The sequence below is a fragment of the Cebidichthys violaceus genome, unplaced genomic scaffold (assembly GCF_023349555.1).
Source record: "Cebidichthys violaceus isolate CVI_PGR_0920_01 unplaced genomic scaffold, fCebVio1.0.p SCAF_14, whole genome shotgun sequence".
NCBI lineage: Eukaryota > Metazoa > Chordata > Actinopteri > Perciformes > Stichaeidae > Cebidichthys > Cebidichthys violaceus.
Genome location: NW_027176307.1, coordinates 11200242 through 11270722, shown reverse-complemented (window position 1 = coordinate 11270722; position 70481 = coordinate 11200242). Strand labels below are relative to the sequence as shown.

The 70481-nt window shown below is 43.5% G+C and overlaps 4 protein-coding genes across 5 annotated transcripts in view; 3 read left to right on the top strand and 1 right to left on the bottom strand.

The window, feature by feature from the left end:
* The window catches only part of LOC137871168 (phosphatidate phosphatase LPIN1-like), a 14809-nt gene extending 1383 nt beyond the window's left edge, over nt 1-13426 (top strand). Inside the window, exons 1-20 of one of the 2 annotated variants that reach the window (XM_068708821.1) lie at nt 2466-2702; nt 4740-4943; nt 5030-5125; nt 6421-6707; nt 7437-7544; nt 7637-7754; nt 7887-8196; nt 8507-8600; nt 8683-8867; nt 8954-9047; nt 9278-9347; nt 9921-10013; nt 10109-10170; nt 10286-10424; nt 10526-10674; nt 10836-10922; nt 11091-11243; nt 11481-11595; nt 11678-11781; nt 11888-13426. In XM_068708821.1, the coding sequence (XP_068564922.1) occupies nt 4752-4943; nt 5030-5125; nt 6421-6707; nt 7437-7544; nt 7637-7754; nt 7887-8196; nt 8507-8600; nt 8683-8867; nt 8954-9047; nt 9278-9347; nt 9921-10013; nt 10109-10170; nt 10286-10424; nt 10526-10674; nt 10836-10922; nt 11091-11243; nt 11481-11595; nt 11678-11781; nt 11888-12062 (2631 nt within the window). In that variant the 5' untranslated portion in view covers nt 2466-2702; nt 4740-4751 and the 3' untranslated portion in view covers nt 12063-13426. Of the gene's footprint in view, nt 1-2465; nt 2703-4739; nt 4944-5029; nt 5126-6420; nt 6708-7436; nt 7545-7636; nt 7755-7886; nt 8197-8506; nt 8601-8682; nt 8868-8953; nt 9048-9277; nt 9348-9920; nt 10014-10108; nt 10171-10285; nt 10425-10525; nt 10675-10835; nt 10923-11090; nt 11244-11480; nt 11596-11677; nt 11782-11887 lie in introns of those variants that run through there. The other variant, XM_068708820.1, reaches the window with a different exon arrangement.
* A 1184-nt stretch (nt 13427-14610) lies between these two features.
* Nucleotides 14611-22638, top strand: gnpat2 (glyceronephosphate O-acyltransferase 2). Its single transcript, XM_068708822.1, has 16 exons — nt 14611-14720; nt 15548-15748; nt 15860-16036; nt 17199-17328; nt 17497-17624; nt 17757-17832; nt 18159-18310; nt 18630-18760; nt 18908-19149; nt 19697-19963; nt 20049-20128; nt 20479-20619; nt 21372-21471; nt 21563-21656; nt 21788-21849; nt 22010-22638. Exons 1-16 carry the CDS (start codon nt 14709-14711, stop codon nt 22060-22062), a joined length of 2046 nt encoding a protein of 681 aa, XP_068564923.1. The 5' UTR covers nt 14611-14708; the 3' UTR covers nt 22063-22638.
* A 2491-nt stretch (nt 22639-25129) lies between these two features.
* fam228a (family with sequence similarity 228 member A) lies at nt 25130-28440 on the top strand. Its single transcript, XM_068708819.1, has 9 exons — nt 25130-25308; nt 25507-25589; nt 26423-26644; nt 26718-26795; nt 27011-27205; nt 27292-27372; nt 27492-27579; nt 27885-28056; nt 28194-28440. Exons 2-9 carry the CDS (start codon nt 25509-25511, stop codon nt 28303-28305), a joined length of 1029 nt encoding a protein of 342 aa, XP_068564920.1. The 5' UTR covers nt 25130-25308; nt 25507-25508; the 3' UTR covers nt 28306-28440.
* A 46-nt stretch (nt 28441-28486) lies between these two features.
* Nucleotides 28487-63271, bottom strand: itsn2a (intersectin 2a). Its single transcript, XM_068708818.1, has 38 exons — nt 63192-63271; nt 57000-57071; nt 52108-52200; nt 51948-52011; nt 51411-51586; nt 50927-51139; nt 49160-49253; nt 47075-47217; nt 46742-46805; nt 45894-46031; nt 45697-45803; nt 45350-45600; nt 45111-45260; nt 44897-45037; nt 44690-44777; nt 44453-44592; nt 41007-41146; nt 40457-40868; nt 39893-40071; nt 39691-39751; nt 37983-38215; nt 37848-37888; nt 37581-37747; nt 37243-37276; nt 36960-37084; nt 36128-36224; nt 35248-35439; nt 32199-32320; nt 31969-32075; nt 31571-31754; nt 31358-31456; nt 31068-31235; nt 30572-30784; nt 30271-30392; nt 30098-30180; nt 29674-29757; nt 29403-29576; nt 28487-29086 (listed from the first exon to the last, which is right to left on the bottom strand). Exons 2-38 carry the CDS (start codon nt 57004-57006, stop codon nt 28935-28937), a joined length of 5058 nt encoding a protein of 1685 aa, XP_068564919.1. The 5' UTR covers nt 57007-57071; nt 63192-63271; the 3' UTR covers nt 28487-28934.
* Between the last annotated feature and the right edge of the window lie 7210 nt (nt 63272-70481).

Genomic DNA, 70481 nt, shown 5'->3' with positions numbered 1-70481 from the left:
CCATGGCCTTGCTGAGTCAACTGAAATGACGTCCGAGCAGAATGCGGACGTGTTGTTTATTGCCGGCTTCAGGCACATTGTGAGGAGTTTGTGCTGCGTTCTACCATTGCATAAGCTCAAGTGCATAAATGATGCATGAACAATACTTGTATGGACTGTGTTTATTATGTTGATCTTTTTGTACACATGATATCTGTTGCACTTCTGCTCGTCCTGGGAGAGGGATCCTCCTCTCCCTGAGGTTCTCTCTTTATGGCAGATGTAGAGTAAACAAATGATACTACAGTGTGATTGGCGCATATATAGGAAGCGGTCAGTTCATAGCGACAAATCCGTAAATCCAAAATTGGGAGTGTGAGACCACACCAGCCAAGACGCTCCTCCCAGCAGAGAGGGTGAATGCTTTGGTGCAATGCTAAATAAGGTCAACTTACAGGTTAAGTCAATCTTAATTTAAAATAAGTCAGATTTAAGATATTTGAGGGGAATTCAAGCAAATAAAAACCAAGATGTTTTTGTTCTTACTCTGTTGATTAATGTTGCTGAGTGGTTCAGCGACAGAGTCATATGTCAACTTGTTTGCCGTAGCCTGATACCAGTCACAGCACTGACCATACATGAAATTGCTATCACATGCTGTTTGGTGCCCAGAGTCACTCAGCTGAGCTCAGCTCCTCCTGGCAAAGCAGCTCGTTCTTAGAAACATGTCCGCGGGCAGCTGAGCGGCTCGTATATCCTTGTAGAATCTCAGCGGACCGCTGTCTGTATATGTAGCAGAGACACAATGTGCGGACCGCTGTTAAGAGTTGAGTTATAACGGTATGTTTCACGCCTATTACAGGGTTATTACTGTATCTGAAATCAGGACGGAGACATTTAATGTCACATTTGTAGGCAAGTCACAGTACAAAGAGTTATTATGTTGTTGTGTCAGAGTTAGGGTATTTATGAGTTCAGCGTACAATGTGCTAAAAATGCACACGGTACATTCAGGGTGTGACAGAAGGGTCAGGACAAACATGCTCACAGGAAATGCCTCCATTTAAATATAGTTTATTGACAAAGTAAAAGAAGCCACCAATCTATTCCATTCATAAAACTGCTTAATGTCAGCTGAGGTTGCCGGTTGGTGCAGGGTCAACAAAGTCCTCAGGCTAATAAGAACTGGTACTGAAACTAATACTAACCACAATGCAAGAGGAAACCGCATCTCTGACATTGTACAGTGGGACATGGTGACATGCGCTGCCTGCCACTCAACACAGTCCAGTGATTTCCCAACAGTGTCAACTGGCTCGACAATGGTGAACGTTTCACAAGTACAAGATAGCAGCACACCGGGTTCAGCGTCACTAGACTGTGGTGGAAAAAACCCTCTCACAGAGACATGCATTCTTCCTTTTATGGTTTTAGCTAAAAAAAAAAAAAAAGTCTGGAAAAAAAATTAGGTGCCATGCATTGTGAACATACACACACACACACACACACCGTCGAGCTGGCTCTTGTTACAGAAGAGTGGCACGTGAGCCTGTTGTAGAGTGTAGCCTATTACATGTTTGAGCTGGGGGGGGGGAAATCTCCCATGAAGAAAACTTTATTTTGCTGTCACACACACACACACAGAGAGAGAGAGAGAGAGAGAGAGAGAGAGAGAGAGAGAGAGAGAAAGAGAGAGAGAAAGTAGATTTGTAACTTGCATAACAATAAAGCTTATTCTAATGTGTTATTAATTTAAATAGGGGAAGTCTAGCTCTACATTAGGACTATGTTATTACCCGTTAAGTGTGTATAAGTCTATGTAAATCTGGTTCTGTGCCTTGCTCTTATACTTAGCTCGCGTTGAGTTATCCATAATGACATCTCAAGTCAACCACATCCTCCCGTCGTTGCACGCCAGGGTCCCAGTCTAGACGGGTAACGTCGCATGTGCTCTCATACAGGCCTGTGATTGGCCGGGGAGATCACCTCACTCCTCCGGGCTGACTGGGTGACTTCAAAGGCTGACGTAGAACCCCGCCACTTCCCGCCGTACCTCCTGTGCAGGATACATGCCCCCCCCCCCCCCCCCCAGTGCTCTTTAAACTGAGACGTCACCGAGTGGTGCGGTTGCGCTACAATGTAGCACAAGAAAAACATAAAGCATAATTCCATTATTGTTTCACAGACTTTTAAGATATAAAATGACTAATTTAATGTAAGTCGTGTCTCCTAATGAATAGGCCGTGACGCTACTTTCACTCTGAGAACAACATTTTTGACGCAACGACTCAACTGTCTGTGTGTGTGTGTGTGTGTGTGTGTGGGTGGGGGGGGGGGGGGGGGGGGGGGGGGGGGGGGGTTGTTGCCACTGTGGCAGCTGAAACGATGCGTTTGGCAACTCCACAGCTCGACGCTGATTGGTCAGCGGGCGGGCTCCGATGGAGGTGATGTCATCCACCGACCGGGCTCGCTGACACAGACGGAGCGAGAGAAAACAGAGGCGCTCAGAGGGAGAAATTAGTATCGCAATGACTTAAATAGTCCGCTTTTCTTTTTTTCTTTTTTGGTGATAGTAATTTGAGGCTTTTTGTCGAACACGCATGCATCACCTCTATCCGCGAATGGCTTCTTCTATAATGTGCAGTTGAGCTGTCATTCACCGCTGTGGAAGCGCCAGTCCCCCGTGTGTTGGTAAAGGCTGTCGGTATACTCAGCCACAGAAGGTATGGTCCTGTTTTTACAGTGTGTGTTTGACTGCACCTGCATGTCTGATGATAATTCTGATTTTAACACGGTTTACACATATCTGTTATGATCAATACTGCGTCTTTACGCTCATTATATAGGCCTATACTCATCGGTTATCATTCATTACTAACACTTTCCATGTCAGGACGTTATGATGAGTCAGCTATTGTCTATATGTCTTTCCTTTAAATAGGTGTAGCTCTGTAGCTGATAGGTGTTCTTAATTAAACTGATAATTCATCACTTACACCTTCCACTTGCTTGGGTTCTTGTTTTCTTAAAAAGTCAGGTGGAGCAGTTAGTTTTGTGTGGTGATATGGGACTAATGAGAAAATGAAAGACTCTCTGTGTCTACACGTTATCCGCTGAGTGGCTCAGCCAGATTCCAGCCTGCAAGGGAAGATTCATAACTGCAGCTTGTAAACCAATTAAACTCATGACCAAACTACAGTTCAACTCAAGCCACTGGCTTTTAAAAACAGGATTTCGCGAGAAAGGCTTGGTTAAGTTTGTCTCAACACCCATTCCTTTATGAGCACCAAGCAGTGCTGTCAATGTTTTGAGACATTGTTCCTCTTTCTGTTTCATCTGTAACACAATAACAATCTATTTTTGGACAGCTCTGCATGTAGCAGCGTTCACAGAAAAAAAAAAAAAAAGTCCTCAGCCTTGATAATCAGCAGGGTTTTTTTGCCGGCAGCCCTGTAAATGAACGCCTCAGTGAAAGGTGAAATTAATAATGAAAGGCGGCTAAGGTCATGTGCGAGAAGTATTTCAAGACTCAGACATAGTTATGGTCCTCAGATTCACCAGCTGTTCTAAAATTAGGGCTCCTGTTCTCCTGTGAGGAGCCTGTTCCCCTGGTCACATGCTCAAAAGGAGGAGAGACATGTTGGCATTGTTCCAGATCTTCCCTGTTGCTGAAATCATTTTGGGGGCCGACTGCCAACTGACTCAAGGGCAAGACCCCCTTCTCTGTTATCAGACGGCTGCAAACCCCCAAGGAGTCTTAACCGCCGCAAATGGGATTCATCACGTGTGGCCATTGGTGTTTGCATCACAGAAATGTAAATAATTTAGTCTCCGTTCGGCGCCAGCAGAGATGAGATTGAACAGATACTTTTGAAATGGTCTTAGCTCATTTCCTTACCTTCTTTACCTCATTGGAAGAAAAGAATGTATCTTATTTGCATTCCTTTGCAGTAGTTTGTTCTAGAGTTGAGCTGTCCCGACTAGTGACACAGACAGAACACAAGAGCGTGTTCTTTTCCAGATGTTTTAAAATGTTCACCTTGAAAGCATTTGGGCAGTAAACTGAACTTCTTTGAAGTTCTTTGATTTTGATCAACCCCTCGCCTTCCTCCATATCTTACTGTGTTGTTATCCTCAAACCAGGGACAGTAAAGCACAGCGTATGACCGACTATAAGAGCGCTGTAGCTGTCTGCAAAGACGAACAATCAACATATGAATGCTTTCGATCTTGTTCTTGCGTAACAGTGTTCTTTACCTTCAAAAGACATTTGCATTGTCAACGTGCTCTGCTGTAGTTCCCGTGACGTTTCTGCTCAGCCAATAAATACAGAGGAAAGGCTATGACATCACCTGAGTACAGACTGGTCTAATTTAGTTTGTCCTTTGATCTCAGTTGACGGAGGTTTGCTGTATGGTAAACAGTCGGGTCAGATTTCCAGATTTATCAGGAAGTAGGGAAAGAGGAGCATCGGGTTCTTTCTACAGTATGTAAGCCAAAGACTACTGAACAGGAACCAGCCTTCATGTCCTCTTTCCATAGCCAGACCGGTCTTAGTGCGGCTCAAAAGCTGACTTCAAATCAGCGTTATTGGAATAACGTCACCTCATGGCCCTGAGGGAGAGTAATACGCCATCAGTGGTTTGACTGACATGAACATCATAAACACCAAGTTTTAATGGATGTGGTCGATAGCTATAATGCTAAATAATCTCTTCCGTCCAATCTTGTCCCCCTCTTCTCACTATTCCTTCCTCCAGACCCGTCAGACCATGAACTACGTGGGCCAGTTGGCAGGGCAGGTGTTCGTCCAGGTCAAAGAGTTGTACCGAGGCCTCAATCCCGCCACCCTTTCTGGCTGCATTGACGTCATCGTGGTGAGACAGCCCGATGGATCTCTGCACTGCTCACCTTTCCATGTTCGCTTCGGCAAGATGGGAGTCCTCCGGTCCCGAGAGAAAGTGGTAAGGGCACCCGCCTCTGTCGTCACGTTGAGAGACGCTTGAAGTCTTTTTTTACACCTCTTTTGCCCCTTTCCCTGCTCCTCAAGGTGGACATGGAGATCAATGGAGAACCAGTGGCTCTACATATGAAGCTCGGGGACAATGGAGAGGCATTCTTTGTGCAAGAAACGGAAAACGATCAGGTTCGCATGAATGTAATTGTGTCTGAGCAGTGAATGTCTTTATAAAAATGCTCCGGTTCAAAGTGTGATACAACATTCGGACATTGATTCAAATAAAAACAAGATTCAAATGAAAAAACACATCAGTCTCCGCCCCCCCCCTCTGATGTCCCTGAAACCCAGACACACCCATGTTTACAACCGAGAGATCTTCCTCCTGACATGCAGTCATACAGTAGTAGTTTGAACAAGGTCATGCTGTGTGTACAGAGTTGGAACAGCGGCCAGGAATGTTTTCCTTTCCCTTTTGGCTGAACAGCATTCTTCTCTTCATCAGCGAGTGAATGAGTTTCTGAATGCAGTATTTACTATCTCAGGCTTTTCTGAACTATATTTAAAGCTGCTGCCTGAAGACCTATATTATATTCATGAAGCCCTTGAGAACCATTAAAAAAAGAAAGTACAAAACAGAACTATGAAAAGGCAGCTGTTTTTCTTGAGTTCTTGGAAAGCATTTGGTTTTCCAAGAGTTTTGGAGCTGCAGGTTGAAGCAGCCAAGTCACGTGTTTCTTCGCTAAAGTATACAGTACATGAGGATCTGTGCAGCTGAAAGACACAAACAAGCGGTGAACTACTGGGGTCGGGGGCCCCGGCACCAACAAGGGAAGTGGGTCATTTATTTTCCCCAGAGTGGTGTCAGATTCCCAGGCCTGGAAGAGAAAGGAGGGGGACGGGGACACCGAGAGTTCTTGGCACAGGGAAGAAAAACGTGAGGGAGAGCATTGTTAGACCACAAATCATATGGTTGTACCTCACTTTTTCCTCCTTCTCCCCCTCTCTCTCTCTCTCTTTCTCTCTCTCTCTCTTTTCAAATGCACACACATTTAGACTCCCCTGCGCTGGCAGCAGGAGATCCTCCTGGAAAGTATTTTTGTTTCCTAGAAGGAGGCATTATACTCCCCCCCCCCCCGCGCTCCTTTCACGAAACAGAGGAACAGAGTCTGTTTTGGATTGGCTGTTTGGTTTCACTGGCAACGTCTCGCCTCACAGCCGAAGTGGCTGCATACAAGTTTTCCAGTGATTGCACAATTTTCCCTCAGACAAAAACTGTGAAAAACAATAGGGTCATGTTAAAAATTTCAAAATCCAGTTTTAACCTGCTTACAGAAATTGTTAGGGTGGATGCCAGAGAAGATGTTTTGGATGCAGTACAAAACCTTGCACCCTTGCAGTTTTTAATGGCAAGAATCATGTGTTTTAAGTCTCGTTTTAAAGGCGTTTCATCAATGCCCCTGACTTTATCTTACTTCTCACAGGAAGTGGTTCCCTCCTACCTGGCCACCTCTCCGATCTTGTCGGATGGGCCCATCCTGATGAGCTCCTCCCTGATGGGGAAGAGCTCCGGGCCGCCCATACAGAGCCTGGGCTCCGCGGGCTGCATGGGAGAGACCGGCGGCGGCATGATGAAGAAGAGGAGGAAGAGGAGGAGGAAGGCTCGGGCGGACAGCGTGAGGAGGGAGGAGAGCGGGGACTACTCCGAGGACGAAGACATGTTCACCATAGACATCAGCTCAGACGAAATGACGGCGGTGGAGAGCAACAGGTGAGAAAATGTGGAGAGAGCAAAGGATGAAGGGGGCGAACGAGTAGAGAGAGGAATAAAGAAAGCAGGAAGAAATACATGTGCGGTGCAAGCAAAGAGGAAGAGCAATATGCAAGACAGAACAAGGGAGGGGGGGGGGCAGTGAGGAAGTACAATAGAAAGTATAATACATCACTGAAATGAGCTGTGAGAGCAGCTGGAACAAAATTGGCGTCTGCCAGATGAGAATAAACAGACCAGTGTCTGTAGTGGAGAGGCCTCCAGCTGTGGCATTGGCACACACACACACACACACACACACACACACACACACACACTGATAAGACACTCAAGACCATATGGAAAACACTAGTACCATTTAGATTTTTATTAGTTAGAAAAGAAGCTTCCACGTGAAAAGAGGAAACATCTTCACAGTGTGTGTTTTTGTTGAAGGGCGTATGTTTCATGTGCTCACAGTACGCCGACACATGACTCGGCCTTTTGATTCAATCTAAACCAGACCGGATCAGGCAATAGATTTATTTTGATCTCTGCTCGACTGTGGGAAAGCATTACATCTGAATTCTGGCTCGTGTCTTCTGTACACGACCGTGGAACAACACCATGTTGACAGCTTTAAAAAGAGATGGTTGTATATGAAGTAAATGCTAAAGGATAGACATTATGTTGCAGATGAATGATTTACATTGATATGGTGTACATATACAGTATCTGTGTGTGTTTCAGGACTCGGGACGTCTTGAGAGACGAGACAGCGGTCGGTTCAGCCGGCGGCTCTTTCAAACAGACCGGCATGTACACCCGTTCAGATGGAGAGTGGAGCCCAATCCAGAGGTGCTTCATTCACTCATATGATGCAGACCTCTATGTTATTATCGAGAAGAAACGGCTCTATAATTCTGGTTTATCGTCTGTTCCTCTCTCAGCCCCGGAAACTCTCGTCCCACCTCTCCCAAGAGCGACTCTGAACTGATGACCAAGCTGTCAGACAATCAGAATCCGGCCATGCTCTGGGCGTGGGGGGAGCTGCCACAGGCTGCTACGGTAACTAAAAGTGTCCACTGTGCATACATAGAGAACAGCAGCTCCAAATATATGTGCAGTAGTTTTTGGTACGTTCGTGTTAGTCTGGCTCGCAGTGTTTTCATATTTTTGTCCTCCTCCGTGCTCTTCTAGCCGTCCTTCCTCCCAGTGAAACCCGACCCTCCACCAGTTTGCCCAGTATCCATCCCCGTGTCTGAAAGCACACACTTCCGCGTGATAACTCGGGAGACGTCCTCGGATCAGTGCGGGCCCTGCTCCGAAATATCGGCGCTCAGACTGCTGATGCCAGAGGAGACGGGCAAGGAAACGGTGGGGATGGAGTCCGAGTCCACGAGGACGGAGTCCCAGACAGCCGGAGGCGGGGCAGCTCGGATGACGTCTGACGTGGAGGAGGCAATGTCTCGTCCACCAGGCAAGACGGACTCTCCGTCCAAGAGGCAAGGTAACAGTCAAAGGGCAATACGGTGTATCATTCCTTTGGGAGTTTATGGAATCCACAGACATTCAAAACCAAAGTGTTTTGTGGTGAAATAGTAGCTTTTAAAGACATGTACTTTGCAATAAAATTCACTGTAATGCCTATTTTTCTTATAGAAGAATTGTAAATCAAACATAAACTATTAGAATATTATGAAGACAAAACTACTTCAGTAAAGATATCTAGATGATTATTGCGTTTTTCTTACCACTTATTGAAAACCAAGCTGTAAAAAAGGGCCCCTAAACACAAAGAAGCTGTCTCTCTGTTGCAGACAAGAGAAGCCGCCATCTTGGCTCTGATGGAATTTACCTGGATGACATCACAGAGCTGGAGCCTGAAGTAGCGGCCCTTTATTTCCCAAAGAGGTATGAAACAACCACATGTTGTGCGCGTCGTTAAAAGTTTGAACACGTTGCTGTAGCCCAGCTTAACGCCTGTCCTCCGCAGTGACGGCGGTGCAGCAGTGAGGAGCGTCTCAGACCCGGGTCTCCACAGCACCAGCCTGTCCCCACAGTCGGTCAGCTCTGGAGGAGACAGCGGAGTGGACAGCTACTGCGACCACATGGCCGACATGCCGTCCATCACCATCTCTTTGTGTGGAGGGCTCAACGACAACAGGGAGATCACTAAAGGTGAGACGCGGACACAAGCTTCACGCTCGTGTTGTCCGCTGCAGGAAAGAGGAAAGTGAAACAAAATGTGTGTGTCTCCTGTACAGAGCAGTTCCACGAGAAGATCATCTCCTACCAGCAGTTTTCGGAAAACCCCTCCATCATCGACGACCCCAACTTAGTCCTGAAAATTGGCTCCAAGTAAGACATATTACACGGGAGAAATGAAGACAGCAGCCTATAAGCAGTTTACAATCCACTGCTTGCTGTATGGATTTAACTGTCACACACTTGCAGCGAAAAACTGCAGCATGTGCAGGATTGTTTGAGCTCATAAAGACATTTTTTTGTAAAGACATTTAGCTGACAAAGTGGGTTTTTTTTTAATGCGGTTATGAAATTGATAAAAATACATTTTGTTTCTCCCTTAGATACTATAATTGGAGTTCGGCGGCTCCCCTTATGCTGGCCATGCAAGCATTTCAGAAACCGCTGCCAAAGGTGAGAAACTAATACTCAGGACAGATATTCGATTCTCGGTCGGTCGGTTGTGTTACATGAATACCACTCCCCTCTGTGGACTGAAACTGGTACTGCACCCTATGTGACTGTATACACACCTATACACCTTATACTTCTGCCCTTCCTACATGCATTATGTTGCATAGCACCGAATGTGCAATCTATAAACTTACAACCTGAATGTTCTGTTATCGCGGTCTTACAAACATCCACTGAATCTGTTCTCCTTAAACTGTGTCTCCTCCTCTGTTCCCCTCCCTCCCCTCCATTAGTCCCCTTGCCTCAGTTATATTCACTCAGCCTTAGAGTTTCTCCTCTGTTGTCTTACTGGTGTGCTGGGCTACAGCTCTGTACGTCACTGATCACGTTCTTTTACCCCTTCCTCCCGTTTTTCCCCCCTTTCTCTACCTTCCTCATTCCTTGTCCTCTGTCAAACTCCCAATCGCTGCCCCCTCCCCATACATACTTAAGCTTTAAGTTGTTTTTTTTAAGTGTGTTTTTTTATGGTGTTGTGTCGTGGTTGTTTTTGGGGTTGTGTGTGCTCCGCTCCAGGTTGCAGTGGAGAACATCATGAAGGAGAAGATGCCCAAGAAAGGAGGGAGGTGGTGGTTCTCCTGGCGAGGCAGAAACAGCGGCTCCAAATCGGTGATTTCTTCTCATCTTGCTGATAACGTTTTTTTTTTAAAGATTCCACTAAATGAGTGGGCAAAAGCAAATCAACGCTGTCTCTACTCTCGCAGGATTCCGTCTCTGAGCGCGGGGCCTGCGGTTACGCTGAGCAGGCCGGGAAAATGTCAAGCAGGTGAGGAAACCTCAAAACAAACAAAAAATATCCTCTAAGTTAGCGAGCGATCGAACATCCTGACTGTCGAGGTGTGAACATCCTTTTAACACACTGTGGACCTGTCCGATGCCAGACACGAAGACGAGTCGTCCTCCAGCGATGAAGACCACGGGGACGCCATGCAGAGCTCTCCCACCATCCAGTCAGAGCCTGGGCTCACACTAGGAGGCGTGTCTTATAAGAAAACACTCCGACTCACATCAGAGCAGCTGGTGAGGACATATTTGAATTGTTCTACTTATTGTAGTTGTTTTTACCATTGTATATTACATGTCTTTCTCCCTCTCTCTCTCTCTCTCTCTCACACACACAGATGTCCCTCCAGCTGCAGGATGGCCCTAATGATGCTGTGTTTAGTGTGACCACTCAGTACCAGGGAACCTGTCGCTGTCAGGGCACCATCTACCTCTGGAACTGGGACGACAAGATAATCATCTCTGACATAGATGGAACCATCACCAGGTGTGTGATACGCGTGAATATAAACATTTTACAACACAGTTGATGAATGTATGCATACGTATATATGTGTGGCCCCAAAATGTGATCTATAGGTTGTGTCCAGGACAGACATTAGCCTGCGCTCTCATGTCTAAATGTAATCCATGCGTGTTTGTCTTCAGGTCGGACACATTGGGTCATATCCTGCCCACACTGGGGAAAGACTGGACCCACCAGGGCATTGCACACCTCTACCACAAAGTCAGCCAGTAAGCACCAACTGTAGTTTCATTTAAAGCAAAACACCAAAAGGCACACATTGCTTGGAAAGTCTGTGCATATTTTACACCGGACAGACCAAAAAAACAAGCTCTGAAAAAGAACAGATTTGTTGTTATTGCAATGGAGTGATCATTATCTTGTTCTCGCTTCGTCAGAAATGGCTACAAGTTCCTGTACTGTTCGGCTCGAGCTATCGGCATGGCCGACATGACCAGAGGTTACCTCCACTGGGTCAACGAGAGGGGCACCATGCTTCCCATCGGCCCCGTCCTCCTCAGCCCGAGCAGCCTCTTTTCAGCCCTGCACAGGTCTCTCATTCACACAAACACACACACACACACACACACACACATGTGTTTCTAAATTAACGCTCAAGAAGACGCCGGAGACACTGCGACTTAATCGTTGTTGTACTGTGCTGATACTTGGTTACATCTCTGTGGTGTGTGTGTGTGTGTGTGTGTGTGTGTGTGTGTGTGTGTGTGTGTGTGTGTGTGTGTGTGTGTGTGTGTGTGTGTGTGTGTGTGTGTGTGTGTGTTTGACAGGGAGGTGATTGAGAAGAAACCAGAGAAATTCAAGGTGGAGTGTCTCAACGATATCAAGAACCTCTTCTACCCCAACACACAGCCGTTCTATGCAGCGTTTGGCAACAGACCAACGGTACGCATGTTACTTTTGCAAAGTTTAATTTAAATATACATCCTTTCCAACACTGAATTAAATGCTCTTTTATATTGTTTAGGATGTATATTCCTATAAAGAAGTAGGAGTGCCACTGAACAGGATTTTTACGGTGAACCCTAAAGGCGAGCTAGTGCAGGAGCACGCCAAGACCAACATCTCATCGTGAGTCCATGAGTCCAGTTCACGCGGCGTATTCAAGGAAGAAACATTGTTTTACTTTTCTCAGTTCAACGTGTCTGACTGCTTCCCTCTCCTCTCCTCTCCTCAGTTACGTCCGTCTGGGTGAGGTGGTGGACCACGTGTTCCCTCTGAAGATGCGAGCCTCCTCCTCAGACTTCCCTTGCTCAGACACCTACAGCCACTTCACCTACTGGAGGCAGCAGCTTCCTCGGGTGGACCATCCGGGTACTACACCTCCACAGACTCCCCTCCCCAGCAGCTGACTACTTGTGGCTGACAGTGTGATGGTGTGTGATAGAAATGTGTATTTATTTATTTTTTACTGTAGAAGAGGATGGAGCACTTTGAGTGCACAGCAGAGAGAAACCTAATTTGGTTGATCCGCTGTTAAAATATTTAAAATGCACAAGATGGATGTAAGAGCACTTTTATGACAAGATGGCCTTTTGACTATCTGTATGTATATGAGAAATAATAATAATTTATTCAGGCAGCTTAGCACTATTTTTGAGTGAGTGTTGACATTATTTCAGTAGCTAGACTTTTCAAGCTAGTTATGCAGACAGTTGCTTACTGTTTTTCTCAGACGGTATAGCGATGTTTTTTCAGTCGAGACTGTTACAGATCCTCAATCAACATGGAGTTGCATATATATATATATATAAGCAAATTTTACTTTAACATATGTGTAATGTATTATTCCGTCAGTATTAGTTACATATCTTAAAATGTATTATGCAGCACAATTAATGAGTGGACGTCTATGTAGCTTGACATTGTTCTGACAGAGAGTAAATGATAAAAGACGGTTTTGAATGCATATTTATTGTTGAGACAAAGTATTGCTGACAGGAGAACCGAAAGCACAACATTTGTAATGGTCAAAAAAAACCTTGTTTTCCCTTTAAAAAAAAAAAAAAAAAAGAGTGTCTGTGAGAATTGCTGAAACATTTTTATTTTTCTATTGAAATCACACGGTGTGTATATGTTGCGATGTGAAAGTGATTTCTGTGGTGGCCTTTATGAAATGAATTTATCCAGTTACAGTTCACACGATGTGACTGTTAGGTGCTCAGCTCTCTAAGATGTATATGCTTGTTTCCATAAATGCCATTAGATATATTTTGTTTATTCATCTGCTTACATACTGACTGATACAACATGTAGCCGACATTATACATCACCCATTGGTTCTTGTACTGCCATTCCCTTGTAATATCCCTTTAAGCAAAAACCCAGGTCTGAAAGCCCTTAGAGAGGACAGCTTAGAGAGGACAGTAGGCGACAGTATTAAAAGGAATGTTTGACTCTTCTTTTTTTTGACACTTGAAAAGTGATCTTTAATTCTTACAACACCACAGATAACCTGAGGTCACATGCAGGAGCATGGTGACCTGCCTAATGCAGGTCATACAAATCATATTGAGTAAGCGTGTAGTTTATGGAAGAGGATGTGCATATAATGCTTTACGATTCTTTCCATGAAAGAGCTCCAATAGCCTGAAAGCGTATTTAACTTGCCTTAATTGTGAACGCTAATCTGTTCATGTATTCCCTCCACTCCTTCTCCTGACCAGTTCACTGTTTTATTTATGTGAGCAGAGTCAATAAAAAAATGCCTTGATAACAGCGAGTGTGGGTCAATAATTCAGCCTGACAGCTATGACACCTGAATACAGTGGTGGAAGAAATATTCATAGAAAAGTAGAAATATCACACTGTGAAAATACTACAAGTAAAAACCTAAGTGTCAGTGTTTTCCTATTATTCAGGATGTTTGTGGATTAGGACATTAATGTGTTGCATTTTACAGTTTTAGATGTTTAATTTACAGCAATACATCGTATTCTATCATGTGACGTTTGTAGAGAACCACGTCTCACTAAAAAGACAACTTTTCATTAGAACAGCCATGTTTTCAACTTTGTGAAGATTCATTTTCCAGCGGATCCAAGGATGTTTTTAATGAGTTTATTTAGCTTAAGGAGTAGGATCATTTTCTAAACCCATAAAGGAACACGTCACCTTTCATCTTTCACGTCAAGCTGTCAGAAAGTACTAATGTATCAATATTGATATCAAATATCGGGCCGATACTGACTCAAATAGATGGATCAGGTATCAGTGACAATGGGGCAGATATTTTCATTCAATTCTATGTTCATACATTACATACTGGAATTTCATTCCTATTGAAGTTTTGACCCATCGGTTATAGAATAATAAAGGTTTAGACTTGAATTGTAATTTCTGTTCATTTTAAGATTTTTTTTATCAAGTTTCTGATGCAAAATGTATTATTTTAATAATAAAAACCAATTAAATAAAATGTATATCTATATGTCTATTTGTTACGTTTAGTTTTACAAAGTTAGGAAAGCAATGTTTAAGTCAAGCCTGATGTTGTCTTATAAATAAAAGAATGATCCCAGGCGTTCAGATCGGTACTCAAGTAAAGTAAAAGTACCTTACATTTATACTTAAATACAGTACTTGAGAAAATATTATTTTGTTCTGGAGCTTGTCTGTCATCACTGTGATGCATCAAGCTGCTTATAGATACATAAATAGATAGACAGATGGATGGATGGACAGATAGATAGATAGATAGATAGATAGATAGATAGATAGATAGATAGATAGATAGATAGATAGACACGCAACTTAAGCCTCGGACACGTGCTTGTTCTAACATTGGTGTCGTGCACATCACTGTGGGGTTATTTAAGAGCAAAGGGCTGCGCTCTTCTACAGCGGGAGGAGTTTCTCAAACCCAGCGACACCACTGATTGGCTGTGGCCCCGCTGCTCTTCACGCTGGGAGTCTCGCAGGGGGACCTTCAAGTACGGGAAACGAAAGTCGATAAGGGGGACAGCCACCTGCGAGCTTTGTGTTTGTACCCGTGAAGCATGACGAGCACGGTAAGAGAGCCGTCGAAACGACTCCGTTTATATACACTACACTTTGCTGCATTCCTTCAGACCGCGCTGTCGCTTGCTCGTGTGCACAGCGCGAGCTCAGTTTCGCTTTGAAAGTTTTACATTTTAAAGTGTTGCAACTGCTGACAGCGAGTGAACGCGCAAAAGACTTTAGATGTGTTCGCTTGTCTTCAAGCTGAGGCTATTATTGCCCTAAATATATCTGTCCAGCTGCAGTTGAGCAGTGTTGCTTAATAGGTCGCTACCAACCGACATTAGCGGATCATAGTGCAAATAAGAGCAGACTGCAGATAAGGAGGCAGTGTGTTCAGTTTATAGCTAAATTAGATTTAAAAAAAAATCTCTGTATTTAAAGATCTCCTTCAGACATGAGATATATATATATATATATATATATATATATATATATATATATATATATATATATATATATATATATATATATATATATATATATATATATATAATAGTGTATGTGGGCGTGCGTGCGCTGGAGGTTCAAAGTTTTCACATCCCACTTAAAGTAAGTTGCATGTTGGACCATGGTTGGACTCTCGTTGCAGCTTCACAAAAGCATGCCTACCTGTAAAACCGTCACGTGTAACAGATAATTAGTTAATATAGGGGTTGAGAAAATTGGTATATGGTCGTTTGTTCCCTCTGCAGCCAGTAACTTCCCAAAATGTCTTATATTCTCTTCCTTTCGTCTCGCATACCTGAGTCAAGTCAGCCATGTTTCTGTGTTCCTATTCCATAAAAAGTGTCAAACTGTAATGCTTCTAACACAACAATGCCCCCCCCCCCTCCAGTATAGGGATTCGGGCAGAGCAGGCCCGGAAAATGAGGAGGAGTTTGTGGATATACTGAAGGAGAAGAGGTGCAGCAGTGATCTTTGCCATGCTCTCAGGACCTTCAGCCCCAGCCCTTACAAAGGAGGCCCGACCTGCACCGCTGCTGACCTCCCCAGAGCCGTGCTGGAGTCCCAGTATCTCCGCTACGTGGTCGAGGAGGTGGGATGGTGTCATTTAAAAAAATAAAAAATAAAAAAACACACGCATCACAGATTTTACACTATTGCTTCATCAATATGGAGTCTTTTCCCTCTGCGTTCCCCCCGTCAGATCGCCACGGAGACGGGGGCGTCGCTGGAGGAGGTGAGAGAAGAGGCTTGTGGGATTTTGGACGAAATGTCTCAGAGCCTGCAGATGGGGTTCATCAGGCTGCTGGCCTACATACTCACCAAGGTGTTGAAGAGACTCTTCACCGGCGTCCATGTCAACATTGAAGGACTCAACGCGGTCAGGACCAAATCAATTCTATGCTTACAACAACAGCACATTACCAAATATACACCACTTTCATACAGCCAGTGAAGGAGAGTGTCCACTGTACACTACCATGTACAGAGTCTAAGTAACTGTTCATGTACAAATACAGTAGATCTGAAAGAGTCACCTCATCCAAATTTAGTTTGTCTGTGATGCTCAACATTAGGTAAGTGAGACAATATGGTTATTTTTAATAATTGCAATTATGTGGGTGATGTAAACTGAGATGCAATATGAAGCTCTTACCTCATAAATGTAACGTCCTACAATGACCTCGTACCCGGTAATCTTATCTTGGTTTCTACTAATGTGTTGACTAATACCACCACCTGAATAACAATTTGTCCAGTATTAAGGGAGAACGCTGTTAATGGAATCGGCGCAGTGTCAATGTACCATTACGTTTACTGAAAGTGCTTGTTTTTGCCACTGACGGGCTCCTATTGTAATTTTAAGTTTCGGACAACCTTATGGACAAGATCCTATAGAGAAATAAAACATTTGCACTTACCTTTCGCTTGATCCGGTCTTTCTATTGTCCCGCTCAAGGAGAAATGTCGTTGTGAAATCTGAATATCGTGCAGCAACTGCTCCAACTCTTCACAGCATCCGTTCTGTGTGGGCCTCCATGAGGTCACAGCACCCACTCTCCCGAGCTTCCTGGCCTTGCAGCAGCCGGTTCGCCCTTCACTCCTGAACGAGACTTTGAGCGGAACGAGGACGTTTATTGGACGTAAATGACGGAGCCCACTTTGAATACATTGCAGCCCGTGAGCGGCAGCCGTCTATTGCGCTCTCCCTCAATACTGGACCAATTTCAGAAATTGTTGTCCCCGTTAGTCAATTAGACACAAAAACATGAGAAAATACCAATAAGAGTTAAGAAGATTATAATCAGTCTCTGTGTTTACAGTCTTCTCCTCTAATCGAAGGACTGCCACATTCTCTCTTTTCTTTTCAACAACAGAAGCTGATCTTAACATATCAAATATTTCATCATATTTGAATGTATGAAATAGTGGCTTGCTCTTTATTGAGACTAACTAATGTATATATCTATCTTATGAAAAGTAACACTTGATAAGTAATATTCTATTCTATTCTATTCTATTCTATTGTCTGTCCCATGCAGCTCCAACAAGCTGTTCAGGAGTGTCCTGTGATCCTGCTGCCCAATCACAGGAGCTATGTGGACTTCTTGGTTATCTCCTACATCCTGTTCACCTACGACATCCCAGTGCCTGTAATTGCTTCAGGGCTTCGCAAGTATCTATTTTAATCAAAACAACAGGGTATTATAGATCATGTAGAGTTGCATTACAACACCTCTGCTTGATGTAAAACGTTTTCTTGATGCTCACTCTCTCTCTCTCTTTCTCTCTCCTCCTCCCTCCCTCCTATTCATTTCTCTGTTTTTCTCCACTGTAAAGCTCTTGCAGGGATGAAGATGTTCGGAGAGATGTTTCGCCGCTCGGGAGCTTTCTATATCCGCCGTGCCATCGGCTCTGACAAACTGTACTGGGCAGTGCTGTCGGAATATGTCAGAACCATTGTCAAAGTAAACATCAGCCATACCAAACTCAAACTGTCTTCTTGGAAATGGCTTCAGCTTGTTCAAGTATTCCTAAATCCACCGGCTGCTGTATTTGACTGTCTGTAAAGAGTGTTTCCAACTGTGTGTTTTCTGTAGACAGGATTTGCACCTTTGGAGTTTTATGTGGAAGGCCTGCGAAGTCGCACACTGAAGTCCCTGGTGCCCAAGTTAGGTAAGTGTCACGTCAGCGCTTTGTGTGTGTTGCAGGGTAGAAGAGTGTCTCTGTCAGGAAACGTTGTTGCTGGATAACAGACCTTAGAAATGATACTCATTTCCTCCTACGAGTCCCCTTCAACAAGTTCTTTTGTTTCATATTCATTGTTCCAATTTGTGTTACAGCGTTGTGTGCAGGAGTAGATATTGTCTGCAGCTGTGTGCTACAGTGTATTTAGGATCATCTGAAGGCCGTATTTTTCCTGTGGCTGACCGACGATTGCGCTCATGCATTGCCGTTTTGAGAACGGGACACAATTCTGAAGTGCTTGCGCGTGTCTGCAGGCATGATGCACATGGTGCTGGAGCCCTACTTTAAAGGCGAGGTGTATGACATCAAGTTGGTCCCCATCAGTATCAGCTACGACCGAGTGCTGGAGGAGTCGCTGCTCGCCCACGAGCTGCTGGGTGTCCCCAAACCCAAAGAAAGCACCGCGGTACGTCCTGGTCACTCGCTTCAATCGACTCCGTCCAAGAAGCCTTACCTCCTTCCAGCATTCACTGCTATGTTACTGTTTATTGTGACGGTTAATTACGTTCCAGTGCCCCATTAAGCCTGCCTCTCTCTGAAACTTTTCCGACATGTATTTGTGCTTGTTACAGTATGTTAAAAATCCATTTAGCGTATTTGCAAACAATATTATTTTGTCTCTAACCTCAGTATCTCATAAGTGCAGGTCAGAAGGGTTCGCGCATGAGTAAAGTTGATTACTTCTTGCTCGCGATTCACTTCCCGGCCTGGCTCTTTCTCCGCAGGGTCTGCTGAAGGCTAGCAAAGTGCTCCAGAACAATTACGGCAACATGCATGTGAACTTTGGCTGCCCCATGTCAGTCCGAGAATTGTGTCGGGGCAAGATAAACCACTGCCAGTACAACCTCACACCCAGGTAGAAAATACAAGTTCTCCAATATAGTTTTCATAGGATTCAGTCTAAAAAAAACCACGAGAATCAAAGTGTAATTGAAACCCTCCAACATATACCTGTAGTCATGCATGTTCTCCCTCTCTCTCCCTTTTTTATATCCATTCACAGAGATCTTCCTCAGAAGCCCAGTGCAGAGGCTCAGGCCTGTGTGAGCTCGCTGGCTCATCTGATGGTACGAATCCAAGAGGAGGGCTCTCTGGTCGGCCCGTGGTCTCTGATGGCCTGCCTGTTGCTCCAGGCTCCTACCACAGTCTTAACCGAGGAGGGCCTGCCGTGGCATCAGCTCACAGAAAAAACCCTCTGGCTCAGGAAGCTGGCGCTGGACTTCGGGGCTCGCCTGAACTGGCCTGGTGGGTGAAGAAGATAGATGGATTTTTATGTATATGCCGTTAATATTGTGTCTTTTTAGTGCTTCATTTTGCACTAATGCAGCTACATCAAGCGGCAGCATGTGATTTAAGGTGAGTGCTCTTGTTTTAGTGGGCCTTTTTTTTTTTTTTAAGGTTTATTTTCACATCCCTTGAATGACCAGTAGGTGGCATTTGTATAGTGCATTACAAGTGAACCAGATAGAGTTAATGCAGAAAAGTAAGTAAGTTGGATCCGTCAGCGTCTTACCTCGGGACACTAAAGGCTCCTTCGACCCGGTCTGAGGTAGATCAGACAGATTAGAGGAATGCGAGTTGGCACAAGCGTTCAGATTCACTTAGGAGATTTTCAGTGGATTAATGCACTTTAAGTAACTTACCCTAAGAGGACCCCACTGAACCGCCTCACTTCACAGCTCTGGTGTGTGTGCAAATACACACATGCAGGCACCTAAACACACATGTACAAATGCGTTACAAAACTACTCTGAGGCTGATGCAATGACAATGTGGATGCCGTTTTCTCCAGGACAAGTCCCTGACCCGGATGTGATGTCATCCGCCGTGGCTCTTCATCACTCCATAGTTCGCCGTGAAGCGGGGCGCGTCTACCTGGTTCAGGAGGAGGAGGAGGAGGAGCTTGAGAGGAAACGTCCGATCAACCCGGAGGAGGATGTGATCAAGACGGCGGTGGCGGTGCTGATGATGGCAGCCTACAGGAATCAGTCCCTGCACATTTTTGTGCGTCCCGCCCTGCTCGCAACAGCCATACACGTCGCAAAGACGGCGCAGAGAGGTGAGGGCTACAAGATGTATATTTCTAAAATAACGCACCGTGACGTTTACTGATTTATATTTTCCTTGTGATCTTCCGTTCGCAGACGAGCTCTTCGCCTTCTTCTGCTTCCTACGAGACGTCTTCTCCAACGAATTCATCTTCGTCCCCGGGAAGTCGTCTCAGGTAACAGCCTCACCAGCTGTTGAACCCCGGTGATAATATATGTGGCGCAAACATGATCACAGCTCTGCCTCTGACAAACTGGGCATGTTTAGGCGTATATGTTTAATGTAGAAACTGAGTCTGCATTTGTAAGACACATTGGGAGTCATTTTGTAGCCTTTGGTGAGGCAACAAAATGTGAAAAAGCCGCCCAGGAAAATCAAAATGCTCTCCACTATCACGATTACCATTTTGTCGGCATATTGTTACCTGTTCAAAGGCCTTTTATATTAATTTAAAAAATCCACTTGTTGGATTGTTATTGATATTGTGCGTATCTGCCTGTTGATTTCTGTCTTTCCATTAATCAGGACTTTGAGGAGGCATGCGTCCTCCTGACGAAATGTGGAGCGATCCACATCAGTGAACAGGAAGTGACGGTGTCGGTCGCGGGAATGGAGGTGCTATCCTTCCTGCAGGCACTTCTACAACCCTTCCTAGACTCTTATCAGGTGCTTTTGACTTTTGCCTCGCCTGATTGAGATAACGCACTCTGCTCATGATGCTGACAAGGCCGTAGCGACCACTGACGTCATGACCTCTGCTTTTGTTCTTGGAGTTAGTGGGATTTGGCAACCCTGAGGTAGTTTGTTATGCAATTGAACTTATTTTTATGTTGATTCCAGTAGATCTCTTTTTTTTGGGGGGGGGGTTGTACTTTTAGGTCAACAAAAATGAACAAATAAATAATTCAGGATTAAAAACATTATTCCTGGAAGTGTGGAGCAGGAATTGAAACTGAATTGACACCATGTTGAAAATATAAATCAGGAGCGCTTTATTTTACAGGGCTGTAATTTCTCAGAGTTCAGCTCATAAGCAGTTGTTGATTGCTCTGTTTGAATACAATTTGCATAAATAGAAATATCAAAATGTTAAGAGATTATTTCCTTCCCAGTGCTCTTTAAATCTGGTATTTTGGTAAATGTTAGATTAATATATCTTAAATGTATAATAGAATTTTTAATGTGATTACAGACACTCCGTTACTAAAAAATGTTGTTTAGGTCACACCTGGCTGACTTTTCCTTCAAATGTCATGATGCTGAAAATGAAAGTATCGCAGTCGCCGATTTTATATATCGCAGGTTTCCTCACAAAGTTACTGTTTTAGACTCTAACTACAATTACATTGTTGGATTTGAATAGTTAAAAATAGGCGGTTTACGTCCTCCTGTTTGATCGGGTGTGTTTTTATGTCCAGGTGATGTTCAGGTACCTCTGTGAAGACGGAGTTCACGTGTTCGCCGAGAAACAGTTGCTACCTGCTGTGCGAAACCTGGCTACAAAGCTCATCCTCTCAGGTGAAACAAAGTGACCACTGACCCCTCGAAACAATCTCCAGCTGTTAAACTCCTATCAGCAAATGGATCCCCATCAATGTGTGTTTTTCAGGTGAGCTTCACACCTATGAAGCCCTTTCGTCCGACATGCAAAAGAACGTTGTGTCGGCCCTGCGGAGGCTGGAGGCCTTGACGAAGTTGAAGGCGTGAGTAACGAGATTAGCTTCGGCAAATCTGTTTGGTTTTAAGCTCATTTTCTGTGGTGGTTGAGAAGCTGTCTGTGTTCCTAATGCCAACGCTTTTTTTAAAAGGTTCTCCGTCTGATTTCTCGTCACAGGTCTGAGCAGAATGAGTACAGAGTGAACAAAGCGGCCGTCAGAAGAATTAACGACATGTTTTGTGAGTCGGCTCACCTGAAATGCAACAGATAAAGATGAACACTGTGACCTCGTTAAGCTCACTGTCCTAACCATGTGTTTAGGATTTGGTTCATGTGTTTACCGCCCCAACCGACAGCAGCCTAAGGGATTTTTTCTTTTCTTTTCCTCTCTCACTGTAGGCGGGAAAATCCCTCCCCAGATGCTCCAGACGACGCCTGACGCAAAACTTTAGCCTCCCCTGGAACAGATCCATCTACAGTATCAGCTCACCGTCCCGTTTATCCCCGCCCCGCTTGACCCTTCCCTCCGTGCCTTAATGCAGCCGTCGGTAGCGATGCCGCATCCTCGACACCAGTGCACAGACTTAACCTGGCAGCGTTCCATATCTCCAACGTCTGCTACCCCCCCACACTCTCTGTGTCCTGGATGTCATCCTGTACTAAAGATAACGCTACAAAGACCTGACCTGCGACGGTATTGCTGATTCCGCTTGATGCCTATAATCCATTAGTTGATGAAGAAAAGGCTCACAGTATGGCTGATGCACTAAAGATGCCTGTGGATAACGATACTGACCTATAACTGTATTTTAATCGGTTGCATTGTGTTAGTATGTTTTTGTCCTGCAGATTTATTATTTGGCAAGGATGATGTGTCTAAATGAGGAGAATGCATAATGGCGCACTTTAAAATAAACTTGATTGCTGGCATAGTACGTGCAATAGATAGTAAAAACTAAATTATGACTCTTGATTGTATAAACATTGTACCAATAAAAAAATCTTAATACTGTACCAAATATCATAAATGTTTGTTTGAGACATTTATTTTAACTTAGTTACATCTCAATAAATGTAAAACAAATGTAACAAAACGCACCATAGATTGTTGTTTTCCCACACTGAAGTATAGATTCTTCTCTGATTCTGTTTGTACTGTTAGTGAAACAGTTTAAAGTTCAACCTCCTGTCATCTCTGCAAACCAATCAACACACTGCCTGCACCTGTAAAGCCTCAGCAGTTAGACGAAGGCCCCGTATGTGCCAATTCACCAGGATACCGTTTTAGGCCTACGTGGAGGGAAACATTATCTATACACAGGTGGTACGTCAACCTTGATGCGTAAAGCGCTGACCGGGTCTTGACAAAACACCGAGATGTATTCCAACACTCTAGAATTTAGCTTCTTCTCGCCCTCTTTGGCTCTGTGGCGCTCTTTGTCCCACCGGTCCTTCTCGCCGTTCATTTGGGAGAACAGGTTGACCTGGATGGTGCGCAGCGTGGCCGCCAGCACGTAGAAGCCGCCCTGCAGCATGTGGCAGAAGGCGGCGCCCACGCTCAGCGCGGCGCCCATCAGGTTGGGCACCGTCTCGCACACCACGCACACGCCCTCCAGGAAGTGCAGCGTGCCTTTCTTGGCCAGCGGCTGGACCTGGTGGTGGAGGAGGGAGCTGCCGCCGTGCGGAGCGGGGGTTTGCTGGGCATGGTTGACCAGGTATCGCGCGCAGTCCGCGAAGTGGGTGACGGCCCGGCGCAGCGGGAGCAGAGCCAGGTACAGGTGACATGCGGCTTTGGTCAGCGCGTGGAAGAGCAGCCGCAGCTCGAGCACGGCGTTGCCTGGAGATAAGAGGGCATCGGGGTCAGCTCTAATTTAACACCCTTGGCTAATGTCAGCAACCATTACACACAGCGTCGGCCACTGGATTAAAGCGTTCACCATGTGGCGGGCATCACCTCAGCACGCGCAGGAAGCCAAAATGTCACAAATCAGTCTGCAACAGATCCTTACGATTATATTAATATATTGGAAGTTTAACTTTTGTCAAAAATTATGTAGGCTGTTGGAAAAAGTAATCATAAGTCTCAAACAAAACAACTTGTTTAAAAATTAAAAATAAACATTTTGTGACTCATAAAGTCTAGTAAAGCAGACCTTCTTACTCACAGGCTACTCTGCTGTCCTGATTTCCTGACTATGTCTCAGTGGGCCATCCTTTCATATGTTTTTGGCAACTGATTATCAATTCTTAGCAAAATCTGAAAGGTCAAATTATTTGTTTTATCCAGCAAATCACACACTGAGCAGCCTACTATCATAACATGTCATAAAGAGAGATAAGTAGTCTTTTATCTTATGCTGTAAATGTGTGACAGCAGTTTCTGCCATAAGGTTGTAAACCGGTGCCACGTCGTTCCTGAAAGGCTTCCAAATCTCCTCTTACGAAATATTCTCTTACCGTCTATAAAGCAGAAAATCCAGAGCAGGGCAATAATCGCTGCCAACCAAGTCCACCAATCCATGTGGTCTCCCCCCTGTCCCGGACTCGAGCAACGAGAAATAAGGAAAGCAGTGAACTCCCCAAGTTATGATCTGGCCAAGCCCTGCCCTGCCCTGCCTTCACGCGGCTAATACCTAAACATTAAGTAGGCCTATCCCATTCTCCGCAGGTGTCGGACAGTTGCAGCCTGAAGTTCACCTGAGGTGTCAGCAGGCGTATTAGGACCATCAGACTACAACCCTTGAACTTACTGCACCGTGTTGTGTCTCACAGAAATGGACACTACTTTGCTCCATGTGCCAAATGGTTGCAATCAATGATTTATTGGATTATTTTATACAAGGATAGCCTAATTAGTGATTGGATGCAAACCAGAGCCAAGATTATTCTTACATAACACATGCTTTTTACAGGACTGATTCTTTCTCATGCCTAAAGAGGACACCTTAGTTCTCAGTGTGTACACATATAGCCATCATGGGTTTACTAGGCTGGATGAACTCCAAGTTAGTCTAGACACACCTGAGTGCCAGACAAGGTGGGAGCACTCACCTTAAAGAAAGACATTGTAGTTGTTGCCAATTTAAAAGGAAGAAAGAAATCTAAAATTAATTAATTTGGGTGTTAGGCTAAAAACTCTGAACAATGGTTACTTCAAAAAATGATGGCAACAAAGTGACACGTAATATAATTGATTATATTTTAAGTATAACCTTGAGTAAAAAGTATTGAATAAATTAATTAAATCTAAACAAAAAAAATATGTAAATGATAATAAAAGCAACAGTTAAAATGTAAAATTACATTTACTGAATATTTGGGTGAAATTGATTTACATTCAATACGTACACACCCACACACACGCACACACACACACACACACACACACACACACACACACACACCGAAGTGCGTCTTTGTCATGGCAACAAAAAGCTTCGGACTGCAGGACACGTGGAGGAGTAGCTCCCCCTCCCTCTCTCCCTCTCTCCCTCTCCACATGTCACCGCCTCTGTTGAATAGTCTGAAGAGGAAACCAAAGGTTAGCAGTCGCCTCACGTTTAAAATGTTACAACGTGTGTTTTTTGTGATGATGCGCTGACCCCAAAACCAGAGGAGTTTCGGTTCATTTTGGCGCATTTCTGCCAGGTTTTTTTCCCCCACGAACATCGGACCCAAACGTCCGCAAGTCAACAAAGGTAAGACACAACACTACTATGGTGACACGGGCTGGTAAATCCTGACATTAGCAGACACAATGTACTGCTTGAGTAATACGATGCAGCTACTTTCAAGTTACTTTACAAGCAACTACTTTTCAAGTTTGTTTTGGTCCAGTAGGCCACACAAGCAGTTACCTCTGATGGCTCAACCCGTTTTATTCCCTCATGATTTAGGGATGGGCCCCAAGAAGAACAACACAACCAGTGGTGTGATCACCTTCCACACACCTTTTCCTGTCAACCTGTTCAAATCAGAGGTAAAAAACAACAGCTAACTAATCACTTGTCTCTAAATGTCAAGGAGGCTGCCTAGATACAGTGTGTGTGTGTGTGTGTGTGTGTGTGTGTGTGTGTGTGTGTGTGTGTGTGTGTGTGTGTGTGTGTGTGTGTGTGTGTGTGTGTGTGTGTACCCTGGGCAGCCTACTGGTCTGAATGCCTGACTGCTCCTCTTTATCCTCTGTCTGTACAGTGTTATGTCTGAATGTGCAATCCTGGAATCTCAGTGGCCTTGGAAAAGTTGAATGGAAAGGTTTCGGGTTATATTGACATGAAAGATATACGGTAGCCACTGTTATCCTCTCTTGACTCTGGACAATAGGGCTCTGGAGGGATCAGATGACATGCAGATGAACAAACCAGCCCAGCATCCAGGTCCACAGTTATACTGGTATTATTTCAGAAAAGCATAACAACAAGCACAGCAAGGAAGCTGCCACATTTGGACTGATGTGCTAAAAATCATGTAAAAAACACAACAACCCACAGTGCACTGACACACATGTCCCATGTGTTTGCGTAACAGTGAGATGCAGCTCAGGTTTCCTGGTAGTGACATGATCTGTCGCTACCTGTTGTGCTGGCCTCTGTTGCCTTCTGTTCACCTACATAATTGTGTCTGGTCCGTCGGTGAACTCCAGCTGGGGTTTCGAAGAGTCGATCATCCACATGGAGCTCTGCAATTTGTGTTTTCTTTCCTCTACATTGTGATCCTACACTGCAGTATATGTGCTGTTATTTGCAATGGGATTTATATTGAAAATGACACAGTTACAGAAGATCACAAGACTCGACACCGCTGGTTTTTCTTGAGGAGTACAGGGCAGATGTGAGGGACGCTGCAGGGCGCAGAGGGAACCCGTCTCATCCGAGTGCGAGGAGGACGAGGAGCCCCGCTAGGAGCCCCACTAGGAGCCCCGCTAGGAGCCCCACTACATGTGTAAGAGCAGGGCCGAGGGATGAGGCCTCACCCTCAGGGCCACAGCCGGGAGCCAAACAGGACCGGCTCTCTCACACCTCCCTCAGACGACTGAAGGTATTGCACTCAACCAGACTCAGACCTGCACAAAAAGAAGGTGGATGATCTTACTGCATGTATTACTATTTAGGCCAAGATGGAGGCTGAAAATCAACAGGTGAAGGAAATAACCCAACACTTACTGGACACAGAAAATGGTTTAGTGAAGGTAAGAAAGCTTGGACAACAGACAGCACAATGTTTGTTTTGTTTGAGCTTACATTCTCCAAATTATGTGGTTTTCCAGTGTTTTTAATTTGTAGTTTAATGCAGCTTTTTTACATTTTTAATCTCTACAAAAAAAAATGTTTTGATTCAAAAATCTTTGAATCTTTAACTTTGTGTCTTTACCTCCCACATTGTTTGAAATGCGTCTCCATTGAGGACTTGGAGAGGTTTCTGAGCCAGCGGGACATGACGGAGCTGAGGAGGAAGGAGCTGCTGCACAAGCGCTGGACGGAGCGCGTCTGGTTCCCCCTCCAGAGGAGAGTGGAGGAACACGCGTCCAGCTGCAGCCCCGCGGCGGTTAAGAGGCGCCAGAGCTCATACAGTCACTACCTCCATCACTGCAACACCAAGGTGATGCTGAACTCACCATTCGGCCCGCTTGTACTCACACAAGTGATGTGTAATTATCTAACTGTTGTAATGTATTTCATCTTCAGGGCTGTGTGTTTCTAGACACCTATGATCTAAGGGAATACAATCCGTTTCTTCTACACATCAGAAAGCCACACTTCTTGAAGGTGAAGATTTAAAAATTTTATTACACTTAATATATATAGAAAAAAAACAGCTTTGGATGTATTGAAGTATTCTGAATGTGTCTATTACTGACAATATTTTCGCTGCTTTATTCCTTTAGCTCAGCACAGCTGACTTAAAGGACCCATTGTACCTTCAGTTACATGAAAGACTGAAGGAAAAGAGAACAGCCGGTTCTTGTGAAGCAGGTATTTTTCTTTCTTTCTTTTTTTTAACTAAAAGGAAATTGAAGACTTATATGAATGCTTTGCTTTGAGAGATATCCGCAGTGGCATTTTCTCTTTAATTTGGGGGAATTAATGTGAGACTATATAACCTTTGAAAGAAGAAAGAACACCGTTACAAAAGAAAAGCTGCATTCATGAGCAATAAAAGGCAAGCTTGCTCAACTCAATACACTCAAGAGGTGTTGCAGCTACAGCCTCACTTGGTCTGGTATGACCAGTAGCTTACTGCGGCTAATTGTAGCCAACCAATTTCCCTTCTATTTCAGGATGTAAATATACAAGGAGACCAGTGCAGAAGCTACCTCAGAGCGATCCTCCTCTTTGTGAGTCTGTGACGTCTCACACCAACAAACTGCTACAGGCCTCATCTAATCATCCAGTCACTGCAACCAGACACACTCCAGTGGGGGATGAGACGGAAGGAAAGAAGTCCAGCAGGTACAAATATGCAGTATTAGTATTGTCAAAACATATTTTATAGAACAAAGCAGGATCTGCGGTGACAATGTGATAACTGCTGCAGCACAACGGCACATCCTTCAGTTAAAATAACGTTATCAACGTTGTGCATGCAGGCTCGACACCATACCATACCACATCAGTGCAACTGCCACACTAGATGGAAGGTGCCATCAGACCGGCTGCTGGCTCCTCAGACGTGGATGTCGGCAACAACCAGCGAGTTAACAACGGCTTCAGCTCTCGCCCGCATCCTAATAAAATCCATTTTAACCGTAAATCTTCACCTCTGCTCGCTTCTAACTGCCTCACATTTTTCCCCTAAGGCACTGTAGAAAGGGTTAATCGTGTAGGACTACAGGAACGTGTTGACAAAGTAGCGAAACATTCAGCCGCAATAAAGAAAATGTTTGTTTTGTACATTTTATTCATGCCATTTTCAGGACAGAATGTCAAACTTAGGGTTAACATTTGACGTGACATTGTACAGTAGTGTGCAGCATTTGAAAGGACGCGTGGCAGTGTGCAGGCGAATGTTTAACAGGACGGATGTCTTCATATAATCAAAGAAGACATGTTGGACAGGCCGAGTAAAATAGTATTGGTTACAAATTTGTAAAAATATTTTTTACATTTTAGCTTCTACATCCGTTTGTCATTCTCCATTTTTGGCAAAGATCACTTAAATGAGTTTGGGTGGCTCAAGGCAGAATAAGGCAGTGACAGTAAAATCAAGAGTTTTTCAAGGCAACTGCTACAGATGTGTGCGGCTGTTTATGCAAAATGTCTTCTCTTCATTACTATAAAAAAATAAGTGGTGCGAGTGCCTGAGGGAATGTTTTGGCTGTGTGTTGTCCTCATTTGGTTGGCTCGTAAAGCTGTAGGTCTAGTTTGACCCAAACTTCTCCAGTAGGGACTTCGTGCAGTAGTAGGCGACGGTTCGCTGCACCTTTGCTCTCCATCTCTTTCTTTATAGTGGCCACGGGAACTTCAGTACGACCCAGGAAATCTGAAGAGGCAGAAAACATTTAGTAAAACTGATAAAATGACAAAGAAATGTCTTCAAGGGATTTCAAATATTAGTCGAGGCTGATTGAGACAGTTTTCGAGGATAATACCAACGTCAGTATGTCAACAGATAAAGATCTTTTGCAGATAGAGATGTACTATATGTGAAGAACGAAAAGACAGAACACACAAAAAAGGGATTGCAGGTAATGTCTGTCGCTTAAAAAAGCAGAGTTTCCTTTATTCTGCACAGGCAGGTACAAATTGGACAAAAAGCCTAACACTCCATTCTGTTTGTGTGTCTCTTATGCACTGACCGTCTGGTGAGAACTGGTCTTTCTCAAACACAGTGATACACAGGATGTCCTGGTAGAGGTCTTTGATAAAGAACTGGCAGTTGAAGTTCCACTTTGGGTTCAGAGTGTCGCTGACCGGTCGGGACGTGTAGCACTGAGCCCCCATCGTCAGCTCACAGTACGGATTGCTCTTACCTGGGGGGGGGGGTTGTATGGGTTGTTCAATTAACGAGAGATTACTGTGAAATGATATTGGGCAACAGGGAGGAGCGATGGGCTCTGCATGCCTTACCGTTGGGCTTGCAGGCTTTGAGCTCCTGGGCTTCAGTGACGGTTACCAGCAGTCGGCCGATCCCGCTGGTCTTCAGGGAACGTGCTAAAACAAACACACAGACGTGAGATGGAGGCCCTAAACACTCCCCATCACATATTCTGCAGCTGAAATGGCTGCTGTTGTGACTAATGTGTGGACAAAACAGGTGCTTATACAATTCGGGGCGATTACAAATTTGGCAAATAAAAATGATTCAATATGTGTATGTACAGTATTTACATGTATCTCACTATTGATTTCACTGTGATGTTTGTTCACAGAGATCAACTGCTTTAGAAGGACATTGTAAGATCTTCCAGCACACACACACACACACACACACACACACACACACACACACACACACACACACACACACACACACAAGGTTCCCTGTGTTTACCTTGGTAAGCCTTCTCTCTCTTTTTCTTCTCCGTCTCTATGAATTGTTCAGATGCTGCTTTGATTTTCTGGACCCACGTAGTCCTACCGACACAGTACATGCATGTCTCCTTTAGACAATGTGATCAGGTGATCGGTTTTTAAGTTTGTGAATATTAACATGTGCATGCATACCTCTCGTTCAAGGTCTCAGTTTTGAGTGTGTAGACTCGGTCGATATGCGAGACGTGGAAGATTGGCTCATCGCTGGACGGGTCCAGTGGCATTTTTACCAACACCTCATTTAGAAACAGTGGCTGGGGGGAAAAAAAATGAAGTGATGAATCACATATGGACAGAGGACCACAGAAGGAAAACGATAAGAAGATTTCACCTGCTGTATGTCATAAATAATCAAAGCAGCGCAGGTACTATTTTAACACCACAGAAGGTATTTATATTCCTGTCTACGGTTAGCGCCCAGCCTCTCGCTTACTGTTTTGTACATCTTCAGCTGTATGCTGGTCTTCAGGCTGAATAGCTTGTCTGGTCCTGAGGAGGAGAAGGACTTGGCGCTGTGCGTGAGGAGGAGGAAATCATTGAAGAGGAAAGCCCACAGCTCCCTGCTGCTTTTGGTTTTGTAAAGCCGACCGCTGTGGAGCAGCTTGCGAGGCCCGAGGCAATTAGTCAGCGAGTTGAAGACCAAGTGCTGAAAGACAGTAAAGACGGGCATGACTGAGGAGAGAGGTAGGAAAGGACAGTCAGTGCTGTAGTGTAAAAATGCTGCTATATGTGTGCATTTGTTTTGGTAACAGATGGTATAAATTCTGATGCGAAGGAGACGTGAAACTGAGTTATTGCAAAGCAATCGAGCAGAATCCATCACAGTGGCATCCAACATAAAACGCACTGTAGAGGATGTTTACAACTGTACTTTACCGCAGCGATAAAATATTGACATTTATAGACTCCTTAAAAAAATGCCTGTTTACCTCTATTGGTCCGTCACACTGCACGTGGCTCTGTATCCACTCCAGCCTGTCTGAGTTCTCCTTCTCCCGGACCCCCTCGTTGACCTGAGAGCACAGCTCCTCGGCCCGCTCCAGAGCTTCTCTCAGGGGGCTGCGGTCCGCGTGACAGTCTGGGGTGTGTTCCAGGATCTGACCAACCGGGAAGAGGAAAGGAGGGAGAAGTGGAACCGCACAATGAATATCAGGGGAGGAAAAAGTAGTGGATGGGGGGAGCGTTGTAATTAGACATAGAGAGTGTATTTTCCACATACGTTCTTTATGAGCAGGGGGTAGCGCGTGATCCTCTGCATGGGCTTGAGGAGGAAGCTGGACAGTGGCATTCCTTTACAGCGGTAGTTAGTGGCTATCTTCTGCTCAAGAGCAAGGCACACAGTGAGAGAGAAAACAGTATCTTATTGTCTGTTTTTGTCACTGTGTTTCTTGAAGTTCTTCTGATGTTATCATCCATTATCGGCAACCCGTACCTTGAGGAAGTCTTTGAAGTCAGGCTGGTTGTGGGTTTTGCTCTGCAGCAGGGCGGCGGCGTTGAGCTGGCAGGAGCAGAAGCGGATGTAGGGCTGCATGTGCGCGAGCTCCGAAGCCAACAGGTCGCCTATCAGCTGAACCGGCATGTTCTCTCCTTCGGTCTTTTTACGGACCCGCAGCGCTCTGGAAAACAATGGATGAGGATGACGATGTAGAACACGATTGTTGTTACATCTTCATTAGTAGATCAAAGTCTGTTTTACAGTGGATTCCCAATTAAATCATTTTTTTTTTAAATCAAAATTTGCAGTTGCTTCCTTTCAGTAGACAGCAACCTCCAATGAAGAAGCTCATGCATAACATCATCAGCTTCATAAACGGTGGTTAGTATACCTACTTGAGTAATTTGGTGTTGCACATAATCAGCTCCCTCCAGTTAACAAAGATCATTCCCATCTCAGCTTCTGTTAGCCGGCCTGACTCGGACATGGGCTTGTAGAAGACCTAATGCAAATGGACAGAAAAATTAAACACTATAGAAAAATACCAGGTCTCGTATGTTTGTGTGTGTGTGTGTGTGTGTGTGTGTGTGTGTGTGTGTGTGCGCGTGTGTGTGTACGTTCGTACCTCTAGAACCAGCTCCAGGTCTTCCACGTAGGTCTCCTCAGTCTGGATGAGCTCGTGGATGTAACCCTGCCTCTTCCTCTCCTGAGGGGTCATTGTGTCCAACGTCATCAGGTCAGCGCACCCTACGGCGCACGCACATGCAAACAGGCAAACATGCATGCATGCACGCACGCATGCACGCGACACACAAGCATGTGCATCACACACAAATACTTTTCTGTCAATCATCAATACACTGAGGAAATTACAGCAAGCACTCTCGTCAGAAACACGACACACGGAGCATGTTAAAATCTGCATTTATTATCAGCTCTAATATTTTATTTACATTCAATGCACAGACAGAAGAGTGAGGCACGTTGTAGTCGCAGTACATGAACTCAGGGAACATAGCAGGCGATGCTAACGCTAAGGTCGCTGCTACCGAGGACACTGAATTAAAGGAAAGTGAAGCACCTTTCGTGGTGAGGTGCTCGCCCCTGATGATTGCATAGGTGTGAATGAGTAAAGTAGCAAATGCTCAAGGGAAAGAGCAGTGGAAGACTCCGTTAGTAGTCTTTGAGGTTCAAACTTGGCAGAAGTTGGACGTGAATGTCAGCAGTGTTGCGTCATTATCTCTGAATCTACTCTTACCGGTTAGTACGCTAATATTTGTGAGTTTTTTTGTATTTTTTTTTTGCTGGTGATATCACAGTTCAGTACAGGATGAGTGTCGACCTTAAATCGCTTGGAAGCATTAATAAATGGAGTGCATCAGAAGTGAATAATAAAATCACAATTAATTGTTTTTTTTTAGTACGAGCAAGCAGCAATAAAGGTCATTGGTGAATTAAGCAACAGTGAGTCTTCACGTTGGTCCATATTTAGCAAGGTTTAGTGTCGTTAGTGCAAGAATGAGTGACCCTGTTAAAAAAAAGTCGTACTGATTCATAGCCTTTAGAAAACTAAATGACTTCAGTCTGATTACATCTACAGATTATTTTCATTATACTATGTAACTAAACTTTTGTGATATATATATATATATATATATATATATATATATTTCCAGTCATCTTTAGCAAAACTGCACATGTCATGCTTCTGTATCAGAGGGACAAAAGCCTCTGCAACACGTCTAGCTGCCTCTGCCTCCCCCGCTCCCCCGGTTAATTAGTTAGTTAAAGAAACAACAAGGGGAACACAGAAGAGGAGAGAGCGAGGGGGACAAGGGGGAGAAATAAATGCCTTGTAGAATATGACAGAGGAGAAGGTAAAGGAAGCAAAATAAAGTTTAAAAATAGACCAAAAACATAGAGAAGCATAGAACAACACGGTCCTAAACAAGTGAGGTGGAAAGCGCAGAGCCGGGCTGTTCTTGCTGACGGCTGGGCTTCCTGTTGCGATAGGGCAATTCAGATTGGCTCAGACAGAAGGGGGAGGAGAAGAAGAAGAAGGAGGAGGAGGAGGAAAAAGAAGAGAAGTAGAGAAGAAAGCCAGCATTACTGTCCTACAGAGGAAACAGAAGAAAAAAAAAGAGATGAAGTGGAGGGGCGGGCGGGGGAGGTGAGTGAGATGAAGGAGAGACGGAGAGACATTAATATAGTTTTAATATTAATGCTGGACTCTTACATGCAAATGCATTAATAATGTATTCCTGGAAATGTAAATGTTGTTACTAATCGTATCAGCTGGAGCATGATGGTAATTTTCTCTCTCTGATGAAGCGCAGGCCTCGTGTGTACTGGGGTGTGTATGAGTTCATGTTCATTAGAATTAAAATAAAAATTTCATTGTGTTTAGTGTCTGCGGCTTTAACAAGTTCATCCTAATTAAACGTCCAGAGTGTTCGCTCTTGTTAACAGAGATCGACTGCTGTGGGGAGAACACGCAAGCTATGAATACTAATTCAAACACACACCTCTTGCTTAAGAATGAGCACTTAAAAAAATAAATTAAAAAAATCAGGCCAGCTATGTGTGAATAAGGAAATTACACCCAACAGAGAAGTCATCAGTGTACTGTACACACAGCAGTATGCAGTAAGTGGAAAAAGTGCATTGTACATTATCTTTACCTACCGTATCAATCGTCCAGTCAAAATGAAGCTTCCATAATGTGACTGATTACGATGAAAACAAGTGCTCTGAGTTTAAAACTGATCAGTTGTTCCCCTTTGTTCTGTGACCCAGTGATTTGTTGGAAAGACATTTTGGGAAAAAATGCTCATTCACTTTCTTGCCGAGAGTTAGATTCCCAATCTCATATCTGTACGCTAAGTATGAAGCTATAGCAGAAGACCGTTAGCTTAGCTTAACATAAAGAGTGAAAACGTGGACATCTAACGTTCTATTTAGTGAGCGTTACAGGTTTATGTTAGTTTTAACTTTTGGATAGAGAGAGCAAGACTAACTTTTTCTCCCTGCTTCCTGTCTGTATGCTAAGCTAACCGCCTGCTAGCTCTAGCTTTAATTTATATAACAGACAGACATTCTCGGCAAGAAGATGCATAAACGTTCCCAAAACGTCAAACTATACCTTTGAATGATTTTAAATAGTTGGTGAAGCTGTTTCATGGACACTTAAAAAGGCAAAATCAATATTAATTTGACATTTCTTGTCTTGTTAATTTAGGAAGGTGTGAGACGTCGATCATTTCAATAAGTATCACACCCAAAGTATGTGGAGATTGAGCTTTTTTTAGTGCAGTGGGTTCATGCTCAACAATTATCCGTGTGTGACAGAAAGTTCTCCTTTAATCTTACCGTCGGCCTCTCCATGCTCTGACATGGATAAGGAATCTACTGTGTCTGCAGTGAACCAAGTCAACCAATCAGATTGTCAGCAACAAGAGAGAAGTTTCTTTCTCCAGCTGATAAATATGTTTTATCATTTTCCATTTGTCTTACCCCCCCCCCCCCCCCCCCCCCCCCCCCCCCCCCCCAACCAACCGCACTCCCACAATAATTCAATGTGTGCATTATTGATTTTCTCTCAAGTAGACAGAGAAATATTGTCCCTCTGTGAATAAAGCCGTAAAAGGCAGAAAGAAAACTTGAGGTTTACTCACATTGCTGACTGGGGTCTGATTCTGTTGTCAACTTGACATAATTGGTGGGCAGCAGACCTGTGACCCCATTGGCGTCTCCTTTCCACCAGTCGGGGTTGGTCTTGTCCAGGATGCTGATCAGCTGACCCTTAGAGAAGCTCAGCTCATCCCGATTGGCGGCGGTGTAGTCGTACATTGCAATAACTTGGCACACTGAGGGTTCAGAGGCACAAATGGGGTTTTATAAGGACGTGAGCGTGTTCATAAGTTAGATGGTTCAGTTTATTGGATTTTTGCTGGCAGAGCGGATCCAGGAATGGCAATGTTGCTCCACCACTTTGGATCAGACTGAATTATCTCAACAACTGTTTGATAGAAAGCTATGACCTTTTCTACAGACATTCGGGGTCCCCAGAGGATGAATCCTACTGACTTTGGTGATCCTCTGACTTTTCATCTAGCACCACCAAGAGGTTGACATTTGGGATTTTAAGTGAAAGGTCTTGAAAACTATTGGATAGATTGGACATTAGCATTTAGGTCACGGAACTGGTAGCATGGCTGTAGATTCTAAATCTTGTTAAATGTCATCAATCTATTGATAAAACCAAGAACTTTTGGGGTTTTTTTCCAGAATAATTACTGAACAAAATAGAGCAGTCATTGGATGAATGAATTGTATACACTCACTCCAGGTTAGTCAGTCACTGTAATTTAATAGCATTATAGTACCATACTTGTTTCATGCATTAAAGCATATTTTTGTGTATAATGTCAAAATCAGAGACACAGAAACTCATATTGGCAGCGTTGTCAAAGTAATCGTGGCCAAGAAATATGTGCCCGCTTGACCATGTAAGACAGAACCGATTCATCACTGTGTTCAAAGTGTGTCAAGCACCTGGCAGAGGGGAGGGGGAGGACTTGCTGCTGGAGGGGCCGAGGAGCTTGACGTGAGAGGAATGAAACCAGCCTCTCTGCCGCTTCTTGCCTCGAGCCTGCAGGGCAAAGAGCCAGTGAGAGTAAATCAGTCGCCTGCTGGTTCAATTCTGAAATCTAACATTGATGAATTGATTTTGTCGGATTTGAGTCTCAGCAGGTAAAAAAAACAACCTATACTGAATCGTGACAGGTCTTTACTGTGAATTTATATTCGCTGCTGTCATAAATCAAGCCAAAGCTCGGCCTAAAGTCTGTGAAATCCTCCTTGACCGAACTTAATACAAATGTAAATCAGCTTATTCTTTACTTAGGGTATTGGACAATTTGAGAAAGCTGTGGTAATCCTCCAACAATGTTAATTCAAATTGTGACTGTCTTTGTCTGAACTGTCCCCTAGCTGCAAGCTTGACTCATTACCGTCTCATTACCGTGTCAAACAGTTCACCGAGAGTTTAAACAGCTATAGCGGCCGCATCAGCACTAAGTAGGCCTCTCGCTGATGCAGATGTACGACCTATTGACAACCCTGTTACTACTCCTCTTACCTCACCAGCTCTTCATTGATCTGACAAGTCAGCAGATACAAAAACATCGACAGCACCAGCAGCGGTACATTTACAGACATTGAGTCATTTTACACATACGTGATACATTAAACCTGACTGTGTACCGTGTTGCAACACGTTTCTTTTGAATCTATTCATAAAGAATTTGATATATTTCATCCTCATGCATTCTTCAAACAGAGGAAGAAAAGACCGTCACTGTGGATATTCAAATATCTCTCTGACCTGCAGTTCCCCGAGCCACCAGCCAGTGGAGTTCTTGGCCAGGACCACAATCAGCTGCCCTGGAGAAAGATGCAGCTGATGCATCATCGGGCCGACGGCGGTGGTGCTGACTGCCTGTGCTATCTCTGTTGACAAAACGGAGAGAGCACAGGGTGGATTTAGATCAGGTAAATGTCAAGAGCATAATAGAGTTAATCAGCAGACTGTGACAGTCTTTGTGCGTGTGTGTGTGTGTGTGTGTGTGTGTGTGTGTGTGTGTGTGTGCAGTATTTGTGAGTCTCACCAGGCTTTTTGATTGGAGCTCCAGGTTTTGACACCTAAATTAATAAAGTTGCAGTACATTAAGGAGTAAAGTAACAAATAAGTAAATTGCATTAAAAATGAAAGAACACACACACATTGTCTATCTATCTATCTATCTATCTATCTATCTATCTATCTATCTATATATATATAAAGATGGGTCAATATAAAGATTCATGGATTAATTGCTTTGTAGAAAAGAATGTAAAGTAATAACATGCTTATCAAAGGTTTACGGCTGACTAATCTTTGAAATATTCCTTAATATATAATACACTTTATACAATTAATAAAATTAGAAACACAAATCTGTGTCACCTCTGGTTCAACAGGTCGGACATAGTTGGAGGGGAAAACCCCGGTCCGATCCCCGATGCATCCTCGCCACCATTCTCCTTCTCTCTCCGTCACCATGACAAGATCTCCCTCAACAAACGTCAGGTCCCCCGCCTCTGGGCTCTCATATGTGTACAAAGCCACATACTCTGGGTTTGGATAAAACACAAGAGCGTAAGTCAGAGCAACATATCCGACAGTTGGCTTGTTGTCATAATTAAAACGTAGAGACATATAAACTATTCTTACCTTCTAGCTGAACAGAGTCAGATGTGTCAAATGCATCCACACTGGAATGGGAACAACACAAAGTCAATTTAGTCTTACGATTAAAGCTTAAAGTTGGCATCAGAGAGGTGTGTGTACTCCCGTGTGTCCTCTTACTCCGTGTTGCCTCCCGTCTCCAAAGTGACATAGCTTTTGGGGAACCATCCCTGAGTCCCGTTGAGCTGTCCCAGCCACCAGTCCTCCCTCTGCTGCAGCACGCTGATGATGTCACCCTGGGAGAAGCTCAGCATTGCGGTGATGACGTCGCCCGTGCCGAAGGCCAGGTTGGGGTTCGTTTCCGAGGTGGCTGACCACGAGGAGACGGCTCGAGCCAACAGAGGGACGGAGGACTGAGGAGTGGGACAAGAAGGGCAGCGAGGTTTAGCATTAGAATTAGAATCCTTCTACGAAATTGAGGGAAACCTCTGGGCGAATCATCCTGATATAAAGCAACATACGGTTGTACTCTAAACTAAATATAGTTATTAACCCATAGTAAAGCTTTCTTCATATTGCATTGCTGAATCTGTATGCTAATTCCTTAGATAAAGCTATGCTCTGTTCTAAGCAGACCGGATGGCATGCAGCAGATGATTGAACCTTCATTACAAAACACAAGAGACTTGAGACTCGACCCACAAAGACTTGACTTGGACTTGCCAAAAATGACTTGCGAGCAAACGCTGATGTTATTTATTGGGAGATGGAAATCTGTAAATGTCTGTATGACCCACAGAAAGGCAAACAGAGAGAGGAACTCTCATAGGGAATAGCTATAAATATACAGCCATGCTGCTGTTGAAGATGTATGTGTGTGTGTGTGTGTGTGTGTGTGTGTGTGTGTGTGTGTGTGTGTGTGTGTGTGTGTGTGTGTGTGTGTGTGTGTGTGTGTGTGTGTGTTGGTGACAGCAGCAGCGCGTGTACCAAGCCAGACCTATATAGTTGCCTGCCAAAGCCTGTTTATAGCTCAGATATACTATGAAGGCAGACATCACTAAACCGACAGAGCAACAAGCTGTAATCACAACCGTGACATAAAATAACCGTACAAAGTTGATACGGCAACATGTTTATCAAACAGTTGCTTATTTACACATACAACAGATATAGAGAAACACTAGCATTCATTGAGAGTTATGTCTGTGGTCACCAAGCAAGTCCGATATTCACTCTCCTTTTAGCTCTGTTTTGGTTGCCACCAACTCCTGAGGGTAATATCTGGCTCTTTAGCTGCTAAATGCTCCAATATGTTCAACAGCTAGTTGCTAACTTTGTCTGTAAATACAAAACAGCTGGAAATGATGTTGATGAGAGCGGAAAACCAAAACAATGAGCTGAAAGAAGCTAAAAAATCTCCGTAGAGCTGAGGGGGATAGCGGGATTGTATAATTCTCTGTGTGTTTGTCACTATGAATGACTTCTTTCACATTATCATTTATTTGATCCATTATTAATATAAAAATGATAACTATAGCAGCTTCAATCTGATAAAATGGCAGCACAGGGAGGCCTTAAATATTCCAACAGTGCTTTTGAAAAGACATTACGAGAACTTTTTGTCCTCGTCATGCCTGACACCAGAGAGTAATATAGAAGGGATGAAAGCTAACGTTGCTCCTGTATAAACGTGGCAACTCTACCCAGAAATAGAATGCTAATCTCTGAATGGACACAGCAACAAAACAGGGTTTCAATTTGCATCTGGAGTAGGTCACCAAAAAGTGTATCTGTCCATTAGGAGGGAGCTTTCTTTTAAGGAAACTTTTAAGTTAGACCCAATTCACTGTGTGTCTGGAGTTAAAAGTAAACACAAGTGGAGCTTTACCTGTGAAGCGTCCGATTGGGCAGCAACAGTGCTGTCACATGCTACCTTCTTGTCTGGGACTCTGGGTTAAACAGGAGGGACAAACCATTAGGGAAGGAGCCAACACAAGAATAAAAGCAACCCAAGAGAAGGGTAGCAGACATTGCAACGCCCAAAGCATGACTGTTTTAAAAGGCCGTCCCATCCCGTTTCCTCCTGTTACCTTGAGTTAAGTGGCGGTGGCGGCGGACAGGACGATTTTCCCGGTGAAGAAGGGGGGGCCGTTGTCTCGGTAGTAGAGGGGGTCGGACATTTCTCCGCGTAACTCTGGGGGAACCAGCCCCTGTTCCCATGGTAGCTCCCGCAAAACCAGCCGGGCTCACCGACGGTCTGCTCATCCACCTGCATCATGAAAAACGCTGCTTAATCACTGGCAATCAGGCAGAACACGATGATGATGATTAACATGTCGTTTCCCAGCTGCAGTCGTATTTTGGACCAATCAGGAACAATGACTATTACGGAGCAATCGTACATAAAGACATCAATCACACCAACTGTAATTTTGACTTTGCACATCTGGTGTTTTCTTTTCCACTTGACCGTGTTTATTCATCAAATATTGTTTTACAAACTAACAAATATTACCATAAAACTATATGTTATCGCAATACTCAGCATATTGGAAATTGTTTGAAATTTGTTTTGTGACATAAGTATCATGATAATATTGTATTGTGTGGCTTCTGGTGATTCCCAGCCCTAATGGTAAATGTGTGTGTCGTACCTCTATAAGGCCGCCTGCGTCTATACTCAGCTCGTCTGCGTTTCGGGCAACAAACGAGTACAGAGCTCGATACGTGGTCAGCTTGGAGGGTCGCTGAGCCACCAACACCTGCTGTTGTTCTCCTCTTTCCTGCTCTTCTTTGCTCTTCCTCCTCCTCTCCTCCTCCTCCTCCTCATCCTCTTTCCGTTTCCTTTCCTGCTCCTCCTCCCTCTTCCTCTTCTCCTTCTCCTCCTCCTCTCTCCGTCTTCTCTCCTCTTCCTGCGCTTTCTCCTGGGCGGCTTGGAGGCAAGCCTGTGCCTCCCTCTCCTCCTCCTCCCTTTGTCTGGCCCTCTGCTCCTCCAGGAGCCTCCTTTGTCGCGCCTCCTCCTCCTCCTTCTCCTTCTCTCTTCTCTCTTGCTCTAGCTTGGCCTGTCTGTGGAAAGTACATTTTTAAAGCCCGACATAGAAAATGCATTTCATCTGGGAATGAAGGTCACCTAAAATAGAAACAAAGAAACAAAAAGCAGATTCAAGTAAAGTACAGTATGAGTCATTTTGCAGTCACAGTCACCTGGTTGCCTCCTCTTCCTCCCTCCTCTTCCTCTCCATCTCCTCCTCCCTGCGCCTCTGCAGCTCCCTCAGTTTCTCCTCTTTGACTCTGTGCAGGTCGTCCAGGACGGCCTGCTGCCTCACCTGCTTCTCCCTCAGCTCCTGGTGCAGCCACAGAACGTACAATGCGTTAGAGAGAAATAAAAGACAGTTTATGACCAGTTTAACGAAGCAGAAAACAGTGTTATGACCGGACACAAAACACAACACAAGTCGGTGCAAGCTTACATTCTGCTCCAACCACAAGCAAGCCAAATTAGTGGATGCACACGGCTGCACATTACAGTTGCATTCAATGTATAGAAAGATTTGGATGTGTTGCAAAAGTCATCCCTACATACAGTATGTGGCAGTTCAAAAAAATACACATATTTGATGCAATAGTACAAATACAATCATGTCCAAACGTGCAAAACTGATTGAAAAAAAAAAGTAAGCCATTCACAGACACATGCAGATGTATGTGTGTGTGTGTGTGTGTGTGTGTGTGTGTGTGTGTGTGTGTGTGTGTGTATGTACAGTTAGGTCCATAAATATTTGGACATTGACACAATTTTCATCATTTTGGCTCTGTACACCACCACAATGGATTTTGAATGAAACAATCAAGATGTGCGTTAAGTGCAGACTTTCAGCTTTAATTTGAGGGTATTTACATCCCAATCAGGTGAACGGTGTAGGAATTACAATGCATTTTATATGTGGCCCCTCCTTTTTAAGGGAACAAAAGTAATTGGACAATTGGCTGCTCAGCTGTTCCATGGCCAGGTGTGTGTTATTCCCTCATTATTTCATTGACAAAGAGCAGATAAAAGGTCTAGAGTTAATTTCAGGTGTGGTATTTGTGTTTGGAATCTGTTGCTGTCAACTCTCAATATGAAGTCCAAAGAGCTGGCACTATCAGTGAAGCAAGCCATCATTAGGCTGAAAAATCGAAACAAACCTATCAGAGAGATAGCAAAAACATTAGGTGTGGCCAAATCAACTGTTTGGTACATTCTTAAAAAGAAAGAACGCACTGGTGAGCTCAGCAACACCAAAAGACCTGGAAGACCACGGAAAACAACTGTGGTGGATGACAGAAGAATTATTTCCCTGGTGAAGAAAAACCCCTTCACAGCAGTTGGCCAGATCAAGAACACTCTCCAGGAGGTAGACGTATCTGTGTCAAAGTCAACAATCAAGAGAAGACTTCACCAAAGTAAATACAGAGGGTTCACCACAAGATGTAAACCATTGGTGAGCCTCAAAAACAGGAAGACCAGATTAGAGTTTGCCAAAAAACATCTAAAAGAGCCTGTACAGTTCTGGAACAACATCCTATGGACAGATGAGACAAAGATCAACTTGTACCAGAATGATGGGAAGAGAAGAGTATGGAGAAGGGAAGGAACTGCTCATGATCCAAAGCATACCACCTCATCAGTGAAGCATGGTGGAGGTAGTGTTATGGCGTGGGCATGTATGGCTGCCAATGGAACTGGTTCCCTTGTATTTATTGATGATGCGACTGCTGACAAAAGCAGTAGGATGAATTCTGAAGTGTTTCGGGCAATATTATCTGCTCATATTCAGCGTCTGGTGATGTCTATGGGTTCCAGACTTCAGGCTGTCATTGACTGCAAAGGATTTGCAACCAAGTATTAAAAGTGACAATTACATTGATGATTATGTTAGTTTGTCCAATTACTTTTGGTCCCTTAAAAAGGAGGGGCCACATATAAAATGTGTTGTAATTCCTACACCGTTCACCTGATTGGGATGTAAATACCCTCAAATTAAAGCTGAAAGTCTGCACTTAACGCACATCTTGATTGTTTCATTTCAAATCCATTGTGGTGGTGTACAGAGCCAAAATTATGAAAATTGTGTCAATGTCCAAATATTTATGGACCTAACTGTATGTACAAGCTGACTTCATTTTCTTTCCCTTTTCTGACACATAAATTGTGCAGGTTAAGCATTCCATGTTTTACCCTCAGGGTGCATCCTGTTTATACAAAAAACACAGGCTAGAACAAAACCCGCAACAAAAAAGGGAAGACATTGTACCAAAGCAGAGCTCCATTTAATAATGAGTCAAAAGAAAAAACAAGGATGAGTGAACAGATCAAATCATCACGGGATGAAAAGGAGAGGAAGACTGAGGCAAGGGTGAAATGAAAAACAACAACTAAAAAGGAGGGGTGAAAAAGATTACACAGTGGGAGGTAGAGAGAGAGAGAGAAAGAGAGAGAGAGGAGGAAGGATAACCTTGATGAGGAGGAAGAGCTGGCTGAGGCAGGCCAGCAGAGACAGAAGGCCCCGCAGGACACAGTCATCCATATCCCCGAGCTATGAAACACACAGTGTGATTATGGAGGGAAGGAAAGTGGGAAGAGAATAGAGGAAAGGTAGGTACTCAAGACAAAGGGAGGAATACAGAGGTGAGTTATGAGACGGATAAAAGAAGAAAATAAGCATCACAAAGAAACACAATAAATGGAAACGAGAAGAAAGATTTCCAGTTGGAGGGAAGCAGAAGGGGGGAAAAAAGACAGAGGAGAGAAGGAAAGGTGTTAAAAGCTTTAAAAAGCAGTTAAGAAAAGGAAACAATAGAAGAGACCAAAGAGAGAGCAACTGTTGATGCTGCAACTATTAGTATTAGATTGGCGATATGTTGTAAGAAGATATGACATCATTCATCACAGGTATTGAATTTTCAGGCTTTCTACCAGCAAGCGTGCACGTCCGAGTCTGTATGTATGTGTGCAATAACGTGAGGTAACAAGGTTTTCTTTTCCTTCCTGAGGGGTGAAACTCAAAGACCCGCTGAACAAGGTTTCACAGCAGCGTTCTCACTGTGAAACTCACTTTTTATTCTATTCCAATAAACTGAAGCTGAAGGAAAAAAAAAAAAACATCTTCTGGTTCCTAATATTGGTGTAATCCATTATATAGTTATATTGCTTTATTTTGTCGTATTATTATGATTATACCCAACTTCTATCTTGAATTATAAGTCAATATTTAATCACTTTCACACAAAAAAAGAGCCAATTCCATTTGTTCCTCCTAAAGGAATAGCTTTTGGAAACTTATTTGCTTTCTTGCAGAGAGTCAAATGAGAAAATTACCACTTTTGTTTCTGCACATTAATTTTGGAATGAGTCAGTTGATTAGCTTAGCTAGCTGTCTAAAGACTGGAAACAGGGGAATACGGCTAGTCTGGATTTTTAGGTAATCCTAAACTTCTTCAAAGCTAAGCTGTGTTACCTAAAATAATCTATGGGTGGTCTGAACTGAACCTGGCTCTTCCTGGGCTACTATGAGTTGAGTTGAAGATAAATATTCTAAGCTCCGTTGAGATGGGCTAAAAAGTTCACTACCAGCCTCCACATCCTGAACAAGTCTGTGCCGATCACTGACCTTCAGCTCCTTGTTGTACTGCTCCATCTGGGCCAGTTTGTCGGTGGTCTCCCTCTCCAGAGTGTCAAGCTGGTCCTTCAGCCTCCGGCAGTTCCCTCCTTTCTCCGTCACGCTCCCGGCCAGCGAGGTCAGAGTCACCGCTGCAAGGAGAAATGTCAAAAGGTAAGAGGCAAGTGTCTAGACTTCAGCGACCGACATGATGTCCCGCGTGTCGTGCGACAGACGTTTGTCACCCACAGGAGATTTTGTTGAGGTTGATGATTCGCAGCTTTTCTGTCAGCCTGTGTTGTTCTGGGACCAGCTGGGAGAGCTTCCTCTGCCAGTCCTATGGCAAACACAGAGGCATACATACGAGCAGAAAATGAAGAAAAGAACAAACATTCATGGGAATAACTGAATAAATGTTTGACGGGGAGGAAGTTAAAGCAAAAGCATTTCTTTAACCTCAAACTGAAGCTGCAACGTGTTGATCTCTACGATGCGCGAGTCCCTCTTCTGATTGACGAGGTCCACCTCGGCCTTCAGAATCCGCCTCTTGCTCTGAGCGTCACGGAGGCGGTCGGAGATCAGCTTGTGCTTGTTACCCTGCGAGACCAGGCAAGAGATATCAGTGCGCTCCCCGTGCTTTCTTATGAGTGTTCATTTCTGTATGTCTCACCACATCCTGCAGCTCCAACTCTAGACTCTTCTTTTTGGCCCTGAGTCGGGAGATCTCCTCCTGCTCCCCCTCTTTCCTTCTGCCCAGCTCCTCTCTCTTCCCACGCTCCCACTCCTCCCTCTGGTGGCGCTCCATCTCCTGCTTCGCCGCCTGAAAGCACGAAGGAACATGGTAGTCACAGAGGCATGGCGGTCCAGATGTTCGGCAAATCACAGATGAGGCCGTTTTCTCCAGCTCACCTCCTTCCTCTCCAGCTCTCTCAGCCTCTCCTCCTCCCTCTGTCTCTCCATTTCTCTCCGCCTCTCCTCCTCAAGCCTCCTCCGGTTTTCCTGCTCCCTTGCCTCCCTCTCCCTCCTTTCATGAGCCTCCCTCTCCTCCCTCTCTCTCCTGTCCCTCTCCTTTCGCCGCTCTTCCTCCAGAGCCAGCCGGCGTTTCTCCAGCTCGGCGCTGCCTCGCGCAAAGTTCTCCTTCAGCTTGTCCTCAAAGGACACTAAAGAGAGGAAAAGACAGACAGAGAGGCATGACGCCGAGGGAGACTAATGACTCAAATTCGAACACAACAAACTGTGAGCAGGACACGCCATACCACTGCTCTTGGTCTTTTGTGGAGGTTCTATCTCCGGTGTGTCTATTAAACAGGGAGTTATGTAGGGCCCCGTTCCATTAACAAGCTCACTGGGCTTGATTCCTCCTCTGAAATATCCAAAAAAGATAATAACGAACATGTTATAATGAATGTATAAAATAATCCATTGAAGGTGTCAATCTGTGTGTGTGTGTTACCTGAGAGAAGGAGGCACCAGGTCTTGAGGCAGTGTGAGGGGCAGCGGTCGGCCAGTTTTAGCCATGTCCACAAGGTGCATGGCCAGAATGAACTCATCGGCTTGCAGCTGACCGTCCTTGTCCACGTCTGCCAAGGTCCTGTGTACGCACAACATAGTAACTCACGTCGTAAAGCGGTAAAGAGGTGAGAATATCATGATTTTAAAGCAGCATAGTGGTCTTCATTAGAGGCAGCGAGACAAGCTGTCAAGCTGTGATTGTGAACGACTTAGCGAACAGTTGCCTATTTACTCATCCAGCAGACACAGAGCAACATTGAGATTCATTAGCAGAAACGTTACTGACACACCAGGCTCATGAGTCCTTTACACTCATTTAGTTTCCACCAAATCCTGAGGGAAATACTTTTTATTACTACTCTTTAGATGCTAAATACCTCACTGGGTTCATCAGCTAGACGCTAACTTTGTCTGTTTGCCTTTTGGTGCTGGGTCTGTGGTGTATGTTCGATTCATAAGAGTCTTTTTTGCTTCAATAAACCACAACAATGAGCTAAAATTAAAAAAATACAAACATTTTATTGCTAGCTGGATCGCTGTTCATAGTATGTATATCTGTACGTATTAAGAGGTATGATTTTGGATCATTTTTTGTTATTTTTGTTAAATGATAAATCATGTGTAGGTTTGACTTAATGGCATTATGCATTCTGCCTGTCTAGTGATCAATAGATACTAGTATGAACTTAATAAGGCACACAGCCCGAGATGTGGCTACCTGGCTACAAACACACACACACACACACACACACACACACACACACACACACACACACACCTCATACTCACCAGATGGTGGCGAGCTGAGTCTGGGTCAGGTTGGATGCAATCAGCGCATTTCTAACCTGAGGTCCTGCAAAGTAAAGATGACATCAGAAATAATGACACCCGACGAGGACGTGCTTGCCTACGTTCTGTCAACGTTTAAGAGGGGTTAAGAGGGGTTAAGAGCAATCACAAGAGTTCCGTGAGTGCATGTGTGTGGAAAGTGAAACTGACGCAGAGTACGCTCTGTCAAACTTTACCCAAAAGGCCACTCATGAGCAGCCAAGCGGTCCTGAGAACCTCCTGTTTGTTTTGGCTGGAGTTGTGTACGTATGCGTGTGTCCGTGCGGGACCTACCGGACAAGTAGCCACTCATGAGCTTGTCTAGCGTGTTGAACTGCTGACGGTACTTGAGCCTCGCGCCCTGCGGGACGGCCCAATCACTAGCACCCGTCTTCGGAGAGTTACTGGCCAGCGACGTGGTGGAGGAAGAGTTTGAACTACGGACGGAGAGAAAAAATAATAAAATGCATGAGCTTACACCAAGATATCACCTAAAGGGAAATTACAAAATAATATTACATGGTCAGCGTTCCCTCTCTCCCTTGTATTCAAGCCTCGACTTAGACCCACTAATTGCTCCGAGACTCCCTGGTGTTATCTCTCAGCTCTTAATTAGCTGTAGAGGAAGCAACCGACCACGTAGACAATGACTCTCTGAAACGAGACAGCGGCGTACACTCGGGCTATGCTAATCAGCCCTTCTGTTTTTATAGTAAACAACGCCTCTGCAAGAATAGCAATAGCATAGGCTGGGTCGATGGTGTTCATTTGAGAAGAATGTCCTTTTTTTTCAGTCATTATAGCTCAGTGGAAACTTGCAGCACTCGTCTGAAATAGAAGAGGGTTCAGGGAGACAATGGGAGATGCATGTGCAGGATCCTCCCTCTGCCTTAGGGATATTTTTCAGTGTGTGTATGTGAATGTGTGTGTGTGTGTGTGTGTGTGTGTGTGTGTGTGTGTGTGTGTGTGTGTGTGTGTATAACTTAGTGCCACCAGGAGGGTATAAGTCACTTATACTAAAACTTGTTATGGTTCTGGTAGAAAAAAAACAAAACAGGATAAGATGCTTTTGCACACTGTGGAAATGCGAGTCGCATACCAGTGACTGCTGTTGTTTGACTTCTAGCCCACCTGCATTCAGGACGCCTCTCCTTTCCCTTACTGTGCTGTATGTCTATGATTTTTCATGTATTGTTATATGCATTGCTATAAAAAAACATTTGCCCTTCTGGGACAAAAATAAGGCTGAAAGTTAAGAGGTTAAAGTGATGTGGATGGCTGCTGGATCAACATGTACTGGTATTTGACTTCCCAACACTCCTGTTGCCCTTTTTTTATACTTGCCACCACCTACACCTGAGGCCAGGACAAACACTAGGCCCATTTAAAAACAATACATTCAAAATGAAATCAGATACTACTCCTACTCATTTTCCCAAACCACACATAACACCATGTGAAGGATCAAGGATATTAGATATGCTATTGTCTTTCTTAAGGGAATCTGGCCGTTACTGAAACTGCACCTCCCGGACTCTGATTTCTTCTTTGTTTACTCCTCATTACATCCCACTGCTGTAACTAATCCAGGCAGAGATGAAGTGCGTCGTGCAAAAACACAAATGACAGTGGCAGTTTGAGTGCCATGGATGTAGGACTGCGAACCCCTCCAGTCGCTATCTCCTATTTCCACTTCCCTTTGAGATATACCAACATTCACAGCTGATAACGTATATGACATTGTTACCATTTAATGGGACAACCCCCACCGGGGACAAGTTAACTTTATCAAGACTAAGAGTCTACAGCCAAACTAGCGCATAGATACAGCAGTAATTTGAAATGCTAACAGTAGCATGTTATCTTTTTAGCATTAGCTTTTGGGACTGATGAGAGTTTCATCATTTTTGCAAGTATTAAGTCATAAAGTCTAATGGAAAAGCCAGTCGGCTTGGATGGAGACTTCACAGTAACAGTGAACTCCTCCCTTAAGAATGCCCTTTGCCTCTAATGTTTGCGACTCTAAACAAGCCCACTTCCTAATGTTGCAATCTCATTTCAAAATGCCCTTCCTGCTCTCTCTGTTATCTAAGGGTTTCATCTCTGCCTGCATTCTGATCCTCACAGGACGAATAGGGCTGGTAGTGTGCGACACAGACCGGTGTTAACAGCAGCCATTCCCTTAAAATCTCTGCATAATAAATGGTGCATTTTAGAAGTCGTCACATCTCCCAGAAATCCAACTTGGAAACTGAGTGCTTGATTCTAAATTTATGTTTCAGCGAGAACTTGTGCTGATGTGCTGACAGAGGACATTCAAAATGAGCAAAATTCTCTATTTTGGGGGAGCTGACAGTGACAATCTATTTCCACTCTCACCTGCTGGATCCAAGGTCCAGAAGAGAGTTGGCCTTCGACATGCCGGTGGACGGAGAGAACGCCATGGGAGAGGAAAAGCCAGAGAGAGGGAGCGCTGCAAATAGGGTTGGAGGCAGTTGGTTAATAGTCAAATATCATTTTTTGACAAGCTCAAGGAAATATGAGAAAACAATCTGCTGAATGCTTCAGTGCATGCATGTGAACACAAGTGTGTATGTGCTTTTTTTTTAATATGCAATCTCTGACATACTATGTGCAGGGTGCTGCTGCCCTTGAACGTTTGTACATCTAATCTTATCTCCTCATACTTTACAGTCGCAGCACACAGAGCTCCAGCAGCAAGGTTATTGACATCTGGTTAAAAACAAAACGATCGCTGTTTTCTGCAAGTCTGAGGGTTTAGTCTGGAAAGCTGCGGCAGTGGCATTGGTACATTTTCCCCCCATTTCAGAGAAGAAGGATGAAGATGGAGGGAGCACCAAATAGGAGAGAAACGTCACGCTAATTAGGTTGCACATTTCACAGCCGGAAAGGAATCTCGAACAGGGCGAGAATAAAGAGAGCCGCCAAAGGACAGATGGAGGAGGTGAGAGAGGAAGAGAGCACAGTCAGATAAAAGATAAAACAGACTCAATGAGTATGTGTACATCAGCATCCACACCTGATATCAATGTTTTACTGTGGTGACTTATCTCCTTGGTGGTAAAAAAAACCCAGCTGTTACTGCATAATGCAAGATACATACACATACAGTCGCCTATGTTCAGATACTTCCATATTCCATTCAAGTCAGATAGAAAACCTCAGGGAGTGGATAAGCTGCAGCCCTTTCATCTTACATGTGTTACATTAACACCGCACCATAAATGCACAAGACCTGAATAAATAACTGACCCTGCTACACCAAACATTACACACCAGGATTGGGTTGCACCAAGCTATTCATTATTCCTTCCTAAGCTCTAAGCTCTTAGTAACTACTAGTTTCAAAGCAGTGATCGACTCAATCAGGCTGCACCAAACTTAAAGGCACAGTGTGTAGAATTTGGTGGCACGTATCGGTGTGGTTGCAGATTGCAACCAGCTGAATGTCCCCTTCGCTCACTCCTGCTTTTCCAAGACTGCACATGTTAGCTCGCTAACGTTAGCTCTGGCGGTTGGTTTGTAGCAGATAAACCAGGTGGTTACTTGGTTTAAACGTTAAGTGACAACTAATCTTTTCGTAAGAACTAGACTGTGACGTACGCCATTTTAATGTATTAATGCATAATCTCCATTGAGTAATAAGTCATGTTATGATTAGACTTGTAGTTTGAATCTACAATGAGCTGCTGCAACATCCAAGGACCTCTAAACGTTGTGAAATTTTGAAAAGATTTACAGCTAAAATTTCAAGCACGGAAAAAGATGAGAACATACATAAACACATGTATTCCTCTCATTTTTACCTGGATCTGTGTTCCCAGCTGTAATGCTATGGCAATGTGTTTATTTGCATGTGTAGAAGCTATCAATAGCACAAGCCTCTTATCTATGCTGTTCTGTCAGGCTTTTCTTTGTGTTCTCCTTTTTTGCATTTAATCTAATTTTGGGACGTGTGCCAGTGAAATATCTCGGTTACTCTGGAACATAACACAAAATATTCAGCGCACATTCTCTCTTTATAATCCCAGGTTAAATTGGAAAGAATTGGTGCTAATCCACTAATAAATATCTAGCTGTATTTGTCCCTGGAGCAATTCGGAATGGTTCCACTGCAGAACCAACCTGAATTGTTGGGAACAAGAGGCGGGGTGAGGAGGTTGACATTGCCGTTGGGGAGTCCACAGCTTCCCAGGCAGTGGATGAGGGGCAGAGTCATTGGCGTTGGCAGAAGGGTTTGCACGGAGTGCATGGAGTGGTTAGCCGGGATGGGTGTTAGGATGGGCATGGCTGACATGGATGACAGACCGATTGACAGGTTTGGCATAGAACCCATTCCTGCAAGGAGGAAACACACACATGTAAACATGAACCGATCCAGAAGACCGTTTCAGAAGAGAGACTAACTTATAGTTGAATTTAAAAATGGGAAACTTCCACTTTTACCATGACTCAGATACATAAGCATCCCATTTTGAAATACAACTAAAATGCATGAGTTATTATTCTATGTGAAACAACACTTCTAAAAGACACAGTTGTGAGAGAAAGAGATGTTGTGGTTTTGAAATTGGATCGTGGCTGTAAAAATCCTCAGACAAATCTTTACCAAAACGTGCTGATGAAGGGATGGTTGACGCCAAATTGGAGACGGGAGGTTGCTTCATGGTGTTTGGCAGGACAGACGGTAAGTTCCGCCCCTGAAGTGTGAGTTTAATGAGCTTCATAGCGATGGAAAACTCCTGTCTGTCCATCTTCCCATCGCTTTCCATGTCAGCTAGGTTCCTACAGGAGGCGGAGAAAGAGCGGGCTGACTTACAATATGATCCGTTTATAGCACAGCATTCCTAGTCTGTTTCTTTTTTAGACAGTATAAAGGGCGAGGGTTACACAAGGTTCTCTTCTGATTACAAAACACACACACACACACACACACACACACACACACACACACACACACACACACACACTTTCTCCCCACTCTTACACATTCACTTTACTAGGTGGGGCAGGCTGTGAAGGAAGTGAGTGCTCTACAGGAAATAAAAAGCAGGCCGAGTAGACCAAACTAACTCTGGCCAGAAACAAAGGTTGGACCTACTGACCTACTTGCTCTGGCTTAACATTGTGGCTCGATGGTGCTTACCAGATCTCAGCCAGGACAGAAGCAGGCAGGCCAGACTGGAGGAAGAATTTCCTGGCTTGTTCTCCTGGAAACAGACAAAAATCACTAGAATTAAGAGAGACGGGCATTTGATACAGCTTAAAAAACTATGACACTTCCGTTTGTTGTGACAACGGCCTACCTGAGACATAGCCGAGGACGGGGGCGAGGGTGTCAAACTGTTTGTCGTGTTTCCCCCTCTCCTCTGGAGTGATGGCCCACACACTGGCTCCGCCTGGACAAAAGCCAAGAGATGTTGTTTTGAAATCGCAATGAAAACAGGATTTTGAGATGCTAAAGTTGGTGCAAATCTTGGTCAAACATAACGTCTTTAATGTGCAATAACAGGGTAAAGGATCACTAAAAAGTGTGCTCCACAGTGGCGTCCCTGTAGCCAACTGGTTAAGATGCATAACCCGAAATGTCCACAGTTGGATTTTGGCCAGGGACCTTTGTTGCCTGTCATGTCTCTCTCTGGAAATGTCCATCTCACGGTGGAGTGAGAAGAAAAGTCAGGGGATCGCCAAAGTCAGTGGGTCTGATCCTCTGGAGACCATGAATGTGGGTAAAAAAAATGACATGGCGTTGACCGACATTGCCATCCAAAGACCTACGCCTCTAGCACGAATAAAAAGTAATACAAGCACTGCAAAAACTCAGACAGAGATGCAGACTATGCTACAGTATATATACACCACACATCATCATTTCAATAGACTGTAATTCTAAACAACGTCAACGGCTGTCACTGGTGCTGCTATGTATAAGAGCTCAAATCCCAAAAAGATCCTGCTTTATTATAACGCCAGCTACATTTTGGAGCCCCAGACTTTCCTAAATATGACAGCGCCAATTCTTATGAAAAAAGATAAAGAGAAGCTATTTTAAACCATTATGCGTGGGCTGCACTCCACTCGTCAACACACACACAAATGCAGCAACACATTGAAAGTCCCCAAAGCGGAAATGCTAATACCGAATTCAGTTTAGAGTGTCTTTTTTAACTCCGCCACCCAAAAAGTCTGCATAATTTCCATCCCAAATGAGAGACCCCCCCCCCCCCCTCAGATGAAACCACTCACCACCAACTCCCAACAATGATTAATGTGTAAAAATGTCCAGTCAGCGTTTTTTTTTTTCATTCCGCTCCACTCATGCATTTCTCAAGGTAAGTTCAGGGTTGGCCATGAATTAAATATGAAGTCGAATGTGCTGTGTGAGGGGTACGAAACTTAATTCTTACTCATTTTCCTTAAGACGTCTTTAATAGAGGGGGGGGGGGGGTGAGAGATTGTCATTGGAGCTGATAATCAATTAATCATCAGGGAATCCGCGAAATTAATTAAATCACGACACGATCAGGGTACACTCAAAGCCTTCTCCTTCGTTTCGTTTTTCGCAACTTCAGAGCTCTGGGGCCATTTTTAATTAAAGGAGGGACTGTATGGACGTTGTGCACAGCTGGATCTCTCCATATGGCAGTAATTGAAGGACAGAGATGCAGATAAAGAGACAATGACAGATAACGAGCCCAGACAGCAGAGATAGAGAAGTAGAGTGATGCACAGCCGAGTGATGGACTAGTTAATCGACTGTAACCTACATTAGAAACGGTAGAAACAGATGGTTTCATGTGAGAAACGCTTTCGGTTGTAAAGTGGATATTACAATGTTACAGATGGAAAACAACTGGGTGGGGAAAAAAACAACAAACTTTGTCTATGAGCTCCTTCAGTTCCTAAAGAGTTCATTCTCTGCCCGACAGCGACAGACAGGCATCCCTCAAACGAAAGTTTAGTTTGAGATGAAGACAACGTGTCGAGAGTTTTAAATTGATTCACCGCCTATCGTTGTGAGCGCATCGTTGTAGAGCTGCAATGATTAATTGATCATTTGTCATCTTTTAAATTATTTGCCAACTGATTCTGAGTAGTTTTTTTTAAGAAGAAAAGTTAAAATCCAAGCAATTTGTCTTTCAAGCAATTTGATAATTGAGTCTTTTTAAGCAATTCGATAAAGAAAACTAAAATAACTTGCTTAAAGATGCTGAATTCAACCCCAAGCAATTGGAGGCCATGGTTTAGATACTTGTCATAACAACTCATGACAAGGTAACTCAAAAAGAAATGTTTGTGCAGTGTACACAAAGATATAATTAAAATATATGCATTTCCACATATTGCTTTCACTGTCTTTCCACCAATGTTTAAAAAACTTAAAGGAATTAAAGGAAAGAAAAGATGAAACACTGGGTCAAAAGTATATAACTCTGATTCTGATTTTGGCTTCTTCTTAGCAACAGACAATATCTTACACGGGAAGTTCTCTCTAAACTTTTCACTTCAACATGAACAACGACACCATTATCAGGGGAGGGTATCTCTGGTAGATGCAAAAGATCCAGAGAAGTAGGAACGAAGTCTGCAGAGATACGGACAAAAACTATAGTTGTAATATTGTAGCTGTAATATTGTTATTTGGCAAAATGCTAAACTTTGTGCTATTTATGTGTGCATGTCTTTAGAGACCTGGTATCTAAAGTGTAATTTATTCACCAGCTTCAGGAAATGCCACCCTGCCCATGATGGAACTTCCTCCCCTTTGCTAACCCAAACACCCCACTGGCCACTGTTGACACAGCACACACAGCACACAGCACACAGCACACACACACACACACACACACACACACACACACACACACACACATACACATACACACACACACACACACAACACACACACACACACACACACACACACACACACACACACACACACACAATCTGAGGAATGACACAACGTTACAGCCCAGCAGATGAAATGTGAAACTACAGAGTTAAAAGGGAGAAAGATTCAAATGTCATAAATAAAAACTGCTTTGCTTGAACTGCCTTGAACTGGTCTCAGTATCTGAACCAACTCGCTCTTCTCTAAACCACCACGGTAACACCTGTTCAGGTATGCACCCCCCCCCCCCAAAGCCAACTTTTTGCAGTGCCCGACTTAGATTTGGCACTGTCAGCAAAATTGCAGTCACGAAAAAAGGCAAAAGTAATTAATCTCTCACAGAGATGTGAGTATTCTCCGCACTGTCTCGTTGGCTTTGACAGACCTCATTTAGAGGCTATTGTAAGTGAGGAAAGAGGGGAGGGGGTATTTAGCACAGGGCCACTGGGACATGTAGCTAGCATGGCCGCATCCACAGGCCTGTCAGTCCATCCAGCATGTGTGCAACAGCTCGGCGAATAAGTGGGGCATCGCAAAGCTCCTTACACACCAACCCATAGGGGTCTTCACAGCATAAGACCACTCAATGTGCGACCAGATAAAACTGTGCCAACTTTTGGAATATTTTGCAAATAAGAGAGGATTATAATGAGTCTTTTGGCTATTAAAGCCCACCAGCAGCTCTGAAGCTCCCTATTGAACAAGTAATATCTTGTTTGTTTAGTCCTTTTTAAAGTGTGCCGTAAACCAGCATTCTTATCTCGTTTCTCCGTTATTCCTTCCCTGGGTTTCTGTTAGCATCCTGACAGGCCGTCGCTGTGAACCCATCTCGACATACACCGTCAAGACCGCCACCTGGACTGTAATACTAAGAGGAACAGCTTCCTGCACAGAAACCTAGAAGACAAACTCTCAGCGAACACACAAGAGCCGGTCAGCAAATATTGGGACAACATAGCACACAGTCGGTCCATCTACAGAAAACAAACACACACACACAAAAAAAAAACCCGGCAGTAACACTCTCATGGAAGAGCTTCCACAGCGACGATTGGCTGCGCAGAATTTAAACCAACTGTGCCACAGCAGCTGCGACACAAAGAGCCTCTGCTTGTGTGGTGTAACTTCCCTTTGTCAGCCAGTGCGCTGTTGTCTAGGTGCTGTACAGTCCTTAGGGGGACGCTGGAGTCAAACCTCCAGACACCCGTCACCGGCCGGGCCTTCTGGGGGAAACCACATCACTGCTTTCGTAACTATTTACACATCAACCGCTTCAGATGGCTGCGGTGGATCAACAGTCTGTGCACGCTGCAGCATGTCAGCAGACACTGTTGCATGCCGTGTCCACCTGTTTTGGAAATCGACTTACTAATGACTCTACAATTGGCTCATTTCAGATTCACCCGTGTTCACGAGTGCGCAATAAAGCAAAGAGCTCGGCCTTCCCCGCTCGACGGAGAAGCTCATCACATACTGATGCTGTGAGTCGGAATTGTTCTCTCTCAGCGTTTATCTACTGGATGAGATTGAAGCAGAGAGTGTAGTTGTTGGGGGGGGGGGGTTGGCACTTTGTTAAAATGCAGAATTTGTCATGTGGACAAGATGCATCCGACACACACGCAAACACACACAAACCTCCTCCGAGGCATTTCTCATAGAGGCCCTTAAGGAGCGGCAACTACTGTTCTATGATCAAAGGCTGTGAAACAAGAGGATTAACACACACACACACACACACACACACACACACACTTTTGAGCAATTCTGTCCACACACCGAGGACAAAAGCGATGCATAACATTCGAGAGCGAGCACAACAACAGAAACAGAGGCAGTTCCCCCACGCAAAACATACGCAAGAATAGCTCGTGATTCGCAAAAAATTAACTCAAGACGTAGAATTGCCTGTAATGTCTTGCGCAAAATGTCACGGGATCAAAAATGGATAAAAAAAAGCACCAGATCAATATCCTATTAACCCGATCTCAGGGTCCAGTTTACAGCTGACAGTAGGGACAACCAACGTCACGCAAACATCAAAACATCCCGAGAGACTGAGACAAACGCATCTTCCAGTCTCGACAGGAAGACCATGACCAGGGAGGACGATTAAAGTTTAAAGAAGTGGCACGACACAACTGCTGCCTATTGGTCAGCTCTGTCTCTCCATTTCTGTTTTTTTTTTGTTAAAGATTTGAAAGAAAAAGTCAGTTAAATTCTAATTTCCGCCATGACCTCTCTCCACAAAGTACATAATTGCCTCCCGCAGACGGAAATATCATACGTAAGACAAAGTGTTCTTACCATTCATGGCTGCAGGTGGAGAACACGGGCGGAGAGGTGAGTCCTCTACTCGGCTGGCTAGCTCTCAGACATCTGCAGAGAAAGAGAGAGAGGGAGGAAGACGTGAGAGTGTGTGTGTGTGTGTGTGTGTGTGTGTGTGTGTGTGTGTGTGTGTGTCACGGAGCAGCGGGCGTATATGTGAGGAACGCAAGCATGCGTGTGTGAGTAAGAAAGAGAATAGAAACGATATAAATGCGGGCAAGAGGGGGAACAATTTCATCCCCCCGGTTAAAAATGCAAGGAAGGCACAGTGAACGGCTAACACGGAGAGGGATGATAGAGCGAGGGAGGGACAGAGGAGGGGAGAGAGAGCGAGAGAGAGAGAGAGAGAGAGAGAGAGAGAGAGAGAGAGAGAGAGAGAGAGAGAGAGAGAGAGAGGACAAAATGACAGCGAGAGAGGAGAGAGGATGAGGGGAGAGAAGAAGGAAGACAATGCTACCGGGGAGAAGTAGGCAAGAGGAGGACAGACAGCTGAAGGATACGGAGGAAGGAAGAATGATGGTGGTCTGAGACGGGAGGGAGCATCCATCGTTGTCTGCTCTCGCGTCACAGATGGCGGCTTTTTGCAAATCTAAGAGTATCTTTATATCTCCAGTGGTTTTAGTGGTTTTCTTCGAGTTTCTTTGAGTGGTGGTTTGGCACTTATTGGGAATATTTATTTGAATATAAAGATACATATTTGTCTTATCAGGATTGTAAATATTTCTCTCATTAGGAGGATCTTTTTTTTTAGCAGGGATGCATATATTTGTCTTATTAGGAATGAAACCAGCACTATTGGGAGTATAAGAATGTATTTAATTAGGAATATGAATATTTCCTCTTCCTGTTTAGGAAAACACATTTGTTTTATTAAGAATATAAATATTAGTCTTTTTGGGGTTATACATATTTGTCCTAATAGGAGTATCTATATCGGAGAGTCTCATCAAGGGCATTTCTGATTAAGCTGAAAGATAAAACATGTGTATTCCCACGTGTATCTGCAACGCACGCACTAACAACAAAATAAAGAGCTATGGATGTATGGAGTGCAGTTTGCATCCACTGTTGTTGCCAATGGGCATGGAGCCTGGCCCACCTGATGAGATATTCCTCTGTGGGATCTCTGGCAGAGCCCATGCAGGTAATACTCTTAAATTGGAAAATGAGCCTTGTGTGGATGGGCTTTCATTTTTCAGCGTTACAGCATGCCCTGCCACATAAAAAAAACCCTCTGCAGGTGGAGTTCCACGTCTAGTCTATTGTTCCTCTTGATATTTATGCTTTTCCTTTGCGATACCGTTGTTGCCGCATCATTTTTCAGTCTAATTACTCCAGCAATACACACCCCATATTCTCAATCATTTGTGTTTCCTCCATTTTCAAATTGAAATTTATAGAGGCAGTTTCCCTCCTTTTTCACCCAACTCTGCAGTTTCCCATTATTCTAGCCACCACTTCAATCCTGTTCTTCAGATTCCATTAGTCCCTCCACTCAAACCTAACCCTTTATTTCCTCTTGTTTCATCCATCCATCTACAAGCCTATAGCTAAGGAGCACGCTTTCTCATCAGCTGTGATTCCTGTCAGGTCGAAGCAATCTCCTCTCTGCCTCCACACTTTTTTTTTCTTTTTCTTTTTTTACCTCACTTCACTTTCTTTTTCATTTCAGCTCCCCTACTTCTTAATCATGTCTCCCTCGAACATGCATCCCCTCTTATATGACTCCCACCGAATTTATTTCATCCCTTTCCCCTCCTTCTGCTCTTGTTACACTATTGCTCCATCATCGGCTTCCCCTCTTTGCGTGTGAATTCCTGGAGGGGGAGCTGAGGTTGTCGTAGTATAAATCATTCTCTGCACATGCCGGTACTGCCAATTACTTAAGAGCAATGAACTGTGGCGTATGCCTCCGCACACACTTGAATATCTGCGCAAACAATACTGGCATTCCAAGTACAAAAAAAAAAGCATTACTCCATCCAGGGAAATGCAAACAAAAATGTTTGGACGATACAAAGAAAGCAGTTGCTCTGAGAAAATCTTGGTAATCCTAATAAAGTAATACTTAAGGCTAACTGTGAGTAGCCATCTTAATTTGTCACTGCATGATGAACAGGGATTTTAGACACAGTATCCACCCATAGTTCTTAGAAGCCACTAAACTAGCTAGCATCACTAGCTAGTTTGAAACTACCTAGTAATGCTAGCTAGTTTGAAACTAGCTAATACGGAGTCTCAACGTTATTATCACTAGGTCACGTCATTTTAAAGTTATTTTTCTAAAATGTATGAATCTTCCCAATTCACATTCTTATTCAACAGAATTTGAACAATTGTCAGGTCAGATTTGTAGACTATATTCTAAATGTTCTCAAACTGGCCAATTTGAAACTAGTTAGTGACACTGCTAGCCTACTTGAAGTTATTATTGCAAAGTCATGTTGAGATATGCTATGTTATTTTTGGGAAAAATATATATATCTTCCCAGTTCACATTATTTTTTAACAGCATTTTATCAATTTTCAGGCACTCTATATGCAACAGTTACACCTGGCAGTCTTGGTGTAAAGTGTTATTAAAAACTAATCTTTATGTAAAAATAAGTTTGCGTAGTGTAACCTGTTTTAATTTAGTGATGTGGTAAATCTCCACTTAGTAAACACACATTTTACAACATGGCTAATAAAGTCGTCATCCTGAGACTTTTTCAACCACAATAACTCAATCCTATAAAGAAATAAATCTAGGGGGCTAAAATTAAGCTCCGTTACAGAAATAACTCACCAAGCGTTATACAGTAGTATAGTAGATATAAAGTAGATAGTGCCAGAATAATCATAAATATATAAAACTACACAACGCAAAAGCATTCTCTTAATAGGCCCCTGAGCTATGTGGGTGTATGTCTGTGTAAATACTGTATGTGTGAGCCTTAAACTTGCTTATGTAAACACTTTGTATGAGGGTATTTAGCAGACTCCCATCTGCCCTCACACACACAAATCCTTTGGTACCCCAAGGTGTGTGTGTGGTTTAAAACACAAGATATTATCTATCGACTATTGGCCCCGTTAGAGAGCCGTCTCTATTCAAACAGTACACATCCTGGATTAAAGCGACACAGAATCAACACGAGGCTCAGAGGACACCCTCTACATCAACACTGACAGCACCTTCAGAGGCTCACGACTTAATGTCTCCATCTGTCATCCCTAAAGACCCATGCTTCATAAATGTATGCATTTAAAAAAAAAATCTGATTTACCTTTTGGCTCAGTCCGTGTTGATGTGACTGATGTGACGTTGCAGAGACATATCACGTTATCTGACAGTGATGATTTAAATGCCGCTTCAAGCCTCGCCATTTCCTGGCAAAGGTCTTAAAGAAACTTTACAAACGACGACAAAAAAATAATCTAATCCCTGTGATTATGTAATGTAACTTGGCCTGTGATTATTTTAGTAACTCTATTGACACGTTTTGTTTTTCGGAAGGGTGAAACGATATACAGCAACATTTCTGGAATATGTTTTCACTTCAAAAGAGTGACATAAAGACTACAAATCAACTCATCCATGCTTTCATTTACAAAACTAGTTTTCTGGAGCTTAAAGTCCGGGAATCACATGACAGAAGTTCCATGCTTCGATTACGTGATTAAGGCTTGATTAACTATTGGCCAAAGGACTTTTGGGGCCACAGACTCACAGGGGTACACTGCATGTCAAGTGGTTAGTTAATATTGCATAACAGCTTGTAAAGAGTCTCTGTGTCTAGTATTATGATCTTTTATTATCTAGAGAGGCTGCGGCCTCGGCGGTAACAGGAGTACTGTGTGCACTGAGACCTTGAATGTGACAAGGAACGTACACAATGATTTGGGGGGGGGGGGGGGGGGGGGTGACCAATAGGGATACACACCAAAATTTCTGCCTTTGGGCCTCCTAACAGGTTAATCTGGTCACGCACGTAATGGCAACTGAGCTATCATCATGACAACTGAAAAACAAACAGTGGGTTAAAATTATTGTGTCAACATCAAACGCTAAGGCTGACAGTAGTGTGCTTCTTGTGTGGGTACATGTCAGCATTGATGGTATATTGACGTTTTAATAATTCTAGCGCTTGAAAAGTTTTGGATTTGGGGGAACAGCGTGAGTCAACTTTAAAGGGCCAGGCGTTTGCTGATCCACTGCACTGAGGGAGGAAAAATGAATCAAAGAACCTTTGACTCTGCCCTGCATGCTGATTGACACCTGTGTGCGGCGCACTGGAGCACTCGGATGTGCGTATCAATGCGTCGGCTTGTGTGCACGTGTGTGTCCGACACACACTCCGCAAACAGAGGGGGACCCTGTTCAGGCAGACACAGCCCAGGAAGCTTTGCTGAGCCCGGGGAAGAAAGAGGCCTGTGTGTGTGTGTGTGTGTGTGTGTGTGTGTGTGTGTGTGTGTGTGTGTGTGTGTGTGTGTGTGTGTGTGTGCTAGTATTTTCTGCCTGTTCACAAGAGCACAGAAACACACAGAGACATCCACACACACCTTCCTCTGCTGTGCTGCAGGTGAAAAATCGGGGAGCGGAAGAAATCCGTCTTATATTTATCACCCCTTTGATACATTTGTGGGTCAGCTTGAGCAATGATTCACCGAAGCCTCTTTTTTTACTTCCTTTAAACTCCCAACACTTCAAACACACACTCAACAGCATGTCCCACCTCAGCTTCTTACCTTAACAACCCTTTGGCACAAGATTACTTCTCTTGATGTAGAGTGCCAAAATGTCTTCAATAAAGCGTTCTCGCTTACTCCGTCTGTCATGTGAAACTGGACCCTGAAAGTCTGCATTTGCGCTCCAACGTTCAATACAACAATGAATGTATGCATGCATGTATGCTTGTGTGCGTTTATGTGCGTTATGCAGTGAGTCTCTTCTTGGTGGGTGGATGTGCAGCGGTCCCCTGCTGGGATGAGGCCAGATGTCATTTGGGAACTGCAGTTTAGATGGACTTTGCCACTTCAGCAAAGAAAGGCCTCCTCTTTGTGTTTTCAACCGAGAGCAGCAGAACACACACACACACACACACACACACACACACACACACACACACACAAACAAACAAACACACTGAGCAATCTCTATAATGAGTCTATGCTGCAGTGAATGAACACGAGCGCGGATGGACTGCTGCACCTGCCTCAAAATCGCCTTATTGATGACTGGAAAACTGCAGTGATGGGAAACAATCCAAACGTCTGATAACATCTTTCCATTTCAAATGCTTTAAAGACACACAGACTGTCACTCCTCTCTGGGGAGCTCCAGAGACGTCCTGGTGATTTCCCCCAAGGTAAAAAGGTGGCCATATTATCATTATTATTGGGCTGGATTTGTTTGGACACTGAATGTTTAAGGAGCATTGTGTCATTTGTCTCTGTGAATGGTAACTTTACTTCAGAGAAAAAGATGTGAATAACCTCTGGATTTATGTTTCCTGTCATAAAACAATAAAGCCATTGTACATGGCCCATAGCATATTTGTGCCAGGTAATATGTTGTATGGATAATTAATAAATAAATATATATATATATATATATATATATATATATATATATATATATATATATATATATATATATATATATATATATATATATATAGTGTGGTATATATATACCACACTAGATATACTGTCACTGACTGACAACATTCCTAATAACATAGAGGCAATTTGCAGCCGACAGCCCTTATTTTGGTGATTTTTAAAAGGATTTATCTTGAAATGTAATTTTAGCACATCTGTTGAAAGACATTCAAGCATATATTCCGGTCTAATTGTAGCCACTGACAGGCGTTTTCAGCCATATGGAGTGTTCCTAATCTTACAACGCAGACAACAAGCCATCATTGAGGGTTTAGTGGAGTGACAGGTGTCAGGAATTCACATTTTTTAAGGTAGACAAAAAAATGTATAACCTCAAGGCTATAATGTTAATACGCTACACTGCCTCGGCTGTTCAATTTAGGATTATTAAAGCAGGATATCTCCAATTACCTTCTATGAAAAGGTAAAAAAACAACAACAACATGGGCAACCTTGATGGTGTCCAGTAGTGTTACATCTGTCCGGTCCAGATAAATGCATTAAAAATGATTTCTTGTCATTTACCTGTTGCGGTTGAACTGCGGTGGTGATCCGACATCCAGGCAGGAAAAATGAGCTACTGAAGAGGGAGGAACCGACCCAGCAGCCGGGGTGGGTGTGGACTGGAAATGGGCGTCTCCAGAGAGTCAAGCCGAAAAGATTTACATACAGAAGTTCCGGTAATGGCTTTCACAATAAAACTACTTGACGCTCATATATGACATTTTGGTAAAAACCATAAGGTTACCCCCCCCCTCTTAACAACAAAAACACTCAAACCACACCTTTATCAAATATACAAATTCAGTTATCCACGCATATACTTTACTGGACTCGATGCTTCTCCCCTTTTCAATGTGTTTCAGTGAGTCAAAGTCATTATTTTGTTGGATATTTACTCCTGAAAGACATTCAAAAACAAAACATTGGTGATTTCCCATTTACAGTGTTTATTTTGGATAGCTGAAGAGATGAGAAATTCTTCCTTTTTTATGTCTGCTGAGTCCCATTTTGTCATGTTTAGCTTGCCTAGCGCATTTGAGAGGTTTCTGTACAGCCTACCTCCCCTACACACGCTTTAAAAAGTAGAAATAGACCATTGAATGTATATTTGAGTTTGTATGCATGTGATTGACTCATTTTAGATATTTTACTTTGCTTTATTTTAAGTGTGAAACGAAATAAAGTAAATTAAAATGTACTTTTTAAGAATGTAATTGTTGAACCTCTGTAGTGGCTAAGTGTGTCACTTTTAAGACTTTTACTTTGAAGGGACAAAGACTTGCAGTCAGTGCTCTGGCTGTTAATTGATGATTTGACTGGCCAGTCAGACTGGTCAATGCCAAATTACTTTTAAACCTGTGTGTTTCATTCACACTCATTACTGAGGCGAACATGTGTACTTAAAGGCCTAAAGTCAAAGTTGTACAATATTTTGAAATTCAAGCCTATTCAGAGTACCATGTAATTCTATTGAACCTACTTTCCATCATTTCCTTTTTTCCATATCTGGCCCATGTCATGAGTATCTGTAGTGAATTTCATCTCCCTGGTTCATAAGTTTAGCAGTGGAAAAGTGTTTGCTGCCCCCAAAGGAAGAAAAGCTGCTGGTGTGGAGCACCGCCAACTGCCCACTTTGAGTATTACATCTACAAGTTAACTGTCATAACCTCACTGACCCTGACACACTTTTATTGGTTGAGTTGGGGATATATGACAATCAGAAAGTTGGTGTTCAATACTCTTAAAGCAGTTGTGAGCAAAAAAAACAACAGCTAGAAAATGCATCATCATTTGCAAAGCACTGGTGAAAATACAGAAATGTGAAACTGCCTGCCTTAAAAATGTTAAAAAGCATTGCACTACACTGCTAATCTGCATTATGCAATTAAACAAAAAAGCCTCATTCTGAGCTTCCTGCTTAAATACAGTTAATCAGTTAATGTTATTTTGAAAGGGGGTGGACAGATAGACAGACAGAGAGAGAGAGACAGACAGAGCAAGAGAGAGACAGAAACAGAGACAGAGAGACAGAGAGAGAGCGAGAGAGACAGAAACAGAGAGAGAGAGAGCGAGAGAGACAGAGAGAGACAGAAACAGAGAGAGAGAGCGAGAGAGACAGAGAGAGAAAGAGACAAAAACAGAGAGCGAGCGAGAGAGAGACAGAAACAGACAGAGAGAGAGCAAGAGAGACAGAGAGCGAGAGCGAGACTTAATGACAGACAGAGAGATTGATACAGCCAGAGAGAGACAGAATGACACAGACAGATGGACAAACAGAGAAAGAGACAGACACAATGACAGACAGACAGAGAGAGAGAGAGACAGGCACAATGACAGACAGACAGAGAAAGAGAGAGAGACAGAATGACAGAGAAAGAGACAGGCAGAGACAGACAAAATGACAGACAGACGGAGAAAGAGAGAGACAGAATGACAGAGACAGAGACAGACAGACAGACAGACGGTATTACAATGCCTTTGCTTGAATATCTCCAAGCCATTTGTGTATGTGTGTCAGGTCTCTGTGTGCGTGTCAGTGTGTCAAAATGCACTAAGTAGCTCATTAGCTCATCACCTCATCATCACCTGTGTGCCTGCCAGCATCAAAGGTTGCCATAGCGATGTGACTTCAAAAAGACTACAGTTGCAAAAGATATACATGGAAGAGAGACAGACACAATGGCAAACAGACACAGAATGACAGACAGAAAGATAGAGAGAGTGACAGGATGTCAAAGAAACAGAGACAGACGGACAGAATGACAGACAGGGTGTATAGCAATGCCTTTGCCTGAATATCTCCAAGTTATTTGTGTGTGTGTGTGTGTCAGTCAAATTGCACTAATTAGCTCATATCAATCACCTGTGTGCCTGCCAGCATCAAAGGTTGCCATAGAAATGAAACTTCAAAAAGACTACACAGTTGCACCAGATTTACACAGAGTTAAAGCTGAGGTGCACCCGTCAAACTACTTTTCAAAACTGAAAAAATCCTAGCTCCTATTGCGTCGATATCAGACAGAAGAAGAACAGAAGGATGACTTGATGAACAGATAATGTGACGATTGTGTCTGTAGTGTAACAAATGTGGCTTTTGTGGAAATCTAGAAATGGGGGAAGGTTTTCTGTGCAAGATCTTTTTAGAGTCAGAATTAACATGGGTCTCTATGGAGCAGATAGTTGGACTTTCAGGCTGCTGTTGCCAAATGTGTAAGTCTGTTGGATTCCATAGTAATATGTCTGCGACCAGGACAAGATTAGCTACATTTTGTCCAAAAATGATGGGTGAAGAGTGAAAATTGTGGGATTGGTGGCAAATATTAAATATTTTTCTCCTCGACACTCTAGCGATAGCCTCACGTGCTCTGAGCTGCGCAATACACATCCATTATAAAGTCAGAAAAGGTCTAAAAAGATAGTCAAAAGTTGAAGAAAGATTCAAAGAAAAAATAGTTTGAATGCAGCTGAATCAGCATTCCAACAAAATGTTAAATACCAAACCAAGCAAATAATCATGAGCCACAAATCAATCTATACGGTAGATGTTCATAGTAGTTGAAAAGACCGCACAGAGGTAGACGGGATGCTTTCAAAATTGTTTTTATAAAAATGTACTTGAACAGAAATGAGCAATATAATAATAAATTATGGTCCAGGTAATTATCCTTTATCAAATTAGGACCAAATCACTGACAGATTTACATCACAGCTTCAAGAAATTGACAGTTTAGTAATTTACAGAACTCTACAGAGGTTTTTTTCCATTTGAAAAACAAAAAACAAAAACATAGAATTAGATGACTAAGCAGGTATGGAGTCAGAAAAGGCACTAGTACCATATGACGTGGTAGAACAAGTAAAGAAAAAATAATTGAAATACAAACAATGCAATACAATAATCTGCTATCCATTGAGTAAAGTTCAGTGTCAACATACCCTCATACAAATTCCAAATGACCAAGGCTCACCACAGAGGAAAAGGAAAGACCAAAAAAGCTTAAATGTCCAAGTGTGGCACAAAACAAACATTATAAAACAAAACGTCAAGCCATGAATACTGACACTGAAACATTTTAGTCAGATCCATCTTTTTGAGGAAGGTTTACCAGTGAACATTTCAAAAGTATGCATTCCTGCAGAACTGAAATAAGTCATCATCTACATTCTCCTTCAACAAGATATACATTTTCATAGCAATGGAGGCAGCAAACAGCATCTGTTTAGTGTAAAACAAACCTCTGTCTTGTGTCAACTCTAATATAGAACATTAAGGAACTCGTTCCTGTTAGATGTCACTTCACTTTTGTGAACTCCATAACTGTGTTCGTCAACTGGCACATCTTGCTCTTCTTTGATCAATGGGCTCTCATTGTCCTGACCTGTGGTTCCCATTGAGCATCCCAGGCCCCCTGCTGCTTCAACTGGGACTAAATACACAACCTCAGTGTCCCATTCAGTTTTTATAGTACTCGCAGTGTTTGGACATACAGCAGATCCGTGTGGTTCAGCCAGCAAACACGGAAGATTCTCATTTTCTGATTTGAGAAAAGTATATCCAAGGGGTCCTGTCGGTTCACCTGGGACTAAGTACTCGTCTTCGGCAGTGTGTGCCAGCTTTCTTTTTTTGATACTTTCCATCACTTCACTTCCATGCAAAGCCGCTGTCGGTTTCTCTTTACTTAAAATTTTAGATTGACTGCTAGGTAATGGATGAACGACAAATACTTTATTGAGCCAGGTGAGAAGGCCATCATTTTGTTTCATCCGTCTGTTGAACTGCAATACGATACTTACTCCTTGCCCCTGCATGCCAGTGTTGAAGTTATGTTGAAGGATATCATTAATGGTCTTGAGTCTTGTTCCAGCCAATCTATTGGCAAAACAAGCCAGTTCACCCATAACCCGATGTGTCAATACATGCAGGTAAAGTTTATCTTTTGTTTGGTCATTGTCCAGACACAGGTTCAAACCTATTTCCTTGCAGAGAGGCTAGATGTCCATTATCATCTCCTCTATTGCTGAGAAGGTAGAGGACGGATCCTTTGTTGGTTCTTCTGCAGTGCAGTTTCCATCAACAGAGCCTGCATCAGTCATGGTATGTGGACGAGGATGATGCATGTGACCAGAGTCAGAGTCATCCTGATGATGTTTATGATTTCTGACTTAATAGCATTTGGGGCAATATGTCATTCTCAAATGGCTTGGTTCTGGTATTCACCTTGTGTCAGGGAGTTCAAACTGCATTTTCATTTGACGAACACCACTTTTTTGTAACAATTTCTTACTTCTCATTTTCGCCATTGTTGTCTCTGTAAAGGCACTGCGATTCAGCTCATTGTTGAAATTCAGATGGAAATTATACTCCAGTATCTCTGTGATGAAATGCTTTTGGGCTGATAGTAGGTCTGTGGCAAATGTACCCAGTTCAAACATGATGCCATTGGTTAGCAATTTTGGACCAAGATTCTGTTTTACTCCAGATCCTACATCAAAATCAATGCCTAATTTCTTGCATCTGGAGTAAGAATAAAGTGGACAGTGTTCTTCATGTGGTCTTGAGAGGATTTGCTGAACACGATTGGCCCGCAATTGCCACAGCTTTAATTTGAGCTCATTTTGGTGTTCTATGTCAGGGGAACTGTTAACATCTTGGTCTATGATTGCAGCCTGGGGTGAATCAGCACTAGTTGCATCTGAATTTGGGTTGTTCTGGGAATCCAGTTTCATGTTTGTTGAGGAGTCATTTATTGAGTAATAGATTTTCTTGTGGCCTTTAAAATATGTTGTTAGTTTCCTTTGTTCCAATATAGCAGGAATTTGTGCAACAATACTTCTGGCATGGTCAGAATCGCCACGTTGCAAATCAAGATCCAAATTGTGTTTTAGGACGTCAACACAAATCTGCTCAAATGTTCCACACAACTTTTCTGCAAAGTTTGTCACTTCAGTCATTGCTCCATAGGTCAGTTTGTTGATGTCCAGTTTCTTATTTGGTCGAGTATTGTTCACATGTAGTTTCAGACTAATTTCCTTGCAGAAGGGATGAAGATCCACACTGTCTTGTGAAATATGTTCTTTAGTGTCAGCCTGTGAATGAGGAGGAAACCCACAGGCGACATCACACTCCTCCATCCTCGATATGCTGCTGAGTTCAGCGTTGGCACTGCTCACACTCTGAGTTGCCATACTTATTGACGGTATGGGACCATGAAGTTCAAAGACCTCTTTTGAGAACTTGACTGCATCTTCACAATCTTTCAGTAGTCTTACTCTATTCATAATTTCACTTGTGAAAATATTTCTCTGGTGTTCACTCTGATGTCAAAGTTGTACTCAAGAATCTCCATGATGAAATTCTGTTGGGATGAATTCATTGCTAGGGCAAATTTAGCAATTTCAAGCAGAACAGAATCAGTCAAAGCATCAACACTGAAGTTTCGCTTTGGACCAAATCCAACATTGAATTGAAGGCCAAACTGCTTGGACCTATTGAATGGACCGAACTCTGTTGCAGAGAGGATTTGTTTTACACGGTTAGCACGCATCTTCCACATGTTGTTCTCTGTTCCCATTTCCTCTTCTTCCATGTCATTTTCATTTGGTGTTTCTTTTAGAGTCTGTGTCTGCTCTTCACCTCCACCAAGCCCTCTTTCATCAGGCTGGCTTGCAAAATGTGGGTTCAGATTTGAGTTTACAGTTGGTAAACTAGATGAGGTGTCTGATGAGCTCAGAGAACGTTTTGGGATCCGTAAGTTATCTTCATTGCCACAGTTTTCTGAGTCTGTGAGTTTGTCCGAGTCTAGATTAGACTCTCCTAGAGGACAAGTGTAGTAGTTCTCTGCTGCCATGTCCTCTTGTTCCATGTCACACACAGATTTGTTCACTAGCTTCAAGTCCAGTTTTTCTTTATGTCCTTGTGTCAAACTAATTTCAGTGAAAATGGGAAAGCGGTTTCATTTACTTTGAGGATTTGTCTTTGCCGTTTTCTCTTGTGTTTGCAGTGCCAGCTTTCTTTTTTTGATAGCTTCCTTCAATTCATTCCCATGTCCAGGTTGTTTGCGAGGATAAGGTTGAATATCAAATACTTCATTGAGCCAGGCGAGCATGACATCATTTTGTCTCATCACTCTGTAAGGCAATGTAGGGTTTATTTCTTGACACTGCATGTCAATGCTAAAGTTGTGTTGAAGGACATCACTAATGATCTTATATTTCATTCCACACAATTTTTTGGCATAATGAGCCACTTCTTTCATAACCCCGTATGTCAATACATGTGAGTCAAGCTTTTCTTTTGTTTGGTCTTTGTCCACACACAGGTTCAAACCTATTTCATTGCAGTGAGGGTAGCTGTCCATTATCATCTCCTCTATTGCTGAGAAGGTAGAGGACGGATCCTTTGCTGGCTTTTGTGCAGTGCAGTTTCCATCAGCAGAGCCTGTATCAGTCATGGCACGTGGACAAGGATGATGCATGTGACCAGAGTCAGAGTCATCCTGACGATGCTTATGATTTCTGACTTGATAGCATTTGGGGCAATATATCACTCTCAAATGGCTTGGTTCTGGTATGCACCTTGTGTCAGGGAGTTCAAACTGCCTTTTCCTTCGAGGAATTCTGTTTTTTCTTGGAATATTCTTTTTTCTAATTTGGTCCATAGTTGTATTTGTGAAGGCACTGCGATTCAGCTCATTGTTGAAATCCAGATGAAAATTATACTCCAGTATCTCTGTGATGAAATGCTTTTGGGCTGATAGTAGGGCTGTTGCAAAAGTGTGAAGTTCAACCATGATGCCATTGGTTAGTAATTTG

What these genes read in the sequence shown, in the direction of transcription:
- gnpat2 (XM_068708822.1), top strand. An exon ending in CAGTACAACCTCACACCCAG is followed by an intron (nt 18,761 to 18,907) that starts GTAGAAAATACA and finishes ATCCATTCACAG; the next exon opens with AGATCTTCCTCAGAAGCCCA. An exon ending in TCCCCGGGAAGTCGTCTCAG is followed by an intron (nt 20,129 to 20,478) that starts GTAACAGCCTCA and finishes TCCATTAATCAG; the next exon opens with GACTTTGAGGAGGCATGCGT.
- fam228a (XM_068708819.1), top strand. Translation starts at nt 25,509, where the DNA reads ATGGGCCCCAAGAAGAACAACACAACCAGTGGTGTGATCACCTTCCAC. An exon ending in CAGAAAATGGTTTAGTGAAG is followed by an intron (nt 26,796 to 27,010) that starts GTAAGAAAGCTT and finishes GTCTCCATTGAG; the next exon opens with GACTTGGAGAGGTTTCTGAG. An exon ending in GAAAGCCACACTTCTTGAAG is followed by an intron (nt 27,373 to 27,491) that starts GTGAAGATTTAA and finishes TTATTCCTTTAG; the next exon opens with CTCAGCACAGCTGACTTAAA.
- itsn2a (XM_068708818.1), bottom strand. An exon ending in CTCCCCCTCCCCTCTGCCAG is followed by an intron (nt 35,440 to 36,127) that starts GTGCTTGACACA and finishes CTGAACCCTCAG; the next exon opens with TGTGCCAAGTTATTGCAATG. An exon ending in ACTGAGACCTTGAACGAGAG is followed by an intron (nt 30,181 to 30,270) that starts GTATGCATGCAC and finishes CTGTGTCGGTAG; the next exon opens with GACTACGTGGGTCCAGAAAA.